This window comes from Vidua macroura, unplaced genomic scaffold, assembly GCF_024509145.1.
Source record: "Vidua macroura isolate BioBank_ID:100142 unplaced genomic scaffold, ASM2450914v1 whyUn_scaffold_190, whole genome shotgun sequence".
Classification (NCBI taxonomy): Eukaryota; Metazoa; Chordata; class Aves; order Passeriformes; family Viduidae; genus Vidua; species Vidua macroura.
In genome coordinates this window covers 5,330-75,472 of record NW_026530574.1, presented here as the reverse complement: position 1 = coordinate 75,472, position 70,143 = coordinate 5,330, and the positions used below count along the sequence as shown (strand labels likewise).

The following is a 70,143-nucleotide window of genomic DNA, read 5'->3' as shown; positions in this document are numbered from 1 at the left end:
TTAAGCGGCAATTAAAAGGGGGGGGAAGGGGCTCATTGAGGCCTCATTAATGAGGGAGGGCGTTAATTACCCCCCGCCCCTCCCCCACCCACCCAGAGACCCCAAAATCCCCAAAAAAAAATCCAAAAAATCCCAAAAATTCCCCAAAAATCCAAAAAAAATCCCAAAAAATCCCAAAAAAATCCCCAAAAAAATTCCAAAAAATTCCCAAAAAATCCCAAAAATTCCCCAAAATTCCCCAAAATTCCCAAAATTCCCAAAAATCCCAAAAAATCCCCCAAAAAAATCCCAAAATTCGCCAAAAAAATCCCCAAAAAAATCCAAAAAATCCCAAAAAATCCCAAAAATCCCAAAAATATCCCAAAAATTCCAAAAAATCCCAAAAAATCCCAAAAATCCCAAATTCCCAAAAAATCCAAAAAAATCCCAAAAATTCCCAAAAAAATTCCCAAAAAAAAAATCCCAAAAAATCCCAAAATTCCCCCAAAATTCCCCGAAATTCCCCAAAAAAATTCGCCAAAAATTCCAAAATAAAAAAAAAAAACCCAAAATTCCCTAAATTCCCCAAAAATTCCCCTAAAAAATCCCCAAAATTCCCCAAGAATCCCAAAAATTCCCCAAAAAATCCCAAAAATTCCCCAAATTCCAAAAAAATCTCCAAAAATCCAAAAAAAAATCCCCAAAAATCCCCAAAAAATCCCAAAAAAATCCCAAAAATTCCCCCAAAATTCCAAAAAAAATTCCCCAAAATTCCCAAAAAAACCCCCAAAAAATCTCAAAAAATCCCCAAAAATTCATCCAAAATCCCAAAATCCAAAAAAAATCCCAAATTCCCCAAAAATTCCCCCAAAAATTCCCCATAAATCCTAAAAAATCCCCAAAAAACCCAAAAAATCCCCCCAAAATTCCCCAAAATTCCCCAAAAATTCCCCAAAAAATCCAAAAATTTCCAAAAAAAATCCCAAAAATTCCCCCAAAAAAGCCCCTAAAATTCCAAAAAAACCCAAACTCCAAAATCTCCCCAAAATCCAAAAAATCCCCAAAAAATCCCCCCAAAATTCCCCCAAAAATTTCCCAAAATTCCCGAAAAAAATCCCCAAAAAATCCCCCCAAAATTAAAAAAAAAATCCTTTAAAAATCCCAAAAATTCCCCAAAAAAATCTCAAAAATTCCAAAGAAAATTCCCCAAAAATCCCAAAAATTCCCCAAAAAAATCTCAAAAAATGCCCAAAATTCCCCCCAAAAAGTCCCAAAAAATCCCAAAATCTCCCCAAAATCCAAAAAAATCCCCAAAATTCCCCCAAATCTGATCCCAAATCCCAAAGCTCAGCCCCAAATCCCCCAAAATTTCATCCTAAAATTCCCCAAAAACCCCAAAATTGCCCAAAATCCCCCAAATTCCCCAAAATCCCCCAAAAATCTGATCCCAAAATTCCCCAAAATCCCCAAAATTGCCCAAAATTCCCCAATATCCGGCCCCAAATCCCCCCTGGAATTCCCAAATTCCCGCCCAGAGCCCAAAAACCCCCAAATTCCCCCCAAATTCTCTCCAGGACACCCCAAAAAATCCCCAAAATTCCAATAAAAACCCCAAAAATTAAAAAAAAAAAACAAAATTCCAACCAAAATTCCTCAAAATTCCATTAAAAAACCCCAAAATTCAAAAAAAACCCCCAAAAATTCCAACAAAAAAAACCCAAAATTCAAAAAAAAACCCCAAAATTCCATCAAAAAAAACCCCAAAATTCCAAAAAAAAAACCCCAAAATTCCAAAAAAACCCCAATATTCCACCAAAAATCAAAAATGGCCCCAAAAACCCCAAAATTTGCAACAAAAAACCCAAAATTCCAACAAAAAAACCCCAAAAATTCCAACAAAAACCCCAAAAATCCCAAATCCCCTCCCCGGATGCCCCAAAACGGCCCCAAAATTCCCCCAAAATTCCCAAAAAAAGGCCCCAAAAATTCCCCAAATTTCCCCCAAATTTCCCCCAATCGGCCCCAAATCCCCCAAAATTGCCCAAATTTCTCCCAAAATTCCCCCAAAATCGGCCCCAAATTCCTTCAAATCCCCAAAAAATGGCCCCAAAATGCCCCAAAATTCCCCCAAAATCCCCCAAAATTCCCCCAAAATTGACCCCAAATTCCTTCAAATGCCCCAAAATGCCCCAAATTTCCCCCAAATTTCCCCCAAACGGTCCCAAATCCCCCAAAATTCCCCCAAATCCCCCAAAAATGGCCCCAAAATTCCCCAAAATTCCCCCAAAATTGCCCCAAATCCCCCAAAATGGCCCCAAAATTCCCAAAATTTCCCCCAAATTTCCCCCAATTCCCCCAAATGGCCCCAAATTCCTGAAGCTTTTTCCAAATCCCCCAAAATTCCCCCAAAATCGCCCCAAAATTCCCAAAATTTCCCCCAAAATCCCCCAAAATCGCCCCAAAATGCCCCAAAATTCCCCCAAAATTGCCCCAAATCCCCCAAAATGGCCCCAAATTCCCAAAATTTCCCCCAAATTTCCCTCAAATTTCCCCCAATCAGCCCCAAATCCCCCAAAATTCCCCCAAAATCGCCCCAAAATTCCCCAAAATTCCCCAAAATTCCCCAAATTTCTCCCAAATCCCCAAATTTCCCCCAAAATTCCCCAAATTTCTCCCAAATCCCCCAAAATTCCCCCAAAAACGGCCCCAAAATCGCCCAAATTTCCCCCAAATTTCCCCCAAAATGGCCCCAAATCCCCCAAAATTCCCACAAATCCCCCAAAAACGGCCCCAAAATTCCCAGAATTTCCCCCAAAATTGCCTCAAATTTCCCCCAAATGGCCCCAAATTCCTTCAAATGCCCCAAAATTCCCCAAATTTCCCCAAATTTCCCCCAAACGGCCCCAAAATCCCACCCGGGACCCCCCGAGCCTCCCCGGGATCCTCCCCGAGAGCCCCAAAACCGCTCAGGGAAGGTTCGAGAACGCCCCAAAAACCCCAAAAACCCCAAAATTCCCCAAAATTCCCCAAATTTCCCCCAAAAGTTCCCCCAGGCCCGGCCCGGACCCACCGCCGCCGCCGCGCGCGTCACTTCCGGCCACGCCCACCCGGAAGCGGCACACCCGGAAGTGAAGGGGAAGGAGGAGCCAAAATGGCGGCGGGGGAGGCGCGAAAAAAGTCCCCGGGGAAATGGCGGGAGGGGAGAAAAGGGCGCGAAAAAAAGTGCCGGAATTGAGCGGGAAGGCGCTGAAATGACCCAAAAATTCCGAAATTTGTGGGGAAAAGGGACCCGAAATGCCAAAGCTGAGGGGAAAGGGACCCGCGAGTCACCGAAATCCCGAAACCTGTGGGGAAAAGGAGCGGAAATTCCCCGAAATTCTGAAATTTGTGGGGAAAAAAGAGGCAAAATTCCCCGAAATTCCGAAATTTGTGGGGAAAAAAAGAGGCAAAATTCCACAAAAACCTGAATTTGTGGGGAAAAAAAGAGGCAAAATTCCCGAAATTCTGAAATTTGTGGGGAAGGGACCCAAAATGTCCCAAAATTCTGAAATTTGTGGGGAAAAAAGAGGCAAAATTCCCCGAAATTCTGAAATTTGTGGGGAAAAGGAGCCGAAATTACCGGAAACGCCAAAGTTGAGGGGGAAGGCACCCGAAATTACCCGAAATTTGTGGAGAAAATTGGCCAAAAAACACCTGAAATACCAAAATCGAGGGGGAAAGGACCAAAAATTGCCCGAAATCCCGAAATTTGTGGGGAAAAGGACCCAAAAATCCCCAAAATCCCGAAATTTGAGGGGGAAAGGGACCCAAAAATCCCCAAAATCCTGAAATTTGTGGGGAAAGGGACCCAAAAATCCCCAAAAATCCCGAAATTTGTGGGGAAAGGGACCCAAAAAACCCCAAAAATCCTGAAATTTGTGGGGAAAGGGACCCAAAATTCCCAAAATCCTGAAATTTGTGAGGAGAAATAGACCCAAAATCCCAAAATTTGTGGGGAAAGGGACCCAAAATTCCCCAAAATCCCGAAATTTGTGGGGAAAGGGACCCAAAAAACCCCAAAATCCTGAAATTTTTGGTGGAAATTGAACACAAAAATCCCCAAAATCCCAAAATTTGCGGGGGAGAATTAGACCCGAAATCCCAAAATTTGTGGGGAAAGGGACCCAAAAATCCCGAAAATCCCAAAATTTGTGGGGAAAGGGACCCAAAAATCCCCAAAATCCCAAAATTTGTGGGGAGAATAGACCCGAAATCCCAAAATTTGTGGGGAAAGGGACCCAAAACTCCCCGAAATCCTGAAATTTTTGGGGAAACGGACACAAAAATCCCCAAAATCCTGAATTTTTGGGGGGAAAATGAACCCAAAAATATCCAAAATCCTGAAATTGTGTGGGGAAAATGAACCCAAAAATCCCCAAAATCCCGAAATTTGTGGGGAAAGGGACCCAAAAATTCCCAAAATCCCAAAATTTGAGGGGGAAAGGGACCCAAAAATCCCCAAAACCCCGAAATTTTTGGGGAAAATGAACCCAAAAATACCCAAAATCCTGAAATTTGTGAAGAGAATAGACCTGAAATCCCAAAATTTGTGGGGGAAAGGGACCCAAAAATCCCCAAAATCCTGAAATTTGTGGGGGAAAGGGACCCAAAAATCCCCAAAATCCCGAAATTTGTGGGGAAAGGGACCCAAAACTCCCCGAAATCCCGGAACTTGTGAGGGAAATTCACCCAAAATCCCAGAAACTGTGGGGGAAAAGTGACCCAGAATTACCCAAAGTGGTGAAACTGAGGAAAAACGGACATTGGGGACATCGGGGACATCGGGGACGCCTCGGGGGACACCTCAGGGACATCGGGGACACCTTGGGGACATCGGGGACGTTGGGGGGGACGTGACGGACGTTGGGAGTTCCTTGAGTTGGGTTGGCCATGGAGAGATGGGAGCAGGGGAGCCACATCTAAGGGGGGTTCAGAGGGTGACGTGGGGACATTTGGGGTCTTTGGGACATTGGGGACACCTTGGGGATGTTGGGGACACCTCGGGGACATTGGGGGGACGTGACGGATGTTGGGTGTTCCTTGGGTTGGGTCAACCATGGCCATGGTGGGACCAGGCCGAGCATATCGGACGGTGGGGACGCTCTGGGGACATCAGGGACTGTTGGGGGACACTTTGGGGACGTTGGGGACATTGGAGACACCTCGGGGACATCGGTGGGGACGTGACGGACGTCGGGAGTTCCTTGAGTTGGGTTGGCCATGGAGAGATGGGAGCAGGGGAGCCACATCTAAGGGGGGTTCAGAGGGTGACGTGGGGACACTGGGGACATCGGGGACACCTCAGGGACATTGAGGACACCTCAGGGACATCGGGGACACCTCGGGGACACCCTGGAGATGCTGAGGGGTCTCGGGGACGTGGGGGCTGTTGGGTGTTCCTTGGGTTGGGTCGACCATGGCCATGGTGGGTCCAGGCCGAGCGTGTCTGAGGTGGGGACATTTGGGGACATTGGGGACATCAGGGACACTTTGGGGACATCAGGGACACTTTGGGGATGTTGGGGACATTGGGGACACTTTGGGGATGTTGGGGACATCAGGGGCACCCTGGGGACACCTTGGAGATATTGGGGACACCTTGGGGACATCAGGGACACTTTGGGGACATCAGGGACACTTTGGGGACATTGGGGACATACAGGACACTTTGGGGATGTTGGGGGACATACAGGACACTTTGGGGACATCAGGGACACCTTGGGGACATTGGGGACATCAGGGACACCCTGGGGACACTTTGGGGACACTGGGTTTGCTCTGGGGACACTGGGGACGCTCTGGGGACTTTGGGGACACTGGGTTTGCTCTGGGGACACTGGGGACGCTCTGGGGACTTTGGGGACACTGGGTTTGCTCTGGGGACACGCTGGTGTCCCCGATGTCCCCGGTGACCGTGTCACTGTCCCCCAGGTGGACAAGGGCGTGGTGCCCCTGGCTGGCACCAACGGCGAGACCACGACCCAGGGTGAGTGACAGCGCTGTCCCCAAGGCCACCGCCCTGTCCCCAGCCCTGTCACCACCGTGTCCCCAGCCCTGTCACAGCCCTGTCCCCAGCCCTGTCCCCAATGCCACCGCTGTGTCCCTGGCCCTGTCACCACCGTGTCCCCAGCCCTGTCACAGCCCTGTCCCCAGCCCTGTCCCCAATGCCACCGCTGTGTCCCTGGCCCTGTCACCACCGTGTCCCCAGCCCTGTCACAGCCCTGTCCCCAGCCCTGTCCCCAGTGCCACCGCCCTGTCCCCAGCCCTGTCACTGCCATGTCCCTGATGCCACTGCTGTGTCCCCATCCCTGTCACAGCCATGTCCCCAAGGCCACCGCCCTGTCCCCATCCCTGTCACCGCCCTGTCCCCATCCCTGTCACAGCCATGTCCCCAAGGCCACCGCCCTGTCCCCATCCCTGTCACCGCCCTGTCCCCAGCCCTGTCACAGCCATGTCCCCAAGGCCACCGCCCTGTCCCCAGCCCTGTCACAGCCGTGTCCCTGATGCCACCACCGTGTCCCCAGCCCTGTCACAGCTGTGTCCCCAGTGCCACCGCCCTGTCCCCAGCCCTGTCACAGCCGTGTCCCTGATGCCACCCGCCCTGTCCCCATCCCTGTCACAGCCCTGTCCCCAGTGCCACCACCGTGTCCCCATCCCTGTCACAGCCGTGTCCCCATCCCTGTCACAGCCATGTCCCCAGTGCCACCACCGTGTCCCCAGCCCTGTCACAGCCGTGTCCCCAGTGCCACCGCCGTGTCCCCATCCCTGTCACAGCCGTGTCCCTGATGCCCCCCGCCCTGTCCCCAGCCCTGTCACAGCTGTGTCCCCAGTGCCACCGCCCTGTCCCCATCCCTGTCACAGCCGTGTCCCTGATGCCACCGCCCTGTCCCCATCCCTGTCACAGCCGTGTCCCTGATGCCACCGCCGTGTCCCCAGCCCTGTCACAGCCGTGTCCCCAGTGCCACCGCCCTGTCCCCAGCCCTGTCACAGCCGTGTCCCTGATGCCACCGCCGTGTCCCCAGCCCTGTCACAGCCGTGTCCCCAGTGCCACCGCCGTGTCCCCATCCCTGTCACAGCCGTGTCCCTGATGCCCCCGCCCTGTCCCCAGCCCTGTCACAGCCGTGTCCCTGATGCCACCGCCGTGTCCCCAGCCCTGTCACAGCCGTGTCCCCAGTGCCACCGCTGTGTCCCCCATCCCTGTCACTGCCATGTCCCTGATGCCACCGCCGTGTCCCCAGCCCTGTCACAGCCATGTCCCCAGTGCCACCGCCGTGTCCCCATCCCCGTGTCACCCTCCCAGCGCAGCGCGTGCCACCACAGGGCCCCGTGTCCCTGATGTCCCCTGATGTCCCCACGGTGCTCACCATGGCCCGTGTCCCTGTCCCACTGATGTCCCCAATGTCCCCAGGACTCGGTGGCCTCACGGAGCCCCTGCAATGCCCAATGTCCCCAATGTCCCCAATGTCCCCAATGTCCCCAGTGCCCCAATGTCCCCAACATCCCCAATGTCCCCAATGTCCCCAACATCCCCGATGTCCCCAATGTCCCCAGTGCCCCAATGTCCCCAATGTCCCCAATGTCCCTGATGTCCCCAGTGCCCCAATGTCCCCAATGTCCCCAATGTCCCCGATGTCCCCGATGTCCCCAATGTCCCCGATGTCCCCAGGGCTGGACAGGCTCATGAAGCCCCCTCGGTGCCCTGTGTCCCCAATGTCTCCCCGATGTCCCCAATGTCCCCAGTTATCCCCAACCTCCACTGTCCTCAGTGTCCCCAAGGCTCTGGATGTCCCCAATGTCCCCAATGTCCGTGACACCCCTGATGTCCTCGATGTCCCCGACGTCCCCAATGTCCCTGATGTCGCCGATGTCCCCAATGTCCCCGATGTCCCTGATGTCCCCAATGTCCATGACACCCCCAACGTCCCCAGTGTCCCCAATGTCCCTGATGTCCCCAGTGTCCAGGACACCCCCAATGTCCCCCATGTCCCCAATGTCCCCAATGTCCATGACACCCCCCAATGTCCCCGATGTCCCCGATGTCCATGACACCCCCAGTGTCCCCGGTGTCCCCGATGTCCCCGATGTCCCCAATGTCCATGACACCCCAGATGTCCTTGATGTCCCCGATGTCCCCGATGTCCATGACACCCCAGATGTCCTCGATGTCCCCAATGTCCCCGATGTCCATGACACCCCTGATGTCCCCAACCTCCCCAATGTCCCCGGTGTCCCCAATGTCCCCAATGTCCATGACACCCCCTGATGTCCCCAATGTCCCCGATGTCCCCAATGTCCATGACACCCCCAGTGTCCCCAGTGTCCCCAATGTCCATGACACCCCCAATGTCCCCGATGTCCCCGATGTCCCCAATGTCCATGACACCCCCAATGTCCATGACACCCCTGATGTCCCCGATGTCCCCAATGTCCATGACACCCCCAATGTCCCCGATGTCCCCGATGTCCCCAATGTCCATGACACCCCCAATGTCCCCGATGTCCCCGATGTCCCTGCGCTGTCCCCAGGGCTGGACGTGCTGATGGAGCGCTGAGCCCAGCACAGGAAGAAATTTTGGGGTAACCCCCCCCAAATCAGACCAAACCATCCCAAAATTACCCCAAACCGCCAAATTGGGGGTCAGACCCCCCCCAACCACCCCAGACCCCCAAATTTGGGGTCAAACCACCCCAAACCCCCCCAAATTTGGGGTCAAACCATCCCAAAACCCCCCCCCAAACCCCCAAATTTGGGTCAAACACCCAAAACCACCCCAAAACCCCCCCAAATTTGGGGTCATACTCCCCAAACCACTCCAGACCCCCAAATTTGTGGTCAAATACCCCCAAACCACCCCAGACCCCCCCAAATCTGGGGTCAAACCCCCCCAAACCTGCCCAAATTTGGGGTCACACCTCCCCAGACAACCCCAGACTCCCCAAATTTGGGGCCAAACCCCCCCAAACCCCCCAGATTTGGGGTCAAACCCCCCCCAGACCCCCCAGATTTGGGGCCAAACCCCCCCAGATTTGGGGTCAACCCCCCCCAGACACCCCAAATTTGGGGTCAAAACGACCCCAAAACCCCCCAGATTTGGGGTCAACACCCCTCCAGACCCCCCAGATTTGGGGCCAAACCCCCCAGATTTGGGGTCAACCCCCCCCCAGACCCCCCAGATTTGGGGTCACAAGCCCCCCAGATTTGGGGTCAAAACCCCCCCCAGACCCCCCAAATTTGGGGCCAACCCCCTCCAGACCCCCCCAGATTTGGGGCCAAATCCCCCAGATTTTGTGTCAAACCCCCCCAGACACCCCAAATTTGGGGTCAAACCACCCAAGACCCCCCAGATTTGGGGCCAAACCCCCCAGATTTGGGGTCAACACCCCTCCAGACCCCCCAGATTTGGGGCCAAACCCCCCAGATTTGGGGTCAACCCCCCCCCAGACCCCCCCAGATTTGGGGTCACAGCCCCCCAGATTTGGGGTCAACCCCCCCCAGACACCCCAAATTTGGGGTCAAACCACCCCAAACCCCCCAGATTTGGGGTCAACACCCCTCCAGACCCCCCAGATTTGGGGCCAAACCCCCCCAGATTTGGGGTCAAACCCCCCCAGACCCCCCAGATTTGGGGCCAAACCCCCCAGATTTGGGGTCAAACCCCCCAGATTTGGGGTCAAACCCCCCCAGACACCCCAAATTTGGGGTCAAACCACCCCAAACCCCCCCAGATTTTGGGGTCAACACCCCTCCAGACCCCCCAGATTTGGGGCCAAACCCCCCAGATTTGGGGTCAACCCCCCCCAGACCCCCCAGATTTGGGGTCACAGCCCCCCAGATTTGGGGTCAAACCCCCCCCAGACCCCCCAAATTTGGGGCCAACCCCCTCCAGACCCCCCAGATTTGGGGCCAAACCCCCCAGATTTGGGGTCACACCCCCCAGATTTGCCCCAGCAGCCACTCCGGGTTCATCCGCGACCTTTATTGCTCGGGGAGGGGCAGGGGCAGCGGCCACAGGGTGGCCACAGGGTGGTCACAGAGTGGCCACAGGATGGTCAGTGGCCACAGGGTGGTCACAGGGTGGCCACAGGGTGGTCAGTGGCCACAGGATGGTCACAGGGTGGCCACAGGATGGTCAGTGGCCACAGGGTGGTCACAGAGTGGCCACAGGATGGTCAGTGGCCACAGGATGGTCACAGGGTGGCCACAGGGTGGTCAGTGGCCACAGGATGGTCACAGGGTGGCCACAGGATGGTCAGTGGCCACAGGGTGGTCACATGGTGGCCACAGGGTGGTCAGTGGCCACAGGATGGTCACAGGGTGGCCACAGGGTGGTCAGTGGCCCAAGGGCAGCCACTGATGGTCACAGGGTGGCCACAGGGTGGTCAGCAGGTGGTCAGCGGTCCGTGTGTGGTCAGCGGCCCATGGGTGGTCAGCAGGAGGTCAGGGGTCAGCGGTCCAAGGGTGATCAGTGGTCCGAGGGTGGTCAGCGGGTGGTCAGCAGATGGTCAGCAGCGGGGTGGTCAGCGGGTGGTCAGCAGATGGTCAGCAGATGGTCAGCGGGTGGTCAGCAGACGGTCAGCGGGTGGCCAGCGGGTGGTCAGTGGGTGGCCAGCGGGTGGTCAGCGGACGGTCAGCAGGTGGTCAGCAGATGGTCAGCAGGTGGTCAGCAGGAGAACAGCAGATGATCAGCAGATGGTCAGCGGGTGGTCAGCAGATGGTCAGCAGGAGAACAGCAGATGGTCAGCAGATGGTCAGCGGGGTGGTCAGCGGGTGGTCAGTGGGTGGTCAGCAGGTGGTCAGTGGGTGGTCAGCAGATGGTCAGCAGGTGGTCAGCGGGTGGTCAGCAGGTGGTCAGCGGGTGGTCAGCAGGTGGTCAGCAGGAGATCAGCAGGTGGTCAGCAGATGGTCAGCAGATGGTCAGCGGATGGTCAGCAGCGGTCAGCAGCGGTCAGCGGTCAGTAGGCGTGGTTGGACACGAACAGGGACTCGCTGGCCGCCGCCCCCGCGGTGCCACTCGGGGTGTACTTGCCCTGGCACGCCAGGGAGTTGGCCTGGGGACAGAGGGGACACAGGGACATCAGGGACAGAGGGGACAGAGGGGACACAGGGACATCAGGGACAGAGGGGACAGAGGGGACAGAGGGGACACAGGGACAGCAGGGACAGAGGGGACAGAGGGGACACAGGGACAGCAGGGGACAGAGGGGACAGAGGGGACAGAGGGGACACAGGGACATCAGGGACAGAGGGGACAGAGGGGACACAGGGACAGCAGGGACAGAGGGGACAGAGGGGACAGAGGGACAGCAGGGACAGCAGGGACAGAGGGGACACAGGGACAGCAGGGACAGAGGGGACAGAGGGGACAGAGGGACAGCAGGGACAGCAGGGACAGAGGGGACAGAGGGGACAGAGGGACAGCAGGGACAGCAGGGACAGAGGGGACACAGGGACAGCGGGGACAGAGGGGACAGAGGGGACACAGGGACATCAGGGGACATCAGGGGACAGCAGGGACAGAGGGGACAGAGGGGACAGAGGGGACAGAGGGGACAGAGGGACAGCAGGGACAGCAGGGACAGCAGGGACAGAGGGGACAGAGGGGACAGAGGGACAGCAGGGACACAGGGGACACAGGGGACACAGGGACATCAGGGACAGAGGGGAGGATTGGTGACATTGGGGACATTTGGGGTGTTGGGGACACTGGGGACACCAGGAGTGTCCAGGACATGGGGGACAGCAGAGGACACTGGGGACACTTGGGGTACGTGTCCTGGCTGGCCAGAGTTGGCCTGGGGACACTGGGGACACTGGCGGTGTTGGGGACACTGGGGACATTTGGGACACTGGGGATGTTGGGGACGCTGGTGGCGCTGGTGTCCCCAAGGTCCCCAGTGACCTCCTGGGCCACCCTGTCCCTGTGTCCCCCCACGTGTCACCCCCCAAACCTCCTCCTGCCAACCCCACCGCTCCCCCTGTACCCCAATGTCCCCAAGGTGACCCAAGGTGTCCCCAAGGTGTCCCCAAGGTGTCCCCAGTGCCACCTACCAGGGCTCTCTTGACATTCTCCTCCCGGGCCACCTTGCTGTTGTCCCTGTCCCTGCCCCCAGTGGTGACAACCCCAAACCCTTCTCCTGCCCACCCCGATGTCCCCAAGCCCCCTCAATGTCCCCAAGTCCCTGAGGTGTCCCTGAGGTGTCCCCAAGGTGTCCCCAATGTCCCCAGTGCCACCTACCAGGGCTCTCTTGACGTTCTCCTCCCGGGCCACCTTGCTGTTGTCCCTGCCCCCAGTGTCCCCAGTGTCCCCATGGGTCACTCCCCAACCCTTCTCCTGCCCACCCCGATGTCCCCAAGCCCCCTCAATGTCCCCAATGTCCCCAATGTCCCCAGTGCCACCTACCAGGGCTCTCTTGACGTTCTCCTCCCGGGCCACCTTGCTGTTGTCCCTGTCCTTGTGTCCCCAGTGGTGACAACCCCAAACCCTTCTCCTGCCCACCCCGATGTCCCCAATGTCCCCAGGGTGTCCCCAATGTCCCCAAGGTGTCCCCAAGGTGTCCCCAATGTCCCCAGTGCCACCTACCAGGGCTCTCTTGACGTTCTCCTCCCGGGCCACCTTGCTGTTGTCCCTGTCCTTGTAGTGTCCCCAGTGTCCCCAGTGGTGACAACCCCAAACCCTTCTCCTGCCCACCCCGATGTCCCCAATGTCCCCAAGGTGTCCCCAGTGCCACCTACCAGGGCTCTCTTGACCTTCTCCTCCCGGGCCACCTTGCTGTTGTCCCTGTCCTTGTGTCCCCAGTGGTGACAACCCCAAACCCTTCTCCTGCTCACCCTGATGTCCCCAAGCCCCCTCAATGTCCCCAAGTCCCTGAGGTGTCCCTGAGGTGTCCCCAAGGTGTCCCCAATGTCCCCAGTGCCACCTACCAGGGCTCTCTTGACGTTCTCCTCCCGGGCCACCTTGCTGTTGTCCCTGTCCTTGTAGTGTCCCCAGTGTCCCCATGGGTCACTCCCCAACCCTTCTCCTGCCCACCCCGATGTCCCCAATGTCCCCAGGGTGTCCCCGGTGGCACGTACCAGGGCTCTCTTGACGTTCTCCTCCTGGGCCACCTTGCTGTTGTCCCTGTCCCTGTCCCCAGTGGTGACAACCCCAAACCCTTCTCCTGCCCACCCTGATGTCCCCAAGCCCCCTCAATGTCCCCAAGGTGTCCCCAGTGCCACCTACCAGGGCTCTCTTGACGTTCTCCTCCCGGGCCACCTTGCTGTTGTCCCTGTCCCCAGTGTCCCCATGGGTCACTCCCCAACCCTTCTCCTGCCCACCCCCGATGTCCCCAAGCCCCCTCAATGTCCCCAAGGTGTCCCCAGTGCCACCTACCAGGGCTCTCTTGACATTCTCCTCCTGGGCCACCTTGCTGTCGTCCCTGTCCTTGTGTCCCCAGTGGTGACAACTCCAAACCCTTCTCCTGCCCACCCCGATGTCCCCAATGTCCCCAAGGTGTCCCCAGTGCCACCTACCAGGGCTCTCTTGACGTTCTCCTCCCGGGCCACCTTGCTGTTGTCCCTGTCCTTGTAGTGTCCCCAGTGTCCCCATGGGTCACTCCCCAACCCTTCTCCTGCCCACCCCGATGTCCCCAATGTCCCCAGGGTGTCCCCAATGTCCCCAGGGTGTCCCCGGTGGCACGTACCAGGGCTCTCTTGACGTACTCCTCCTGGGCCACCTTGGTGTTGTCCTTCTTGCCCGCCCAGGCCTTGAGGGCCGAGGCCTGCAGGGCGCGGCCGTAGGAGAAGGTCAGCGCCCAGGGCCGCGGCAGCGGGCAGCGGTTGATGGCGTTCAGGTTCAGAGAGGCCTCCTCCTCGCTCTGACCCCCCGACAGGAACGTGATCCCTGGTGGGGACACCAAAGTGACACGGGGACATCAGCCTGGGGACACTGGGACAGCTCAGATACAGCACAGGGACACTGGGGACATGGGGACACAGGGACAGCGGTTGGTGGCACCGAGGGACAGTGACACCTCCTCCTCGCTCTGACCCCCCGACAGGAACGTGATCCCTGGTGGGGACACCAAAGTGACATGGGGACATCAGCCTGGGGACACTGGGACAGCTCAGATACAGCACAGGGACGTTGGGGACATTGGGGACACGGGGACAGCGGTTGATGGCACCGAGGGACAGCGATGGCTCCTCCTCGCTCTGACCCCTGACAGGAACGTGATCCCTGGTGGGGACATCGAGGGGACATTGAGGTGGCACCGTTAGGACAGCCTGGGGACACTGGGATAGCTCAGATACAGCACAGGGACACTGGGGACATGGGGACATGGGGACAGCGGCTGATGGCACTGAGGGACAGCGATGGCTCCTCCTCGCTCTGACCCCCCGACAGGAACGTGATCCCTGGTGGGGACATCGAGGGGACATGGGGACATCACTGTGACATCAGCCTGGGGACACTGGGACACCCAGGGACATGGGTATGGCACAGGGGGACATTGGGGACACAGGGACAGTGGTTGATGGCACTGAGGGACAGCGATGGCTCCTCCTCGCTCTGACCCCCCGACAGGAACGTGATCCCTGGTGGGGACATGGGGACATCACTGTCACATCAGCCTGGGGACACTGGGACACCCAGGGACATGGGTATGGCACAGGGGGACATGGGGACACAGGGACAGCGGATGGTGGCACCGAGGGACAGCGACACCTCCTCCTCGCTCTGACCCCCCGACAGGAACGTGATCCCTGGTGGGGACATCGAGGGGACATTGAGGGGACACCGTTAGGACAGCCTGGGGACACTGGGATAGCTCAGATACAGCAGAGGGACACTGGGGACATGGGGACATTGGGGACAGCAGTTGGTGGCACCGAGGGACAGTGACACCTCCTCCTCGCTCTGACCCCCCGACAGGAACGTGATCCCTGGTGGGGACATCGAGGGGACATTGTGACATCAGCCTGGGGACACTGGGACAGCTCAGATACAGCACAGGGACACTGGGGACATGGGGACAGCGGTTGATGACACTGAGGGACAGTGACACCACCTTGTCACTGTGACCCCTGCTGGGGACACCGCAAGGACACGGTGACATCAGCCTGGGGACAGTGACACAGCCCAGACACCACTCGGGGACACGGGGACAGATGGCACTGAGGGACAGCGACGGCTCCTCCTCGTCTGACCCCTGGGGACACCGAGTGACACCGTGCCACCCTGCAGGGACAGCGGGTGGCACGGAGGACACAGGGACAGTGACAGTGACACACAGGTGACACTGACCTGGCACGGCGGGTGGCACGGTGCGGCGCAGGGCGGTGACGGTGGCCATGGCACACAGTGACACACAGTGACACACAGTGACACAGAGGTGACAGTGACACTGACCTGGCACGGCGGGTGGCACGGTGCGGCGCAGGGCGGTGACGGTGGCCGTGGCACACAGTGACACACAGTGACACACAGTGACACACAGTGACACAGAGGTGACAGTGACACTGACCTGGCACGGCGGGTGGCACGGTGCGGCGCAGGGCGGTGACGGTGGCCGTGGCACACAGTGACACACAGTGACACACAGTGACACACAGTGACACAGAGGTGACAGTGACACTGACCTGGCACGGCGGGTGGCACGGTGCGGCGCAGGGCGGTGACGGTGGCCATGGCACACAGTGGCACACAGTGACACACAGTGACAGTGACACAGAGGTGACAGTGACACTGACCTGGCACGGCGGGTGGCACGGTGCGGCGCAGGGCGGTGACGGTGGCCGTGGCACACAGTGACACACAGTGACACACAGTGACAGTGACACAGAGGTGACAGTGACACTGACCTGGCACGGCGGGTGGCACGGTGCGGCGCAGGGCGGTGACGGTGGCCGTGGCACACAGTGACACACAGTGACAGTGACACAGAGGTGACAGTGACACTGACCTGGCACGGCGGGTGGCACGGTGCGGCGCAGGGCGGTGACGGTGGCCGTGGCACACAGTGACACACAGTGACACACAGTGACACACAGTGACACAGAGGTGACAGTGACACTGACCTGGCACGGCGGGTGGCACGGTGCGGCGCAGGGCGGTGACGGTGGCCGTGGCACACAGTGACACACAGTGACACACAGTGACACACAGTGACACAGAGGTGACAGTGACACTGACCTGGCACGGCGGGTGGCACGGTGCGGCGCAGGGCGGTGACGGTGGCCGTGGCACACAGTGACACACAGTGACACACAGTGACAGTGACACAGAGGTGACAGTGACACTGACCTGGCACGGCGGGTGGCACGGTGCGGCGCAGGGCGGTGACGGTGGCCGTGGCACACAGTGACACACAGTGACAGTGACACACAGTGACAGTGACACTGACCTGGCACGGCGGGTGGCACGGTGCGGCGCAGGGCGGTGACGGTGGCCGTGGCACACAGTGACACACAGTGACACACAGTGACACAGAGGTGACAGTGACACTGACCTGGCACGGCGGGTGGCACGGTGCGGCGCAGGGCGGTGACGGTGGCCGTGGCACACAGTGACACACAGTGACACACAGTGACACACAGTGACACAGAGGTGACAGTGACACTGACCTGGCACGGCGGGTGGCACGGTGCGGCGCAGGGCGGTGACGGTGGCCGTGGCACACAGTGACACACAGTGACACACAGTGACACACAGTGACACAGAGGTGACAGTGACACTGACCTGGCACGGCGGGTGGCACGGTGCGGCGCAGGGCGGTGACGGTGGCCGTGGCACACAGTGACACACAGTGACACACAGTGACACACAGTGACACAGAGGTGACAGTGACACTGACCTGGCACGGCGGGTGGCACGGTGCGGCGCAGGGCGGTGACGGTGGCCGTGGCACACAGTGACACACAGTGACACACAGTGACACAGAGGTGACAGTGACACTGACCCTGGCACGGCGGGTGGCACGGTGCGGCGCAGGGCGGGTGACGGTGGCCGTGGCACACAGTGACACACAGTGACACACAGTGACACACAGTGACACAGAGGTGACAGTGACACTGACCTGGCACGGCGGGTGGCACGGTGCGGCGCAGGGCGGGTGACGGTGGCCGTGGCACACAGTGACACACAGTGACACACAGTGACACACAGTGACACAGAGGTGACAGTGACACTGACCTGGCACGGCGGGTGGCACGGTGCGGCGCAGGGCGGTGACGGTGGCCGTGGCACACAGTGACACACAGTGACACACAGTGACACACAGTGACACAGAGGTGACAGTGACACTGACCTGGCACGGCGGGTGGCACGGTGCGGCGCAGGGCGGTGACGGTGGCCGTGGCACACAGTGACACACAGTGACACACAGTGACACACAGTGACACAGAGGTGACAGTGACACTGACCTGGCACGGCGGGTGGCACGGTGCGGCGCAGGGCGGTGACGGTGGCCATGGCGATCTCCTCGGGGCTGTACTTGGTGGCACAGGCGTGTCCCCCTGTCACCATGTTGGGCTTCAGCAGCGTCCCCTCGAGGTACACGTGGTGGTCACTGAGGGCTTTGTACACGGCTGCCAGGACCTGGGGACATCATTGGGGACATCACTGGGGACATTGGGGACATCACTGGGGACACGTGGTGGTCACTGAGGGCTTTGTACACGGCTGCCAGGACCTGGGGACATTGGGGACATCATTGGGGACACTGGGGACACATGGTGGTCACTGAGGGCTTTGTACACGGCTGCCAGGACCTGGGGACATTGGGGACATCATTGGGGACACTGGGGACACATGGTGGTCACTGAGGGCTTTGTACACGGCTGCCAGGACCTGGGGACATGGGGACATCATTGGGGACATTGGGGACATCACTGGGGACATGGGGACATTGGGGACATCACTGGGGACATGGGGACATCACTGGGGACACTGGGGACATCATTGGGGACCTGGGGACATTGGGGACATCATTGGGGACATGGGGACATGGGGACATGGGGACATCATTGGGGACACTGAGGACATTGGAGACATCATTGGGGACACTGGGGACACGTGGTGGTCACTGAGGGCTTTGTACACGGCTGCCAGGACCTGGGGACATGGGGACATCACTGGGGACATTGGGGACATTGGGGACACTGAGGACACGTGGTGGTCACTGAGGGCTTTGTACACGGCTGCCAGGACCTGGGGACATGGGGACATCATTGGGGACACTGGGGACATCACTGGGGACACGTGGTGGTCACTGAGGGCTTTGTACACGGCTGCCAGGACCTGGGGACATCACTGGGGACATTGGGACATTGGGGACATCACTGGGGACATTGGGGACATCATTGGGGACACTGGGGACATTGGGGACATCACTGGGGACATTGGGGACATCATTGGGGACACTGGGGACATTGGGGACATCAGTGGGGACATTGGGGACACGTGGTGGTCACTGAGGGCTTTGTACACGGCTGCCAGGACCTGGGGACATCATTGGGGACATGGGGACAGCGCCGGGGACGTTGGGGACACCCGGGGACAGGCCAGGTGCCACCAAACCCCATCCAGGTGCCACCTTGTGGTGTCACCCTGCCCCGCCACACCCTGTGGGACACCAGGAGGTGACACCAGGGACAAGGTGGGGACACCAGGAGGTGACACCAGGACAGGGTGGGGACACCAGGAGGTGACACCAGGGACAAGGTGGGGACACCAGGAGGTGACACCAGGACAGGGTGGGGACACCAGGAGGTGACACCAGGGACAAGGTGGGGACACCAGGAGGTGACACCAGGACAGGGTGGGGACACCAGGAGGTGACTCAAAGCCACTCAGGTGCCACCACCCCTGTCCAGCTGCCACCTCCTGGTGTCACCCCGAGGGCTGGGGACCCTTGGGGACCCTTGGGGACACTTGGGGACCCGCGGGGGTGGCACTGACCTTCTCGGTGACGTACTGGCACGTCTTGAGGTCGTGGTCACCGTCCGGGAGGATCTCGGGCTCCACGATGGGGACAATGCCGTTCTGGGGACACCGTGGGGACAGCGGGGACACGTCAGCCACGGCGGGGACACGGCGGGGGACAGGGGACAGCCCCAGGGACAGGGGGACAGGGGACAGCAGGAGGGCAGCCAAGGGCACTGAGGTGCCACCAAACCCTCTCCAGATGCCACCAAACCCTCTCCAGATGCCACCAAACCCCTCCAGGTGCCACCAAACCCTCTCCAGATGCCACCAAATCCTCTCCAGATGCCACCAAACCCTCTCTAGATGCCACCAAACCCTCTCCAGGTGCCACCAAACCCCCTCCAGGTGACATCAAACCCTCTCCAGGTGCCACCAAATCCCCTCCAGGTGCCACCAAACCCCTCCAGGTGCCACCAAACCCTCTCCAGGTGCCACCAAACCCCTCCAGGTGCCACCAAACCCCTCCAGGTGCCACCAAATCCTCTCCAGGTGCCACCAAACCCTCTCCAGGTGCCACCAAACCCCCTGCAGAAGCCACCGTGAGGTGTCACTTGCCCCCACCAATCCCTCTGGGACACCTGGAGGTGACTCAGGTCCACAGAGGTGCCACCAAACCCAGTCTAGATGCCACCAAACCCCCTCCAGGTGCCACCAAACCCTTCCAGGTGCCACCAAACCTGGTTTAGATGGAAGTAAACTTTGTCTAGATGACACCAAACCCTGTTTAGATGCCACCAAACCCTCTCTAGATGCCACCAAACTCTCTCCAAGTGCCACCAAACCCTTCCAGGTGACACCAAACCCTCTCCGGGTGCCACCAAACCCTTCCGGGTGCCACCAAACCCCTCCAGGTGCCACCAAACCCTTCCAGGTGCCACCAAACCCCCTCTAGGTGCCACTTCTTGGTGCCACCTCCCCTGCAGCTCCCTCCCCGCACCCTGGGGCCAGGCTGGGGCCAGCTGGGGACAGCGGGTGACAGCTGGGGACAGTGGGTGACAGCTGGGGACAGTGGGTGACAGCGGGTGACAGCTGGGGACAGCTGGGGACAGCGGGTGACAGCGGGTGACAGCTGGGGACAGCGGGGGACAGCAGGGGACAGCTGGGGACAGCGGGTGACAGCGGGTGACAGCGGGGGACAGCAGGGGACAGCTGGGGACAGCGGGTGACAGCGGGGGACAGCAGGGGACAGCTGGGGACAGCGGGTGACAGCGGGGGACAGCAGGGGACAGCAGGTGACAGCGGGTGACAGCTGGTGACAGCTGGGGCCAGCGGGTGACAGCGGGTGACAGCGGGTGACAGCGGGTGACAGCTGGGGACAGCGGGTGACAGCGGGTGACAGCTGGTGACAGCTGGGGACAGCGGGTGACAGCAGGTGACAGCGGGTGACAGCTGGGGACAGCTGGGGCCAGCGGGTGACAGCGGGTGACAGCGGGTGACAGCGGGTAACAGCTGGGGACAGCGGGTGACAGCGGGTGACAGCGGGTGACAGCTGGGGCCAGCGGGTGACAGCGGGTGACAGTGACAGCGGGTGACAGCTGGGGCCAGCGGGTGACAGCAGGTGACAGCTGGGGACAGTGGGTGGCAGTGGGTGACAGCAGGGGACAGCGGGTGACAGCTGGGGACAGCGGGTGACAGTGACAGCTGGTGACAGCGGGTGACAGTGACAGCGGGTGACAGCAGGGGACAGCGGGTGACAGCGGGTGACAGCGGGTGACAGCTGGGGACAGCGGGTGACAGCTGAGGACAGCGGGTGACAGCGGGTGACAGCGGGTGACAGCGGGTGACAGTGGGTGACAGCTGGGGACAGCTGATGACAGCGGGTGACAGCGGGTGACAGTGACAGCTGGGGACAGCGGGTGACAGTGACAGCTGGGGACAGCTGGTGACAGTGGGTGACAGCGGGTGACAGCTGGGGACAGTGGGTGACAGCGGGTGACAGCGGGTGACAGCTGGGGACAGCGGGTGACAGTGACAGCTGGGGACAGCTGGTGACAGTGGGTGACAGCTGGGGACAGCTGGTGACAGCGGGTGACAGCAGGTGACAGCTGGGGACAGCTGGGGACAGTGGGTGACAGCTGGGGACAGTGGGTGACAGCTGGTGACAGCTGGGGACAGCGGGTGACAGCAGGTGACAGCAGGTGACAGCTGGGGCCAGCGGGTGACAGCGGGTGACAGCAGGTGACAGCTGGGGACAGCGGGTGACAGCGGGTGACAGCAGGTGACAGCTGGGGACAGCAGGTGACAGCGGGTGACAGTGACAGCTGGGGACAGCAGGTGACAGCGGGTGACAGTGACAGCTGGGGACAGCGGGTGACAGCGGGTGACAGCGGGTGACAGCTGGGGACAGCGGGTGACCTGCTGGCAGATGCTGGCGTAGCGCGCCAGGACGTTGGCGTTCTCCATGACGGCCAGGCGCGTCGGCGTGTGCGCCGAGATCTTCAGCACGCAGCGCCACTTGGCAAAGTCAGCGCCGTCCTTCTTGTACTGCGCACAGCGCTCCATCAGCCCGTCCAGCCCTGGGGACACCGGGGACATTTGGGGACATTGGGGACACTGGGGACATCAGGGACATCGGGGACACTGGGGACGTTGGGGACATTGGGGACACGGCGCCACTTGGCAAAGTCAGCGCCGTCCTTCTTGTACTGCGCACAGCGCTCCATCAGCCCGTCCAGCCCTGGGGACACCGGGGACATTTGGGGACATCGGGGACACTGGGGACATCGGGGACGTTGGGGACATCGGGGACACTGGGGACGTTGGGGACATTGGGGACACGGCGCCACTTGGCAAAGTCAGCGCCGTCCTTCTTGTACTGCGCACAGCGCTCTATGAGGCCGTCCAGCCCTGGGGACACCGGGGACATTTGGGGACATCGGGGACATCAGGGACATCGGGGACACTGGGGACATCGGGGACATTGGGGATGTCGGGGACATTGGGAGCTCTGGCGACACTGGGGACATTTGGGACAATGGGAACATCAGGGATATTGGGGACATTGGGGACGCTGGGGACATCAGGGACACTGGGGACATCGGGACAATGGGGACATCGGGGACATTGGGGACATTGAGGACATTTGGGGCAATGGGGACATTGGGGATGTTGTGGTCATGGAGGATCTGGAGAGCGTTGGGGACATTGGGGACACGGAGGACATTGGAGGTGTTGGGGATAACTGGGGACATCGGGGATGTTGGGGACATTGGGGCACTGGGGACATTGGGGACATTGGGGCACTGGGGACATTGGGGACATTGGGGACATCGGGGACATTGGGCATTGCAGGGGCTCCGTGAGGCCACCGAGTCCTGGGGACATTGGGGACATCAGTGGGACAGGGACACGGGCCATGGTGAGCACCTTGGGGACATCAGGGGACATCAGGGACACGGGGCCCTGTGGTGGCACGCGCTGCGCTGGGAGGGTGACACGGGGATGGGGACACGGTGGTGGCATCAGGGACACGGCTGTGACAGGGCTGGGGACAGGGCGGTGGCACTGGGGACACGGCTGTGACAGGGATGGGGACACAGCGGTGGCACTGGGGACACGGCTGTGACAGGGATGGGGACAGGGCGGTGGCACTGGGGACAGGGCTGTGACAGGGATGGGGACAGGGCGGTGGCACTGGGGACACGGCTGTGACAGGGATGGGGACACAGCGGTGGCATCAGGGACATGGCTGTGACAGGGATGGGGACACAGCGGTGGCATCAGGGACAGGGCTGTGACAGGGATGGGGACACGGCGGTGGCATCAGGGACACGGCTGTGACAGGGATGGGGACAGGGCGGTGGCACTGGGGACACAGCTGTGACAGGGCTGGGGACACGGTGGTGACAGGGCCAGGGACACAGCGGTGGCATTGGGGACAGGGCTGGGGACAGGGCGGTGGCCTTGGGGACATGGCTGTGACAGGGCTGGGGACAGGGCGGTGGCCTTGGGGACAGCGCTGTCACTCACCCTGGGTCGTGGTCTCGCCGTTGGTGCCAGCCAGGGGCACCACGCCCTTGTCCACCTGGGGGACAGTGACACGGTCACCGGGGACATCGGGGACACCAGCGTGTCCCCAGAGCAAACCCAGTGTCCCCAGAGCAAGCCCAGTGTCCCCAAGTTGTCCCTAAGGTGTCCTCAAGATCCCAAAGTGTCCCTGATGTCCCAAAGTGTCCCTGATGTCCCCAACATCCCCAAAGTGTCCCTGATGTCCCCAAAGTGTCCCCGATGTCCCCAAAGTGTCCCTGATGTCCCAAAGTGTCCCTGATGTCCCCAACATCCCCAAAGTGTCCCTGATGTCCCCAATGTCCCCAAATGTCCCCACCTCAGATATGCGTGGCCTGGACCCACCATGGCCATGGTCGACCCAACCCAAGGAACACCCAACAGCCCCCACGTCCCCGAGACCCCTCAGCATCTCCAGGGTGTCCCCGAGGTGTCCCCAATGTCCCAAAGACCCCAAATGTCCCCAGTGTCCCCACGTCACCCTCTGAACCCCCCTTAGATGTGGCTCCCCTGCTCCCATCTCTCTATGGCCAACCCAACTCAAGGAACTCCCAACATCCGCCACGTCCCCCCAACGTCCCTGAGGCGTCCCTGATGTCCCCGAGGTGTCCCCGATGTCCCCAACGTCCCCAAAGTGTCCCCCAACAGTCCCTGATGTCCCCAGAGCGTCCCCACCTCAGATATGCTCGGCTTGGACCCACCATGGCCATGGTTGACCCAACTCAAGGAACACCCAACGTCCGTCACGTCCCACCAATGTATCCAAGGTGTTCCCAATGTCCCCGAGGTGTCCCCGATGTCCCCAAGGTGTCCCCAATGTCCCCACCCCACCCTCTGAACCCCCCTTAGATGTGGCTCCTCTGCTCTCCCAACTCCTCTTGAGTTGGGTCAACCCAACTCAACGAACACCCGACGTCCGTCACGTCCCACCAACATCCCCAAGGTGTCCCCGATGTCCCCAAGGTGTCCCCGATGTCCCCAAGGTGTCCCCGATGTCCCCAATGTCCCCACGTCACCCTCTGAACCCCCCTTAGATGTGGCTCCCCTGCTCCCATCTCTCTATGGCCAACCCAACTCAAGGAACTCCCAACATCCGCCACGTCCCCCCAACGTCCCCGAGGCGTCCCCGATGTCCCCGAGGCGTCCCCGAGTCGCACCTTGATGCCCACCAGGGCGCCCTTGTCGCGGATGACCTGCGGGAAGGGGCGCCCGTCGTCGGCCTTCTGGTACATGGTCTCGTGGAAGAGGATGACGCCGCCGATGCACGGCTCCACGCGCTTGTCGGCCGTGAACAGCAGCTGCCGGTACCAGCGCCGGTTCTCCTCCGTGTTCTCGGCGCCCACGGAGCTCAGCCGCTTGGCGATGCTGCCTGCGGGGGGATGGGCCAGTTAGAACCAGCAGGGACCAGTATAAACCAGTATGGACCAGTTAGAACCAGTATGGAGCAGTATAAACCAGTATGGACCAGTATGGACCAGTATAAACCAGTATGGACCAGCATAAACCAGTATGGCTCAGCCGCTTGGCGATGCTGCCTGCAGGGGGATGGACCAGTATAAACCAGCATGAACCAGTATAAACCACTTAGAAACAGTATGGACCAGTATAAACCAGTTAGAACCAGCATGGACCAGTTAGAAACAGCATGGACCAGTATAAACCAGTATGGACCAGTATGAACCAGTATGGCTCAGCCGCTTGGCGATGCTGCCTGCAGGGGGATGGGCCAGTCAGGACCAGTATGGACCAGTATAAACCAGTTAGAAACAGTATGGGCCAGTTAGAACCAGTTAGAACCAGTATAAACCAGTATGGACCAGTATAAACCAGTATGGACCGGTTAGAACCAGTTAGAACCAGTATAGACCAGTATGAACCAGTGTGGCTCAGCCGCTTGGCGATGCTGCCTGCAGGGGGATGGGCCAGTCAGGACCAGTATGGACCAGTTAGAACCAGTTAGAAACAGTATGGGCCAGTTAGAACCAGTTAGAACCAGTATAAACCAGTATGGACCAGTATAAACCAGTATGGACCAGTTAGAACCAGTTAGAACCAGCATGGACCAGTATACACCAGTTAGAAACAGCATGGACCAGTTAGAACCAGTATGGACCAGTTAGGATCACTATGGGCCAATATAAACCAGTATGAACCAGTATAGACCAGTATGAACCAGTATGGCTCAGCCGCTTGGCGATGCTGCCTGGGGGGGGGATGGGCCAGTTAGAACCAGTATGCACCAGTTAGAACCAGTATGGACCATTATAAACCAGTTAGAACCAGTATGGACCAGTATAAACCAATTAGAACCAGTATGGGCCTGTTAGAACCAGTATGGACCAGTATAAACCAGTTAGAACCAGTATGGACCAGTTAGAACCAGTATGGACCAGTATAAACCAATTAGAACCAGTATAAACCAGTATGGCTCAGCCGCTTGGCGATGCTGCCTGCGGGGGGATGGGCCTGTTAGAACCAGCATGGACCAGTATAAACCAGTACGGACCAGTTAGAACCAGTATGGACCAGTATAAACCAGTTAGAACCAGTATGGACCAGTTAGAACCAGTATGGACCAGTATAAACCAGTATAAACCAGTACAAACCAGTTAGAACCAGCATGGACCAGTTAGAACCAGTACGGACCAGTTAGAACCAGTATGGGCCAGTATAAACCAGTATAGACCAGTATAAACCAGTTAGAACCAGTATAAACCACTTAGAACCAGTATGGGCCAGTATAAACTAGTATACAACAGTATAAACAAGTTAGAACCAGTATAAACCAGTATGGCTCAGCCGCTTGGCAATGCCGCCTGTGGGGGGAAACCAGTTAGGACCAGTATAAACCAGTTAGAACCAGTATGGGCCAGTATCAACTAGTATGGACCAGTATAGACCAGTATAAACCAGTATGGGCCAGTTAAAACCAGTATGGTGGACCAGTATGGCTTAGCTGCTTGGCAATGCTGCCTGGGGGTGGATGGACCAGTTAGAACCAGTAAAAACCAGTATGGACTGGTTAGAACCAGTAAAAACCAGTCAGAACCAGTACAGACCAGTAGAAACCAGTATGGATCAGTATAAAACAGTTAGAACCAGTATAGACCAGTATAGACCAGTATAGACCAGTATGGCTCAGCCGCTTGGCGATGCTGCCTGCAGGGGGACGGACTGGTTAGAACCAGTATAAACCGGTTAGAACCAGTATGGACCAGTATAAACCAGTAACCCCAGCCAGGCTCCTGCCATTGCCTCGGTGCTCCCCAGTATAAACCAGTGCCTCCCAGTAACTCCCAGTCCCTCCTGGTGCTTCCTCATCTCTTCCCAGTCTGTCCCAGTCCCTCCCAGTATGTCCCAGTCTGTCCCAGCCCATCCCAGTCTGTCCCAGTCCCTCCCAGTTCACTCCCAGTCTGTCCCAGTCCCTCCCAGTCTGTCCCAGTCTGTCCCAGCCCATCCCAGTCTGTCCCAGTCCCTCCCAGTTCACTCCCAGTCTGTCCCAGTCCCTCCCAGTCTGTCCCAGTCCCTCCCAGTCTGTCCCAGTCTGTCCCAGCCCATCTCAGTCTGTCCCAGTCCCTCCCAGTTCACTCCCAGTCTGTCCCAGTCCCTCCCAGTCTATCCCAGTCCATCCCAGTTCACTCCCAGTCTGTCCCAGTCCCTCCCAGTCTGTCCCAGTCCATCCCAGTCCCTCCCAGTCTGTCCCAGTCCATACCCAGTCTGTCCCAGTCCATTCCCAGTCTGTCCCAGTCCCTCCCAGTCTATCCCAGTCCATCCCAGTTCACTCCCAGTCTGTCCCAGTCCATCCCAATTCACTCCCAGCCTGTCCCAGTCCATTCCCAGTATGTCCCAGTCCATCCCAGTTCACTCCCAGTCTGTCCCAGTCTGTCCCAGTCCATCCCAGTCCCTCCCAGTCTGTCCCAGTCCATCCCAGTTCACTCCCAGTTCACTCCCAGTCCCTCCCAGTCTGTCCCAGTCCGTCCCAGTTCACTCCCAGTCCATCCCAGTCCCTCCCAGTTCACTCCCAGTACAAACCAGTGGACTCATCAGCAGCCAGGATGCCCTTGCCGGGGGCCACGATGCGCTGGGCGATGGCCCCAGTCTGTCCCAGTCCATCCCAGTTCACTCCCAGTCTGTCCCAGTCCCTCCCAGTTCACTCCCAGTCTGTCCCAGTTCACTCCCAGTCCATCCCAGTTCACTCCCAGTCTGTCCCAGTCCATCCCAGTACAAACCAGTGGACTCATCGGCGGCCAGGATGCCCTTGCCGGGGGCCACGATGCGCTGGGCGATGGCTCCAGTCTGTCCCAGTCCCTCCCAGTCTGTCCCAGTCCCTCCCAGTCTGTCCCAGTCCCTCCCAGTATGTCCCAGTCTGTCCCAGTTCACTCCCAGTCCATCCTAGTCTATCCCAGTTCACTCCCAGTCCATCCCAGTCCATCCCAGTCCATCCCAGTACAAACCAGTGGACTCATCGGCGGCCAGGATGCCCTTGCCGGGGGCCACGATGCGCTGGGCGATGGCTCCAGTCTGTCCCAGTCCCTCCCAGTTCACTCCCAGTCCATCCCAGTCTATCCCAGTTCACTCCCAGTCCATCCCAGTCCATCCCAGTACAAACCAGTGGACTCATCGGCGGCCAGGATGCCCTTGCCGGGGGCCACGATGCGCTGGGCGATGGACGCCAGCTCCTTCTTCTGCTCGGGGGTCAGCGCGGGCACGGGAGGGGACATCCTGGAGGTGGCACTGAGGGGACGCCGTGACGTCAGCCGTGACGTCAGCGGGGTGGCCGTGACGTCACCGCTCACACCTGCGCCGGGGGAGGGGCAGGGACACGGCCACGCCCCGGGGGGGTCCCCAGAAAGGGGAGGGAGGGGGACTGGGAGAGACTGGAGGGGATGGGGAATGAACTGGGAGGGACTGGGAATGAACTGGGAGGGGACTGGGAGGGACTGGAGGGGATGGGGAATGAACTGGGAGGGGACTGGGAATGAACTGGAAGGGGACTGGGAGGGACTGGGAGGGACTGGGAATGAACTGGAAGGGGACTGGGAGGGACTGGAGGGGATGGGGAATGAACTGGGAGGGGACTGGGAGGGACTGGGAATGAACTGGGAGGGGACTGGGAGGGGACTGGGGGCACTGGGAGAAGACTGGGAGTGGTCTGGGGGCACTGGAAGTGAACTGGGGGCACTGGGAGTGGACTGGGAGCGACTGGGGGCACTGGAAAGAGATAAGGAGGGCACTGATAAGGAGGGGGGGCACTGGGAGGGCACTGGGAAGGACTGGGGGCACTGGGAAGAGATAAGGAGGGCACTGATAAGGACTGGGGGCACTGGGAGGGCACTGGAAGTGAACTGGGAGGGACTGGGGGCACTGGAAGTGAACTGGGGGCACTGGGAGTGACTGGGAGTGACTGGTGAAGGTCACAGAGCACTGGGAAGGGACTGGGGAGCACTGGGAGTGAACTGGGAGTGACCAGGAAGGGACTGGGGAGCACTGGGAGTGAACTGGGAGCGACCAGGAAGGGACTGGGGGCACTGGGAGTGAACTGGGAGCGACCAGGAAGGGACTGGGGGCACTGGGAGTGAACTGGGAGCGACCAGGAAGGGACTGGGGGCACTGGGAGGAGATAAGGAGGGCACTGATAAGGACTGGGGGCACTGGGAGGAGACTGGGAGTGAACTGGGAGGGACTGGGAGGAGACTGGGAGTGGTCTGGAGGCACTGGGAGGGGACTGGGAACACTGGGAGTGAACTGGGAGGGACTGGGAAGGGACTGGGAGTGACTGGGAGTAGATTGAGAGTGACTGGGAGGGGACTGGTGGAGGTCAGAGAGCACTGGGAGGGACTGGGGAGCACTGGGAGTGAACTGGGAAGGACTGGGGAGCACTGGGAGTGAACTGGAAAGGACTGGGGAGCACTGGGAGTGAACTGGGAAGGACTGGGGGCACTGGGAGTGAACTGGGAAGGACTGGGGGCACTGGGAAGAGATAAGGAGGGCACTGATAAGACGGGGGGCACTGGGGGGGCACTGGGAGTGAACTGGGAGGGACTGGGAGGAGACTGGGAGGGCTCTGGGAGGAGACTGGGAGTGGTCTGGAGGCACTGGGAGGGGACTGGGAACACTGGGAGTGGACTGGGAGTGCTCTGGGGACACTGGGGGCACTGGGAGTGGACTGGGGGCACTGGGAGTGGACTGGGGGCACTGGGACTGAACTGGGAGGGGACTGGGAGTGCTCTGGGGACACTGGGGGCACTGGGAGTGGACTGGGGGCACTGGGGGCACTGGGACTGAACTGGGAGGGGACTGGGAACACTGGGAGCAAACTGGGAGTGCTCTGGGGACACTGGGGGTGGATGGGGAGGAGACTGGGGAGAACTGGGAGTGAACTGGGGGCACTGGGAATGGACTGGGGGCACTGGGAATGGACTGGGGACACTGGGGGCACTGGGGGCACTGGGAGGGCACTGGGAGGGGACTGGGGACACTGGGGGCACTGGGAATGGACTGGGGGCACTGGGAAGGGACTGGGAGTGGACTGGGGACACTGGGAATGGACTGGGGACACTGGGGGCACTGGGGGCACTGGGACTGAACTGGGAATGGACTGGGGACACTGGGAATGGACTGGGGACACTGGGGGCACTGGGGGCACTGGGACTGAACTGGGAATGGACTGGGGACACTGGGGGCACTGGGAATGGACTGGGAGTGGACTGGGGACACTGGGGGCACTGGGAATGGACTGGGGACACTGGGGGCACTGGGAAGGGACTGGGAGTGGACTGGGGACACTGGGGACACTGGGAATGGACTGGGGACACTGGGAGCACTGGGGGGGGGAGAACCCCAACATTTTGGGGGAAGAACCCGGGATTTGGGGAGGGGGATCCCAGGATTTGAGGGGCAAGAACCCCAAGATTTGGGGAAAAACCACCAGGATTTGGGGAGGGGGATCCCAGGATTTGAGGGGGGAAAAATCTCAAGAATTTTTGGGAAGGACTCCAAGATTTTGAGGGGAAAACCCCAAAATTTGAGAGGGAAAAGCCCAAAATTTTGAGGGCAAACCCCAAGATTTTGAGGGGAAAACCCCAAAATTTGAGAGGGAAAAGCCCAAAATTTTGAGGGCAAACCCCAAGTTCTGAAAGGGAAAAACCCCAAGATTTTGAGGAGAAATCCCAAAATTTCCAGGGAAAAATCCCAAGATTTTGAGGGGGAAAACCCCAAGTTTTTGAGAGGAAGACACCAGGATTTTGAGGGGAAATCCCAAGATTTTAAGGGAAAACCTCAAAATTTTAAGGGCAAAGCCCCAAGATTTTAAGGGCAAAGCCCTAAGATTTTGAGGCAAAACCCCCAAGATTTTAAGGGTAAACCACCAAGATTTTGAGGGGAAATCCCAAGATTTTGAGCAAAACCCCAAAATTTTAAGGGAAAACCACCAGATTTTAAAGGAAAATCCCAAGATTTTAAGGGAAAACCCCAAGATTTTAAGGGAAAACCCCCAGAGTTTAAGGGAAAACCCCAAGATTTTGAGGAGAAAACTCCAAGATTTTAAGGGAAAACCCCAAGACTTTGAGGGAAAACCACCAGATTTTAAGGAAAACCCCCAAGATTTTGAGGAGAAAACCCCAAGACTTTGAGGGAAAACCCCAAGATTTTAAGGGAAAACTCCAAAACTTTAAGGGAAAACCCCAAGATTTCGAGGAAAACCCCCAAGATTTTGAGGAGAAAACCCCAAGATTTTAAGGGAAAACCCCAAACTTTTAAGGGAAAACCCCAAGATTTCGAGGAAAACCCCCAAGATTTTGAGGAGAAATCCCAAGACTTTAAGAGAAAACCAACAGAGTTTAAGGGAAAACCCCAAAACTTTAAGGGTAAAACCTCAAGATTTTGAGGAGAAAACCCCAAAATGTTAAGGGTAAAACCCCAAGATTTTGAGGAGAAAACCCCAAAACTTTAAGGGTAAAACCTCAAGATTTTGAGGAGAAAACCCCAAAACTTTAAGGGTAAAACCTCAAGATTTTGAGGAGAAAACCCCAAAATTTTAAGGGTAAAACCTCAAGATTTTGAGGAGAAAACCCCAAAATTTTAAGGGTAAAACCCCAAGATTTTGAGGAGAAAACCCCAAAATTTTAAGGGAAAACCCCAAAATTTTAAGGGTAAAACCCCAAGATTTTGAGGAGAAAACCCCAAAATTTTAAGGGTAAAACCCCAAGATTTTGAGGAGAAAACCCCAAAATTTTAAGGGAAAACCCCAAAATTTTAAGGGTAAAACCCCAAGATTTTGAGGAGAAAACCCCAAAATGTTAAGGGAAAACCCCAAAATTTTAAGGGTAAAACCCCAAGATTTTGAGGAGAAAATCCCAAACTTTTAAGGGAAAACCCCAAAATTTTAAGGGTAAAACCCCAAGATTTTGAGGAGAAAACCCCAAACTTTTAAGGGAAAACCCCAAAAGTTTAAGGGGAAACCCCAGGACAGGAAAATCCCAGATTGGAAGAGGAAACGCGGGGCGTTCTCGGGGGGCACCGACCGAGTGTCCGGCGGTGTCGGGAGTGTCCGGAGTGTCCGGAGTGTCCGGGAGTGTCCGGAGTGTCCGGAGTGTCCGGCGGTGTCTGGGAGTGTCCGGGAGTGTCTGGGAGTGTCCGGAGTGTCCGGAGTGTCCGGAGTGTCCGCGGTGTCCGGTGGTGTCCGGAGTGTCCGCAGGGTCCGGGAGCTGCGGGAGCCGAGCCGGGAATGGCCGGGGGGGCCCCGAGAGCCGGGAAAAGCCGCGGGCCGGCCCCGCCCCCGCCAAGGGCGTTTCAAGGGGAGCAGGAGGAGGAGGAGGAGGAGGAGGAGGAGGAGGAGAACCGGGAAAGCACCGGGCACCCCTCCCCCACCGCCCTTTGCACCCCAAACCGGAACAAGGAACCCTAAAATCTGCACTGCAACCCGAAAATCTGCACTGGAACCCTAAAATCTGCACTGGAACCCTAAAATCTGCACTGGAACCCTAAAATCTGCACTGTGCACCCCAAATCTGAATGTGGGACCCTAAAATCTGCACTGTGCACCCCAAATCTGAATGTGGGACCCTAAAATCTGCACTGTGCACCCCAAATCTGAACAGGAACCCTAAAATCTGCACTGTGCACCCCAAATCTGAACAAGGAGCCCTAAAATCTGCACTGGAACCCTAAAATCTGCACTGTGCACCCCAAATCTGAACAGGAACCCTAAAATCTGCACTGTGCACCCCAAATCTGAACAAGGAGCCCTAAAATCTGCACTGGAACCCTAAAATCTGCACTGTGCACCCCAAATCTGAACAGGAACCCTAAAATCTGCACTGGAACCCGAAAATCTGCACTGTGCACCCCAAATCTGAATGTGGGACCCTAAAATCTGCACTGTGCACCCCAAATTCCACTTTTTTACCCCAAATTCTGCCTTTTTTTTGCCCCAAATTCAACTTTTTTACTCCCAAGTCTGATTTTTGCACCCCAAATTTTGATTTCTTCACACCAAAATTTGATTTTTGCACCCCAAATCTGCTTTTTGCACCCTAAAATTCCACTTTTTCACCCCAAAATTCCATTTTTTACCCCCAAATCCGCCTTTTTTACCCCAAATTCTGCCTTTTTTACCCCAAATTCCACTTTTTTTACTCCCAAATCTGCTTTTTGCACCCCAAAATTCGACTTTTTCACCCCAAAATGTGACTTTTGCACCTCGAAATCTGAATGTGGGACCCTAAAATCTGCACTGTGCACCCCAAATTCAACTTTTTTACCCCAAATTCTGCCTTTTTTTTGCCCCAAATTCCACTTTTTTACTCCCAAGTCTGATTTTTGCACCCCAAAATTTGACTTTTTCACACCAAGATTTGACTTGTGCACCCCAAATCTGATTTTTGCACCCTAAAATTCGACTTTTTCACCCCAAAATTCCTTTTTTACCCCCAAATCCGCCTTTTTTACCCCCAAATTCCACTTTTTCTACTTCCAAATTCCACTTTTTGTACTCCCAAATCTGCTTTTTGCACCCCGAAATTCGACTTTTTCACACCAAAATTTGACTTTTGCACCTCGAAATCTGCATTGGAACCCTAAAATCTGCACTGTGCACCCCAAATTCAACTTTTTTACCCCAAATTCTGCCTTTTTTTGCCCCAAATTCCACTTTTTTACTCCCAAGTCTGATTTTTGCACCCCAAAATTTGACTTTTTCACACCAAGATTTGACTTGTGCACCCCAAGTCTGATTTTTGCACCCTAAAATTCGACTTTTTCACCCCAAAATTCCATTTTTACCCCAAAATCCGCCTTTTTTACCCCAAATTGTGCCTTTTGCACCCCCAAATTCCACTTTTTTACTCCCAAATCCGATTTTTGCACCCCAAAATTCGACTTTTTCACACCAAAATTTGACTTTTGCTCCCACAATCAGTCTTTTCCATCTTTAATTTCGACTTTTTCATCCCAAAATTCAGTTTTTTACCCCAAATCCACCCTTTTTCACCCCAAAATCTGCCTTTCGCACCCCCAAATTCAACTTTTTCTCTCACAAATCCAACATTTGCGCCCCAAATTCGACTTTTTCACCCCAAAATTCCACTTTTTTCACCCCAAATCCGCCTTTTGCACCCCAAAATGTGACTTTTTCACTCACAAATCGGACTTTTTTTACCCAAAATCCGCCTTTTGCAGCCCCATTTTTTACTTCAGCACCCCAAATTCGTGTTTTTCACCCCAAAATCTGCCCTTTTCACCCCCAAAACTGCGATTTTCACCTCGAATTTGACACTTTCTGCCCCAAATCTGACATTTTTTGCCTCAAATTCACCCCGTTCTGCCCCAAAATCTCCCTCCAGACCTCAACCTCAGCTTTTTTAGTCCTAAATTTGCATTTTTTTGCCCCAAATCAGCCCCTTTTTGCCTCATTTTTTGCCCAGTTCTGCCCCAAAATCAGCTTTTTTTACTCCCAAATTTGCCCCTCAGGCACCAAAAATCTGCCTTTTTTTCACCTCAGTATTGACTTTTTCACCCCCAAATTCTCCCATTTTCACCTCAGAATTTCTCCCCCTCACCCCAAAATCTGCATTTCCCCCACCCAAAACTGCTCCAGCCCCTCAAAAATCTTCTTTTTCACCCCCAAAATCCGCAGCCAGACACCAAAATCCGATTTTTTTACCTCACAATTTTCTCCCCAGATCCCAATATTTCCCTTTTCACCCACAAATCTGCATTTTTTTAACCTCAGGATCTCCTCCCAACCACTAAATCTGCACTTTTCACACCAAAATTTGCACTTTTCACCTCAGAATTTCCTACCACGCCCCCCAAATTTGCCTTTTTTTACCTCAAAATCCACCCCAGACCCCAAAATCTGCACTTATCACCTCAAAATCTGCTCCCTCTGCCTCAGGATTTCCTTCCAACACCCCAAATTTGCATTTTTTTTACCTCAAAATTTGCATTTTTACCTGAAAATCTGCACTTTTTACCTCAAAATCTGCACTTTTCACCTCAAAATCTGCACTTTTCACCTCAAAATCTGCACTTTTTTACCTCAAAATCTACACTTTTTACCTCAAAACCTGCACTTTTTACTTCAGGATTTCCTCCCAAACTCCAAAATTCACAATTTAACCTCAAAATCTGCACTTTTCTCCTCAAAACCTCCTCTTTTTTACCTCAGGATTTCCTCCCAACCCCCCAGTTTGCCCTTTTCACCCCAAAATCTGCATTTTTACCCCAAAAATCTGCATTTTCACCTCAAAATCTGCATTTTCAGCTCAAAAATCTGCTTTTTTACCTCACAATCTCCACTTTTTACCTCACGATTTCCTCACCCACCACAAAGTCTGCCCCGGATCACAAAATCTGCACTTTTCACCTCAAAATCTGCACTTTTCACCACAAAATCTGCACTTTTCACCTCAAAATCTGCACTTTTCACCTCAAAATCTGCACTTTTCACCTCAAAATCTGCACTTTTCACCTCAAAATCTGCACTTTTTACTTCAGATTTTCCTGCCAAATTCCAAATTTCCCAATTTTAACCTCAAAATCTGCACTTTTCTCCTCAAAACCTCCTCTTTTTACCTCATGGTTTCCTCACCCACCACATATTGTGCCCCGGATCCCAAAATCTGCACTTTCCACCTCAAAATCTGCACTTTTTACCTCAAAACCTGCATTTTTCACCTCAAAAAATGCATTTTTTACTTCAAAATTTCCTGCCAAACTCCAGAATTCCCAACTTTAACTTAAAAATCGCTTTTCTTACCTCACAATCTCCACTTTTTACCTCACGTTTTCCTCACTCACCACAAAATCTGCCCCGGATCCCAAAATCTGCACTTTTCACCTCAAAATCTGCACTTTTCACCACAAAATCTGCACTTTTTACTTCAGATTTTCCTGCCAAATTCCAAAATTCCCAATTTTAACCTCAAAATCTGCACTTTTCTCCTCAAAACCTCTTCTTTTTACCTCACGGTTTCCTCACCCACCACAAAATCTGCCCCGGATCCCAAAACCTGCACTTTTCACCTCAAAATCTGCACTTTTCACCTCAAAAAATGCATTTTTGACTTCAAAATTTCTTCCCAAATTCCAAAATTGCCAATTTTAACCTCAAACTCGCTTTTTTAACCTCAAAATTTCCACTTTTTACCTCACGATTTCCTCACCCACCACAAAATCTGCCTCAGACCCCAAAATCTGCACTTTTCACCTCAAAATCTGCACTTTTTACCTCAAAATCTGCACTTTTGACTCCAGAATTTCCTCCCAAACACCAAAATTTCCCAATTTTAACTCCAAAATCGCTTTTCTTACCTCACAATCTCCACTTTTTACCTCACGATTTCCTCACCCACCACAAAATCTACCCCGGATCCCAAAATCTGCACTTTTCACCTCAAAATCTGCACTTTTCACCTCAAAATCTCCACTTTTGACTCCAGAATTTCCTCCCAAACACCAAAATTCCCAATTTTAACTTCAAAATCGCTTTTCTTACCTCACAATCTCCACTTGTTACCTCACGATTTCCTCACCCACCACAAATTCTGCCCCGGATCCCAAATCCTGCACTTTTCACCTCAAAACCTGCACTTTTCACCTCAAAAAATGCATTTTTTACTTCAAAATTTCCTGCCAAACTCCAGAATTCCCAATTTTAACTCCAAAATCGCTTTTCTTACCTCACAATCTCCACTTTTTACCTCACGATTTCCTCACCCACCACAAAATCTGCCCCGGATCCCAAAACCTGCACTTTTCACCTCAAAACTTGCACTTTTCACCTCAAAACTTCCTGCCGAACTCCAAAATTGCCGATTTTAACCTCAAATTCACTTTTCTTACCTCACAATCTCCACTTTTTACTTCACGATTTCCTCACCCACTACAAAACGTGCCCTGGTTCCCAAAATCTGCACTTTTAACCTCAAAACCTGCACTTTTCACCTCAAAAAATGCATTTTTGACTTCAAAATTTCTTCCCAAATTCCAAAATTGCCAATTTTAACCTCAAACTCGCTTTTTTAACCTCAAATTTTCCACTTTTTACCTCACGATTTCCTCACCCACCACAAAATCTACCCCGGATCACAAAATCTGCACTTTTCACCTCAAAATCTGCACTTTTCACCTCAAAATCTGCACTTTTTACTTCAGATTTTCCTGCCAAATTCCAAATTTCCCAATTTTAACCTCAAAATCTGCACTTTTCTCCTCAAAACCTCTTCTTTTTACCTCATGGTTTCCTCACCCACCACAAAATCTGCCCTGGATTCCAAAATCTGCACTTTTCACCTCAAAAATCTGCACTTTCCACCTCAAAATCTGCACTTTTAACCTCAAAACCTGCACTTTTCACCTCAAAAAATGCATTTTTTACTTCAAAATTTCCTGCCAAACTCCAGAATTCCCAATTTTAACTCCAAAATCGCTTTTCTTACCTCACAATCTCCACTTTTTACCCTCACGTTTTCCTCACCCACCACAAAATCTGCCCCGGATCCAAATCCTGCACTTTTCACCTCAAAACCTGCATTTTTTACTTCAGATTTTCCTCCCAAATTCCAAAATTCCAATTTTAACCTCAAAATCTGCACTTTTCTCCTCAAAACCTCCTCTTTTTACCTCATGGTTTCCTCACCCACCACATATTGTGCCCCGGATCCCAAAATCTGCACTTTTTCACCTCAAAACCTGCACTTTTCACCTCAAAACCTGCACTTTTAACCTCAGGATTTCCTCCCAAACACCAAAATTCACAATTTTTAACCTCAAAATCGCTTTTCTTACTTCAAAATCTCCACTTTTTACCTCACGATTTCCTCACCCACCACAAAATCTGCCTCAGACCTCCAAATTTGCACTTTTCACCCCAAAATCTGCACTTTTCACCTCAAAACCTGCACTTTTTTTTTTCCTTCAGGATTGCCCTCTGCCCCCAAACCCCTCATTTTCACCCAAAATCCACTTTTTTACCTCAAACCCCCGCACTTTTTTAACCTCCAAACCTGCGCCTTTCCCCTCACGACTTCCTCCAACCGCCCAAAACGTTCCCCCGGACGCCCAAAATTTCGCCTTTTTCCCCCTCTAATTCCGCCCTTTCAGCCCAAATCCCGCCTTTTCCACGCCAGACTGAGCCCGTTTCCCTCACAGTTCCCCGCCCGGCCCCAAATTCGCCCTTTTTCACCCAAAATTCCGCCCCCCCCCCAACCTGGGCTCCGCTGAGGCGCTCTCGAGGCGTGGGCGGTGCTTGCGATGATTACGTCACCGCATGCCCGCCCCCGAGTGGGCGGAGCCTTAAAAGGGCAACGCCGCGAGCTGAGTCACGGTGGGGCCCACCGGGGGGTTTGGGGTCCCGGGGGGGATTTTGGGGTTCCCGGGGGGATTTTGGGGGGTCCCGAAGGGATTTTGGGGTTTCTGACGGATTATCCTGCGAGTTTTGCGGTGCCTCAGGAGGTTTGGAGTTCAGGGGGGGTCGTTTTTGGGGTACGAGGGGGAGATTTTGGGGGTTCAGGGTCAGTTTTTGGGGCATCCCTTGTGGGGTTCAGGGGTAATTTTTGGGGTTCAGGGGGCTCCATTTTGGGGTTCTTGGGGTCAGTTTTGGGGTTCCCGGGGGGATTTTGGGGTCCAGGGGCAGTTTGGGGCTTCAGGGTGGGAATTTTGGGCTTCCCGGGGGGCATTTTTGGGGTTCGGGGACATTTTTGGGGTTCTGAGTCAATTTTGGGGGGCCAGGATCAGTTTTGGGGTGCGGGGGGTCAGTTTGGGGGCTCAGGGTCAGTTTTGGGGTGCCCGAGATCAATTTGGGGTCTCGGCTCAGGTTTAGGGGGGTGGATTTTGGCCTCCGGGGCAGTTTTGGGGTTCAGGAGGATTTTTGGGGGGTGTCCCAGCCCCATTCCGGGAGGAATTTTTGGGTTTCGGGGTCATTTTTGGCTTTGGGAGGGATTTGGGGACAATCCCGGGGGGTTTTTGGGGTCCGGGGAGGGATTTGGGGACAATCCCGGGAGATTTTTGGGGTCCGGGGGATTTTTGGGGACAATCTCCCCCCCTCCCCAGGCGGATTTTGGGGAATTTTTGGGGTCTCTCTCCTCCCCCAGGCAGATTTTGGGGGATTTTGTGTTATTTTTGGGTCTCTCTCCCTCCTCAGGCGGATTTTGGGTTATTTTGGGTTATTTTTGGGGTCTCTCCCTCCCAGGCATATTTTAGGGGATTTTTGGGCTCTCCCCCCCCACCAAGCAGATTTTTGGGTTATTTTTGGGGTCTCTCCCTCCCAGGCGGATTTTTGGGTTATTTTTGGGGTCTCTCCCTCCCCAAGCAGATTTTGGGGAATTTTTGGGGTCCCTCCCTCCCAGGCGGATTTTTGGGTTATTTTTGGGGTCTCCCTCCCTCCCAGGCGGATTTTTGGGTTATTTTGGGGTCTCCCTCCCTCCCCAAGCAGATTTTGGGTTATTTTGGGGTCTCTCCCTCCCAGGCGGATTTTTGGGTTATTTTGGGGTCTCCCTCCCTCCCCAAGCAGATTTTGGGGGATTTTCGGCACCTTTCGGCTCTCTCTCCCCCGCAGAGCGCTTGGGGCTATTTTTGGGGCTCTTTTCGGGGTTTTTTGGGGCTCACTCACCGTGGGGTGTTCCGGGGGCGGCGCGGGGGGCTCCGGGGGCTCCCCCTTATATCGGGGTGGGGGGGGGGGACCCCCCCCGTGACCTTCTCGGGTCCCCTTTGGCCCTTTCGGGAGCCCAAAATAGCCCCGCCCCTCCCCCACCCCTGCGCGCCCGCGCTGGGGGAGGGGTGAGGCCGCCCCTCCCCCCCCCCAGCCGATTTTGGGGACCCCCCCCCTTTATTTAACCCCCGATTTTGGGGGTTTCCCCCCCGTTTTGGGGACTCCTTTTGGCCCCTCCCCCCATTTTTGGGGACCCCCCCCTCCCAATTCCCCAATTTTTGGGACCCTCCCCCCGCTTTTTTTTTTTTTTTTTTTTTTTTGGGGGGGTCCCCGCCCCTAATTTTGGGGTTCCCTTTTTACCCCTCCCCCATTTTGGGGTACAATCCCCCACCCCCTGTTTGCCCCTCCCCCCCCCATTTCGGGACCCCTCCCCCAAATTTTTCGGACCCCAAATTTGGCCCCTCCCCCTTTTTAGGACCCTAAATTTTGGGCCCCTGCCCCTTTTTAGGACCCTAATTTTGGCCCTCCCCCTTTTTGGGACCCCAAATTTGGCCCCTCTCCCTTTTTAGGACCACAAATTTGGCCCCTCCCCCTTTTCTGGGACCCCAAATTTGGCCCCTCCCCCTTTTTGGGACCCTAAATTTTGGGGCTCCTCCTCCCCCCCCCCCCCCCAAATTTTGGGGTCCCCCTTTGACCCTCCCCCTCTTTCGGGATCTAATGAGGGGGCGTGGCCCGTGGCCTCCGTGGCGCGAGGGGCGGAGCCACCTCCCCCTTCCTTACGTCAACGTTAAAATCTCATTAATATTCATCAGAGCACTCGAGTTAACCGTTAAAATCTCGTTAATATTCATGAGCGCAGCCAAGGTGATCGTTATTATGCTAAATAGCAGCGCGTAGCCCCGCCCAGCTCATAAATATGCAACGAAACGCCGCCGTCGCCGTGGCAACCCCTCCCCGCGCGCTCCCATTGGCCGCCCGTCCCTCAAAACCCCGCCCTTCTCCTCTCCACCAATCAGCGCCGCTCCCCGTGCCGCCTCAGCCAATCAGCGCCCCTGCAACGCCTCACTCTGCCCCGCGACGCTTCCTGATTGGCTGCCGGGCTCCGCCAATCAGCGCGCGCGGCGTTCCCGCCGTTGCTGTGGGGACGGCGCGGCCGCCGGAGGGGGCGGAGCGGCCCTGATGGGGATCCATGCAAATTTATGTAAATGAGCGGCGGGAGCACCGCCCTGAATATTCATGAGGCGCTGAGGGAGGCCGCAGACCCGCCCGGGTGTCGGTGAGGGGGAGATTTATGCAAATTTACCGGGGGGGGGAGGGATGGAGGGAGGGATGGGGTGGGGGCCATGGGGGCGGGGTGAAGGGTTTGGATCCTCCCCTTGCCGCAAGACCACGCCCATTTGATGACCTAACCTTTCGACCACGCCCCTTATCCCACGACAAGCCCCGCCCCTCACGGAGAGACACGCCTGCATATTTTATACAAGCCACGCCCCTCACCTAGAGACCACGCCCCTCCAGCCATTCCCCATCCCCTGATTGGCTCCTTCCCCGAAGCCCCGCCCCCTCCATGCATTCCCATTTTTCTTCCCGGTGTCCCTTTGTCCCCCTCCCCCACTGGCCCCTCCCTCTCTTTAGCCCCTCCCCCTCAACCCCTCCCCTTCAAGTCCTGCCCCCTTCCCAAAGCCACGCCCTTACAGAAAACCCCGCCCCCTCTCAAGCCCCGCCCCTTCATTCCCAGCGTCCCCTTGTCCCTTCTGTCCCCACCCCCACTGACCCATCCCCCTTAAGCCCCGCCCTCTTCCAAGCCCCGCCCCTTTCCCGTGTCCTCTGTGTCCCCTTTGTCCCCTCCCCCTCAGGCCCCGCCCCCTCTGCTCCCATCCCCCACTGACCCTCCCCCCATAGCCACGCCCCTAAATCCCAATAAGCCCCGCCCTCCACAAGCCCCGCCCCTGCCGTTCCCCTTGTCCCGTGTCCCCATCCCCCTTGGCCACGCCCTAACCTATAGCCCCGCCCTCCCAAGCCACGCCCCCCTCATTCCCTGTGTCCCCCATCCCCCTTGGCCACGCCCCTAACCCCATAGCCCCGCCCCCGCCGCTCATGGTGTCCCTCCCGTTGTCCCCATCCCCTTGGCCACGCCCCTAATCCATAGCCCCGCCCTCCCCAAGCCCCGCCCCCTCATTCCCGGTGTCCCCTGTGTCCCCATCCCCCTTGGCCACGCCCCTAACCCCATAGCCCCGCCCCCCAAAGCCCCGCCCCGCCGCTCCCGGTGTCCCTCCCGGTGTCCCGTTGTCCCCATCCCCTTGGCCACGCCCCTAATCCATAGCCCCGCCCTCCCCAAGCCCCGCCCCGCCGCTCCCGGTGTCCCTCCCGGTGTCCCCTGGCCCCGCCCCCTCCGGCCATGCCCGCTCCCCGCGCTGTCCCCGCCGTCCGTGCCGCTGTCCCCGCCGCCCCCGGGCTGTCCCCGCGCTGTCCCCTCGCCGTCCCCTCGCCGTCCCCTCGCCGTCCCCTCGCCGCCCATCCCCCCTGACGCCGCCGCCCCGCCCCCCCGGCAGGCCCCGCCCGGCCGGCCATGCCCGGGGCCGCGGTGTCGCCGGTGTCGCCGGTGTCGCGCGCGGCGCTGCCGCTGTTCCCGGCGCTGCCGGCGGGGCTGCTGTGCCTGCCGGGGCTGCTCTTCTTCCCGGGGCTCTTCCTGCTGGCCCGCCGCGCGCTGGCCTCCATCGCCGGCTGTCCCCAGAGCCGCGCCACCGTGCTGGCCGCCAGGTGACACCGCGGGGACAGGGACAGGGGATGGGGATGGGGACAGGGACAGGGGACAGGGGATGGGGACAGGGACAGGGACAGGGAATGGGGATGGGGACAGGGGACAGGGATGGGGACGGGGACACCGTGCTGGCCGCCAGGTGACACCGCGGGGACAGGGGACAGGGGATGGGGATGGGGACAGGGACAGGGGACAGGGGAATGGGGATGGGGACAGGGACAGGGGATGGGGACAGGGACAGGGACAGGGGATGGGGATGGGGACAGGGACAGGGACAGGGGACAGGGGAATGGGGATGGGGACAGGGACAGGGACAGGGGACAGGGGACAGGGACAGGGGATGGGGACAGGGACAGTGGACAGGGGATGGGGATGGGGACAGGGACAGGGACAGGGGACAGGGGATGGGGATGGGGACAGGGACAGGGGACAGGGAAGGGGACAAGGGACAAGGGACAGGGGATGGGGACAGGGGACAGGGACGGGGACAGGGGATGGGGACAGGGACAGGGGTCAGGGACACCGTGCTGGCTGCCAGGTGACACCGCGGGGACAGGGGACAAGGGATGGGGATGGGGACAGGGGACAAGGGACAGGGGATGGGGACAGGGGATGGGGACATGGGACAGGGACAGGGGGACAGGTGGGGGACCCTCGCCATGGCCACCGTGCTGGCTGCCAGGTGGCCTTGGGGACAGCCAGGGGACAGGGAGGGGACAAGGAGGGGACGAGGAGGGGACAAGGATGGGGACAAGGAGGGGACAAGGAAGGGGACGGATGGGGCATGGAGAGGACATGGAGGGGACAGGGAGGGGACAAGGAGGGGGGCAGGGAGAGGACAGAGATGGGGACATGGAAGGGACAGGGAGGGGACAGGGATGGGGACGAGGAGGGGACAAGGATGGGGACAAGGAGGGGAAAGGGAGAGGACAAGGAGGGGACATGGAGGGGACAGGGATGGGGGCAGGGAGAGGACAGAGATGGGGACACTGAGGGGACAGGGATGGGGACACTGAGGGGACAGGGATGGGTGGCACTGGGCCAGGGAGGGGCCAGGGGTGGGGACAGGGCCAGGGACAGGGCTGGGGACACTGCGGGGACAGGGATTGGGACAGGACCAAGGACAGGGCTGGGGACACTGCAGGGACAGGGATGGGGACAGGACCAAGGACAGGGATGGGGACACTGCAGGGACAGGGATGGGGACAGGACCAAGGACAGGGATGGGGACACTGCAGGGACACGGATGGGGACAGGACCAAGGACAGGGATGGGGACACTGCAGGGACAGGGCTGGGTGAGGCTGGGCCAGGGCCAGGAAGGGGACAAGGATGGGACAGGGAGGGGACAGGGATGGGGGACACTGCAGGGACAGGGATGGGGACAGGACCAAGGACAGGGCCAGGGACACTGCAGGGACACGGATGGGTGGCACCGGGACAGGGAGGGGACAGGGATGGGGACAGGGCTGGGGACACTGCAGGGACAGGGCTGGTGACACTGAGAGGACAGGGCTGGGGACAGGACCAACGACAGGGCTGGGGACACTGCAGGGACAGGGATGGGTGGCATCGGGCCAGGGATGGGGACAGGGCCAGGGACACTGCAGGGACAGGGCTGGGGACACTGCAGGGACAAGGACAGGGATGGGTGACACCGGGCCAGGGCCAGGAAGGGGACAAGGATGGGACAGGGAGGGGGACAGGGAGGGGACAGGGAGGGGACAGGGATGGGGACACTGCAGGGACAGGGCTGGGTGGCACCAGGCCAGGGAAGGGACAGGGATGGGGACAGGGCCAGGGACACTGCAGGGACAGGGATGGGGACACTGAGGGGACAAGGACCTGGATGGGTGACACCGGGCCAGGGCCAGGAAGGGGACAAGAATGGGACAGGGAGGGGACAGGGAGGGGACAGGGAGGGGACAGGGATGGGGACACTGCAGGGACAGGGCTGGGTGGCACCGGGCCAGGGAAGGGACAGGGAGGGGACAGGGATGGGGACAGGGATGGGGACAGGGATGGGGACACTGCAGGGACAGGGCTGGGTGGCACCGGGCCAGGGAGGGGACAGGGGGGGGACAGGGAGGGGACAGGGATGGGGACAAGGCCACTTCCAGGCCGCTGGTGGCCTGGGCAGGAGGGATCAGGGACAGTGACAGTGACAAGGCCAGGCCGGGGGGGTTGGGGACAATCCGGGAGGATTGGGGACAATCCAGGGGGATTGGGGACAATCGGGGGGGGGGGGATCAGGGACAGGACAGGGACAATCCGGGGGGGGGGGAGGGGTTGGGGACAATCCGGGGGGGATTTGGGGACAATCCAGGGGGGGTTGGGGACACTCCAGGGGGGTTGGTGACAATCCGGGAGGGGTTGGTGACAATCCGGGGGGGGTTGGTGACACTCGGGGGGGGTCGGTGACACTCCAGGGGGGGTTGGTGACAATCCGGGGGGGGTTGGTGACACTCGGGGGGGGTTGGTGACACTCCAGGGGGGGTTGGTGACACTCTGGGGGGGGTTGGTGACAATCCGGGGGGGGGGTTGGTGACACTCCGGGGGGGGGTTGGTGACAATCCAGGGGGGGTTGGTGACACTCCGGGGGGGGTTGGTGACAATCCGGGGGGGTTGGTGACAATCCAGGGGGTTGGTGACAATCCGGGGGGGGGTTGGTGACACTCCGGGGGGGGTTGGTGACAATCCGGGGGGGGCAGGGCAGGATTAGCCGGTGACGCGGGGGACAGCGCGGGGACACGGGGACACGGCTTAGGGACGTCAGCGCGGGCCCAGCCCCCCCCGTGTCACCCGTGTCACCTCTGTGTCACCCGCGTGTCACCCGTGTCCCCATACCCCGCCGTGTCACCCGTGTCACCTCCGTGTCACCCACCTGTCACCTGTGTCCCCATCCCCCGCCGTGTCACCCGTGTCACCTCCGTGTCACCCGCGTGTCACCCGTGTCCCCATACCCCGCTGTGTCACCTGTGTCATCTCCGTGTCACCCGCCTGTCACCCGTGTCCCCATCCCCCGCCGTGTCACCCGTGTCACCTGTGTGTCACCCGCGTGTCACCCGTGTCCCCATCCCCCGCTGTGTCACCCGTGTCACCTCTGTGTCACCCGCGTGTCACCCGTGTCCCCATCCCCCGCTGTGTCACCCGTGTCACCTCCGTGTCACCCGCCTGTCACCCGTGTCCCCATCCCCCGCCGTGTCACCCGTGTCACCTCCGTGTCACCCACCTGTCACCCGTGTCCCCATCCCCCGCCGTATCACCCGTGTCACCTGTGTGTCACCCGCGTGTCACCCGTGTCCCCATCCCCCGCCGTGTCACCTGTGTCATCTCCGTGTCACCTGTATCACCTCAGTGTCACCCGCGTGTCACCCGTGTCACCTCGGTGTCACCCGCGTGTCACCACTGTCCCCACACCCCCCTGTGTCCCTGTGTCCCCCCCGTGTCACTGCTGTCCCCACATCTGTCCTGTCCCCATGTGTCTCCCCTGTGTCACCCCTGATGTCCCCTGATGTCCCCATGTCCCCTGTGTCCCCTGATGTCCCCTGATGTCCCTGTGTCACCCCTGTGTCCCCAGGCTGGTGTCCCCGGGGCTGCTGTCCCTGTGTCCCCGTGTCCCCTGTGTCACCCCTGTGTCCCCTGTGTCCCCTGATGTCCCCTGTGTCCCCTGTGTCACCCCTGATGTCCCCATGTCGCTGTCCCCAGGCTGCTGTCCCCGGTGCTGCTGTCCCCATGTCCCCATGTCCCCTGTGTCACCCCTGTGTCACACCTGTGTCACCCCTGATGTCCCTGTGTCCCTGTCCCCAGGCTGGTGTCCTCAGTGCTGCTGTCCCTGTGTCCCCGTGTCCCCTGTGTCACCCCTGATGTCCCTGTGTCACCCCTGTGTCCCCAGGCTGGTGTCCTCAGTGCTGCTGTCCCCGTGTCCCCTGTGTCACCCCTGTGTCCCCTGTGTCCCCTGATGTCCCCCGTGTCCCCTGTGTCACCCCTGATGTCCCCATGTCGCTGTCCCCAGGCTGCTGTCCCCGGTGCTGCTGTCCCCATGTCCCCTGTGTCCCCTGATGTCCCTGTGTCACCCCTGTTTCACCCCTGATGTCCCCATGTCCCTGTCCCCTGTGTCACCCCCATGTCCCTGTCCCCAGGCTGCTGTCCTCGGTGCTGCTGTCCCTGTGTCCCCGTGTCCCCTGTGTCACCCCTGTGTCCCTGTGTCCCCTGATGTCCCCTGTGTCACCCCTGTGTCACCCAATGTGTCCCCTGTGTCCCCAGGCTGGTGTCCTCGGTGCTGCTGTCTCTGTGTCACCCCTGTGTCCCCTGTGTCCCCTGTGTCACCCCTGTGTCCCCTGTGTCCCCTGTGTCACCCCTGTGTCACCCCTGTGTCACCCCCGTGTCACCCCTGTGTCACCCCTGTGTCACCCCTGTGTCACCCCCGTGTCACCCCCGTGTCACCCCTGTGTCCCCTGATGTCCCCATGTCCCCTGATGTCCCCATGTCACTCCTGTGTCCCCAGGCTGCTGTCCTCGGTGCTGATGTCCCCGTGTCCCCTGTGTCACCCCCGTGTCACCCCCGTGTCACCCCCGTGTCACCCCTGTGTCACCCCTGTGTCCCCTGTGTCACCCCTGTGTCCCCTGTGTCCCCTGATGTCCCCTGTGTCACCCCTGTGTCCCCAGGCTGGTGTCCTCGGTGCTGCTGTCCCCGTGTCCCCTGTGTCACCCCTGTGTCACCCCCGTGTCACCCCTGTGTCACCCCTGTGTCCCCTGATGTCCCCTGTGTCACCCCTGTGTCACCCCCGTGTCACCCCCGTGTCACCCCTGTGTCCCCTGATGTCCCCATGTCCCCTGTGTCACCCCTGTGTCACCCCTGTGTCACCCCTGTGTCACCCCTGTGTCCCCTGATGTCCCCATGTCCCCTGTGTCCCCAGGCTGGTGTCCTCGGTGCTGCTGTCCCTGTGTCACCCCTGATGTCCCCGTGTCACCCCTGTGTCACCCCCATGTCACCCCTGATGTCCCCGTGTCACCCCCGTGTCACCCCCGTGTCACCCCCGTGTCACCCCTGTGTCCCCTGATGTCCCCGTGTCACCCCTGTGTCCCCGTGTCACCCCCGTGTCCCTGTGTCCCCAGGCTGGTGTCCTCGGTGCAGGCCGTGATGGCCTCCACGGCCGGGTACATCATCTCCAGCTCCTGCCAGCACGTCATCGATGACCAGTGAGTGACACCGGGGACACCGGGGACACCTGGGACACCTGGGGACACCGGGGACACCTGGGGACACCTGGGGACACCTGGGACACCTGGGCACACCTGGGGACAGCTGGGGACACCGGGAACACCTGGGGACACCTGGGGACACCTGGGGACAGCTGGGGACAGCTGGGGACACCTGGGACACCTGGGACACCTGGGGACACCTGGGGACACCTGGGGACAGCTGGGACACCTGGGGACAGCTGGGGACACCTGGGGACACCTGGGGACACACCTGGGGACAGCTGGGGACACCTGGGGACAGCTGGGACACCTGGGGACAGCTGGGGACACCTGGGGACACCTGGGGACACACCTGGGGACAGCTGGGGACACCTGGGACACCTGGGGACACCTGGGGACACACCTGGGGACAGCTGGGGACACCTGGGGACACCTGGGGACACACCTGGGGACAGCTGGGGACACCGGGGACACCTGGGGACAGCTGGGACACCTGGGGACACCTGGGACACCTGGGACACACCTGGGGACAGCTGGGACACCGGGGACACCTGGGGACAGCTGGGGACACCTGGGATACACCTGGGACACCTGGGACACACCTGGGGACAGCTGGGACACCGGGGACACCTGGGGACACACCTGGGACACCTGGGGACACCTGGGGACACCTGGGGACACCGGGGACACCTGGGACACCTGGGGACACCTGGGGACACCTGGGGACACCGGGGACACCTGGGGACACCTGGGACAGCTGGGACACCTGGGGACACCTGGGGACACCGGGGACACCTGGGGACACCTGGGACAGCTGGGGACACCTGGGGACAGCTGGGGACACCTGGGGACACCTGGGACACCTGGGGACAGCTGGGGACACCTGGGGACACCTGGGACACCTGGGGACACCTGGGACAGCTGGGGACACCTGGGGACAGCTGGGGACACCTGGGGACACCTGGGGACACACCTGGGGACAGCTGGGGACACCTGGGACACCTGGGACACCTGGGACACCTGGGGACACACCTGGGGACAGCTGGGGACACCTGGGGACACCTGGGGACACCTGGGGACACACCTGGGGACAGCTGGGGACACCTGGGGACACCTGGGGACACACCTGGGGACAGCTGGGGACACCTGGGACACACCTGGGGACAGCTGGGACACCGGGGACACCTGGGGACAGCTGGGGACACCTGGGATACACCTGGGACACCTGGGACACACCTGGGGACAGCTGGGACACCGGGGACACCTGGGGACACACCTGGGACACCTGGGGACACCTGGGGACACCGGGGACACCTGGGACACCTGGGGACACCTGGGGACACCTGGGGACACCGGGGACACCTGGGGACACCTGGGGACACCTGGGACAGCTGGGACACCTGGGGACACCTGGGGACACCGGGGACACCTGGGGACACCTGGGGACACCTGGGACAGCTGGGACACCTGGGGACACCTGGGGACACCGGGGACACCTGGGGACACCTGGGGACAGCTGGGGACACCTGGGGACACCTGGGACACCTGGGACACCTGGGGACAGCTGGGGACACCGGGGACAGCTGGGGACACACCTGGGGACACCTGGGACACCTGGGGACACCTGGGGACACCTGGGACACCTGGGGACACCTGGGGACACCGGGGACAGCTGGGGACACCGGGGACACCTGGGACACCTGGGGACACCTGGGACACCTGGGACACCTGGGACACCTGGGACACACCTGGGACACCTGGGGACACCGGGGACAGCTGGGGACAGCTGGGACACCTGGGGACACCTGGGGACACACCTGGGGCACCTGGGGACACCTGGGGACACCTGGGATACACCTGGGGACAGCTGGGACACCTGGGACACCTGGGGACACCTGGGACACACCTGGGGACACCTGGGACACCTGGGACACCTGGGGACACTGGGGACAGCTGGGGACAGCTGGGCACACTTTGAGCACACCTGGGCACACCTGGGCACACTTGGGGCACACCTGGGCACACCTGGGACACCTGGACACACCTGGGCACACCTGGGGACAGCTGTGCCCACCTGAGGCACACCTGGGGCACACCTGGGCACACCTGGGGCACACCTGGGGCACACCTGGGCACACTCTGGGCACACCTGGGCACACTTTGAGCACACCTGGGGCACACCTGGGCACACTTTGAGCACACCTGGGCACACTCTGGGCACACCTGAGCCCACCTGTGCCCCCGTGCCCGCAGGCACTGGCTGGCCGCCGCCTACCCGCCCTTCGCCGTGCCCTACTTCGTGTACGACGTGTACGCCATGTACCTGTGCCACCTGCAGCGCGCCCAGGTGAAGGGGCACGGGCAGGGCGGCCCCGCCCCGCGCGCCGCCGCCGCCTTCCTGCGCCAGGAGCTGCTCATGGTGCTGCACCACGCGGCCATGGTGCTCGTCTGCTTCCCCGTGGCCACCGTGAGTCACCTGGGCACACCTGGGCACACCTGGGGGGCACCTGGGATAGAGCTGGGTACAGCTGGGATAGAGCTGGGTACAGCTGGGCACACCTGGGCACACCTGGGCACACCTGGGCACAGGGGTTCATGGTGCTGCACCACGCGGCCATGGTGCTCGTCTGCTTCCCCGTGGCCACCGTGAGTCACCTGGGGCACCTGGGCACACCTGGGGCACCTCTGGGTACACCTGGGCACACCTGGGCACACCTGGGTACAGCTGGGCACAGCTGGGTATAGCTGGGATAGAGCTGAGGCACACCTGGGGCACCTGGGTACAGCTGGGTACAGCTGGGGCACCTGGGCACACCTGGGCACACCTGGGCACACCTGGGTACAGCTGGGTATAGCTGGGATAGAGCTGGGGCACACACCTGGGGCACCTGGGTACAGCTGGGTACAGCTGGGGCACCTGGGCACACCTGGGTACAGCTGGGTACAGCTGGGGCACCTGGGCACACCTGGGTACAGCTGGGTATAGCTGGGATAGAGCTGGGGCACACACCCGGGCACACCTGGGCACACCTGGGCACACCTGGGCACAGGGGTTCATGGTGCTCGTCTGCTTCCCCGTGGCCACCGTGAGTCACCTGGGGCACCTGGGGGGCACCTGGGGCACCTGGGCACACCTGGGCACACCTGGGATAGAGCTGGGTACACCTGGGGCACACCTGGGCACACCTTGGGGACACCTGGGGGGGTTGGGGACACTCTGGGGACACCTTTGGAGACTCTTGGGGCACCTTGGGGGACACCTGGGGACATCTGGAGGGGTTGGGGACACCCTGGGGACCCCTGGGTGACATTTGGGGGGTTTGGGGACACTCTGGGGACACTCTGGGAACGCTTGGGGACACTTTGGGGGGTTGGGGACACTTTGGGGACACTTTGGGGACCCTGGGTGACATTTGGGGGGGTTGGGGACACTTTGGGGGTTTGGGGACACTTTGGGGGGGTTGAGGACACTTGGGGACACTCTGGGGACCCTGGGTGACCTTTGGGGGGTTGGGGACACTTTGGGGACACCTTGGGGACACTTTGGGACCCTGGGTGACCTTTGTGGGGGTTGGGGACACTCTGGGGGGGTTGGGGACACTTGGGGACACTTGGGGACACTTGGGGACACTTGGGGACACCCGGCTGTGCCTCGGTGTCCCCAGCTGTGGCGGCAGGGCAAGGGCGATTTCTTCCTGGGCTGTCTCCTGATGGCCGAGCTGAGCACGCCCTTCGTGTGCCTGGGCAAGGTCCTCATCCTGGTGAGTGTCCCCGAGTGTCCCCAAGTGTCCCCAAGTGTCCCCAAACCCCAAAAACCAAAAACCCCGAAAAAATCCCACGAAAAATGGACAGAAAATGGAGAAATCCCATAAAAATCCCATAAAAATCCCATAAAATCCACTGCTAAACCTGGGCCAGGTCCTCATCCTGGTGAGTGTCCCCGAGTGTCCCCAAGGGTGTCCCCAAATGTCCCCGAGTGTCCCCAAACCCCAAAAACCAAAAACCCCGAAAAAATCCCACGAAAAATGGGCAAAAAATGGGAAAATCCCATAAAAATCCCATAAAAATCCCATAAAAATCCCATAAAAATCCCATAAAATCCACTGCTAAACCTGGGCCAGGTCCTCATCCTGGGGAGTGTCCCCAAGGGTGTCCCCAAGGGTGTCCCCAAGTGTCCCCAAATGTCCCCAAACCCCAAAAACCAAAAACCCCGAAAAATCCCACGGAAAATGGAGAAATCCCATTAAAATCCCATAAAAATCCCATAAAATCCACTCCTAAACCTGGGCCAGGTCATCGTCCTGGGGAGTGTCCCCGAGTGTCCCCAAGGGTGTCCCCAAATGTCCCCAAATGTACCCAAATCCCAAAAAACCAAAAACCCCGAAAAAATCCCACGGAAAATGGGCAAAAAATGGGGAAATCCCATAAAAATCCCATAAAAATCCCATAAAAATCCCATAAAAATCCCATAGAAATCCATAAAATCCACTGCTAAACCTGGGCAAGGTCCTCGTCCTAGTGAGTGTCCCCGAGTGTCCCCAAGGGTGTCCCCAAGTGTCCCCAAGTGTCCCCAAATCCCAAAAACCAAAAACCCCCAAAAAATCCCACGGAAAATGGGCAGAAAATGGAGAAATCCCATAAAAATCCCATAAAAATCCCATAAAAATCCCATAAAATCCACTGCTAAACCTGGGCCAGGTCCTCATCCTGGTGAGTGTCCCCGAGTGTCCCCAAATGTCCCCGAGTGTCCCCAAACACCAAAAACCAAAAACCCCCAAAAAATCCCACAAGAAATGGACAGAAAATGGAGAAATCCCATAAAAATCCCCTAAAAATCCCATAAAATCCCATAAAATCCACTGCTAAACCTGGGCCAGGTCCTCATCCTGGTGAGTGTCCCCAGGTGTCCCCAAGGGGTCCCCAAGTGTCCCCGAGTGTCCCCAAATCCCAAAAAAATCCCATTAAAATGGCCAAAAAATGGAAAAATCCCATAAAAATCCCATAAAAATCCCATAACAATCCCATAAAATCCCATAAAATTCACCCCAAACCTGGGCCAGGTCCTCATCCTGGTGAGTGTCCCCAGGTGTCCCCAAATGTCCCCAAATCCCAAAAAAATCCCATTAAAAGTGGCCAAAAAAAGGAAAAATCCCGTAAAAATCCCCTAAAAATCCCCTAAAAATCCCCTAAAAATCCCATAAAATCCCATAAAAATCCCATAAAATCCCATAAAATCCACCCCAAAATCCTCAATAAGACACCAAAAACTCCTAAAAATCCCCAAAAACTCCAAAAAATCCCCAAAAACTCCAAAAAATCCCCCAAAACAAAAAAATCACTTAAAAATCCCTTAAAAGTCCCCAAAATTCCCCCCAAAATCCTCAAAATCCCCCAAAAAATCCACCCAGAAAACCCAAAAAATGTCCCGAAAAAAATCCACAAAAAATCCTAAAAAATCCCCCAAAATTCCCCCAAAATCCTAAAAAGATCCCAAAAAAATCCCAGAAAACCCCAAAATTAAAAATATCCCCAAAAATCACCCCAAAATTCCCCCCAAAAAAATCCCCAAAAATCCCCAAAAATTCCCAAAACGTTTCACAAAAAATCCCCAAAAATCCCTAAAATCCAAAAAATCCCCCCAAAAAAACCCCAAAAATCCCCAAAATTCCCCCAAAATCTCTAAAAATCCCCCCAAATTCCCCCAAAATTCTGAAAAATTCCGAAAATTCCCAAAAAAATCCCAAAAAATTCCCCCCAAAATCCCCAAAAATTCCCGAAAAAAATCCAAAAAATCCCCAAAAATCCCGAAAATCCCCAAAAATGTCCAGGTGCCCCAAAACCCAAAAATAAAAAAAAATAAATCCCCAAAATCCTCCCAAAATTCCCGAAAATCCTCAAAATCCCAAAAAAATCCACAAAAAATCCACAAAAATCCCCAAAATCCCCAAAAAATCCCCCAAAACTCCCCCAAAATTCCCCAAAATCCCAAAAAATCCCCAAAAAATCCCCAAAAAATCCCAAAAATTTCCCAAAAAATCCCAAAAAAATCCCCAAAATCCAAAGAAATTCCCAAAAATGCCCAGAAAATTCCCCAAAATTCCCCCCAAATCCCAAAAAATCTCAACCCCCCCAAAAATCCCAAAAAATCACCAAAAATCCCCTAAAAAACACCCAAAAAAATCCCAAAAGAATCATCAAAAAATCCCCCAAATCCCCTCCACCCCCCAAAAAAAAAAATCCCAAAAGTCCCCAAAAAAAGCCCAAAATTCCCAAAAATTCCAAAAAACCCCAAATCCCCAAAAAGTCCCAAAAAATCCCCAAAATCCCCCCCCAAAAAAAAACCTTAAAAACCCCAAAATTCCCACAAAAACCCCAAAAAAACCTGAAAAAAATTTTTAAAATCTGCCAAAAAATCCCCCAAAAATCCCCCCGAAATTGCCCAAAAAATCCGCAGAAAATCCCAAAAGATTTGGGAAAAAATCCTCAAAAATCCATAAAAATCTCCCAAAATCCCCAAATCCCATCCCCCAAAAAATCCTAAAAAATCTCAAAAAAAAATCCCCAAAATCCAAAACAATCCCAAAAATCCCAAAAAAATCCCCTAAAATCCCAAAATCCCCCAAAGCCCCCTGCAAAAATCTCCAAAAATCCCCGAAATCCCTAAAAATCCCCAAAAATTCCCAAAAATCTCTAAAAAAAATCCCAAAAAATCCAACCCCCCCCCCAAAAATCCCCAGAAAAAAATCCCAAAAAAGCTGAAAAATTCAAAAAATCCTCCAAAAACTCCCCAAAATATCCCAAAAATCCCCCAAATCCCCAAGAAATCCCAAAAATGCTGAAAATTTTTCAAAAATCCCCAAAATCCTAAAAAAATCCCCCCAAATTTCCCCCAAAATCCCCCCAAAAATCCCTGAAATCCCCAAATAATCCCAAAAAAATCCTCAGAATTCCCAAAAATCCCAGAAAAAGAATCCATAAAAATCCCCCCAAATCCCACCCCCAGATAATCCCCAAAATCCCCAAAAATCCCCAAAAAATCCCAAAAATCCCAAAAAATCCCCAAAAAATCCCAAAAAATCCCCAAAAATCTCACAAAAATCCCAAAAAATCCCCAAAAATCCCAAAAAAAATCCCAAAAAATCCCCAAAAATCCTCAAAAAACCCCAAAAATCCCAAAAATCCTCAAAAAAATCCCAAAAATCCCCAAAAATCCCCAAAAATCCCCACAAAAATCCCAAAAAATCCCAAAAAATCCCCCAAAATCCCCCAAAAAATCCCAAAAAATCCCAAAATCCCAAAAAATCCCCCCAAAATCCCCAAAAATCTCCCAAAAGTCCCAAAATATCCCAAAAATTCCCCAAAAACCTCCCCCAGAACTCCCCGAAATCTAAAACAAATCCCAGAAAATAAAAAAGTCTATAAAAATTCCCCAAAATTCCCAAATCCCTCAAAAATCCCCCAAAAAAATCCCTAAAAAATCCCAAAAAAACCTCCAAAAAATCGCCAAAAAAATCCCAAAAAATCCCCAAAATCCAAAAAAATCCCCAAAAAATCCCAAAAAATCCCCCAAAATCCCCCAAAAAATCCCAAAAAATCCCCCCAAAATCCCAAAAAATCCCCCAAAAATCCTCAAAAAAATCCCCAAAAATCCCAAAAAATCCCCAAAAATCCCAAAAATCCTCAAAAAAATCCCAAAAAATCCCCAAAAATCCCCAAAAATCCCACCAGCCCCATTCCCGAGGGTCCCCAAATCCCAGCTGGCCCCAAACCCCCCTGAGATGCGACCACCTCGGGTTCCTCCCCTTCTCCTCACCCCCCAAGCCCCTCTGAGGTCCCCATGGATTTGTCACCTTCCAGAGACTCCATAACCACATCGGGATTTCCCTGCCCACTCCTCCATTGGTTTCTCCAAACCCCCCCGAGATGCGACCACCACGGGTTCCTCCCTTTTTCCTCGCCCCCCAAGCCCCTCTGAGGCGTCCCCGTGTCCCCCAAGCCCTGGAGACTCCATAACCACATCGGGATTTCCCTTCCCACCCCTCCATTGGTTTCTCCAAACCCCCTTGAGATGCGACCACCACGGGTTCCTCCCCTTCTCCTCGCCCCCCAAGCCCCTTTGAGGTCTCCATGGATTTGTCACCCTCCAGAGACTCCATAACCACATCTGGCCCCTTCCAGAAAGTTCCCAATTGTCCTCCTCAACCCCCTCTGAGATGCGACCACCACGGGTTCCTCCTGTTCTCCTCAGCCCCCAAGACCCTCTGAGGTGTCCCCGTGTCCCCCAACCCCTGGAGACTCCATAACCACATCGGGATTTCCCTGCCCACTCCTCCATTGGTTTCTCCAAACCCCCCCGAGATGCGACCACCACGGGTTCCTCCCTTTTTCCTCACCCCCCAAGCCCCTCTGAGGTGTCCCCGTGTCCCCCAACCCCTGGACACTCCATAACCACATCGGGATTTCCCTTCCCACCTCTCAATTGGTTTCTCCAAACCCCCCTTGAGATGTGACCACCACAGATTCCTCCCCTTCTCCTCATCCCACAAGAACTTTTGAGGTCCCCATGGATTTGTCACCTTCCAGAGACTCCATAACCACATCGGGATTTCCCTTCCCACCCCTCCATTGGTTTCTCCAAACCCCCCTGAGATGCGACCACCACGGGTTCCTCCCCTTGTCCTCACCCCCCAAGCCCCTTTGAGGTCTCCATGGATTTGTCACCCTCCAGAGACTCCATAACCACATCTGGCCCCTTCCAGAAAGTTCCCAATTGTCCTCCTCAACCCCCCCTGAGATGTGACCACCACGGGTTCCTCCCCTTCTCCTCGCCCCCCAAGCCCCTCTGAGGTGTCCCCGTGTCCCCCAACCCCTGGAGACTCCATAACCACATCGGGATTTCCCTGCCCACTCCTCCATTGGTTTCTCCAAACCCCCTTGAGATGCGACCACCACGGGTTCCTCCCCTTGTCCTCACCCCCCAAGCCCCTTTGAGGTCTCCATGGATTTGTCACCTTCCAGAGACTCCATAACCACATCTGGCCCCTTCCAGAAAGTTCCCAATTGTCCTCCTCAACCCCCCCTGAGATGCGACCACCTCGGGTTCCTCCCTTTCTCCTCGCCCCCCAAGCCCCTCTGAGGTGTCCCCGTGTCCCCCAACCCCTGGAGACTCCATAACCACATCGGGATTTCCCTTCCCACCTCTCAATTGGTTTCTCCAAACCCCCTTGAGATGCGACCACCACGGGTTCCTCCCTTTTTCCTCACCCCCCAAGCCCCTCTGAGGTGTCCCCGTGTCCCCCAACCCCTGGAGACTCCATAACCACATCGGGATTTCCCTTCCCACCCCTCAGTTGTCCTCCTCAACCCCCCTGAGATGCGACCACCACAGATTCCTCCCCTTCTCCTCATCCCACAAGAACTTTTGAGGTCCCCATGGATTTGTCACCTTCCAGAGACTCCATAACCACATCGGGATTTCCCTGCCCACCCCTCAGTTGTCCTCCTCAACCCCCCCTGAGATGCGACCACCTCGGGTTCCTCCCTTTCTCCTCGCCCCCCAAGCCCCTCTGAGGCGTCCCCGTGTCCCCCGCGCCGCGGAGCCGCCGTCGCCGTTGGGTGACGGCGGCGCCGTCCCCGCAGCTGCGGCGGCAGCACACGGCGCTGCACAAGCTCAACGGGCTGGCGCTGCTGGTGACCTTCCTGGGCTGCCGCGTGCTGCTCTTCCCCTACCTGTACTGGGCCTACGGGCGGCAGCGCGGGCTGGCGCTGCTGCGCGTGCCGGCCGCGCTGCCCCCGGCCTACAACGCCGCCGCCGCCGCGCTGGCGGCGCCGCAGCTCTACTGGTTCGGCCTCATCTGCCGCGGCGCCTGGCGGCTCTTCCGGCCCGCGGGGACCCCGCCCCGGCCGCCCTGAGGGGACGAGCCCGGGGCGGCCCGGGGAGGACCTGGGGACGACCCTGGGGACAGGACGGGGAGAACCCGGGGCGGCCCAGGGAGAACCCAGGACAACCCCGGGGCGGCCCAGGGAGAACCCAGGACAACCCCGGGGCGGCCCAGGGAGAACCCAGGACAACCCCAGGATGACCCAGGACAACCCGGGGAGAACCCAGGACAACCCCAGGACAACCCGGGGAGAACCCAGGGAGATCCCAGGGACAACCCAGGACAACCCAGGGAGAACCCAGGACAACCCCAGGATGACCCAGGACAACCCAGGACAACCCGGGGAGAACCCAGGACAACCCCAGGATGACCCAGGACAACCCGGGGAGAACCCAGGATAACCCCAGGATGACCCAGGACAACCCGGGGAGAACCCAGGACAACCCCAGGATGACCCAGGACAACCCGGGGAGAACCCAGGACAACCCCAGGATGACCCAGGACAACCCGGGGAGAAGCCAGGGAGATCCCAGGACAACCCGGGGACGACCCAGGACAACCCAGGACAGCCCAGGACAACCCAGGACAATCCAGGGAGAACCCAGGGAAATCCCAGGGAGATCCCAGGGACAACCCAGGACAACCCAGGATAACCCAAGGAGAGCCCAGAACAACCCAGGATGACCCAGGACAGCCCCGGGATGACCCAGGACAACCCGGGACAACCCGGGGAGAACCCAGAACAACCCGGGGATGACCCAGGACAATCCAGGACAACCCAGGGCAACCCAGGGAGGACCTGGGGACGACCCGGGGACAACCCGGGGACAACCTGGGGAGAACCCAGGACAACCTGGGGAGGAGTGGGAGACAACCTGGGACAACCTGGGGAGAACCTGGGACAACCCAGGACAACGTGGGGAGGACCCGGAGACAACCTGGGGACAACCTGGGACAACCTGGGACAACCTGGGGAGAACCTGGGACAACCCAGGACAACGTGGGGACACCTGGGGGGACCTGGGGAGAACCTGGGACAACCTGGGGACAACCTGGGGAGAACCCAGGACAACCTGGGGACAACCTGGGGAGAACCTGGGACAACCTGGGGGGACCTGGGGAGAACCTGGGACAACCTGGGGGGACACCTGGGGGGACCTGGGGACAACCTGGGGAGAACCTGGGACAATCTGGGGGGACCTGGGGACAACCTGGGGAGAACCTGGGACAACCTGGGGACAACCTGGGGAGAACCTGGGACGACCTGGGGACAACCTGGGACAACCTGGGACAACCTGGGACAACCTGGGGACAACCTGGGGAGAACCCAGGACAACCCAGGACAACCTGGGGAGGACCCGGAGACAACCTGGGGACAATCTGGGGAGAACCTGGGACAACCTGGGGACAATCTGGGGAGAACCTGGGACAACCTGGGGACAATCTGGGGACACCTGGGACGACCTGGGGAGAACCTGGGACAACCTGGGGAGAACCTGGGACAACCTGGGGACACCTGGGGAGAACCTGGGACAACCTGGGGAGAACCTGGTGGGATCTGGGACAACCTGGGGACAACCTGGGACAACCTGGGGACAACCTGGGACAAGCTGGGACAACCTGGGGAGGACCTGGGACAACCTGGGACAAGCTTGGGACAACCTGGGGACAATCTGGGGAGAACCCGGGAACAACCTGGGGACACCTGGGGGACCTGGGGAGGACCTGGTGGGACCCGGAGCTCTGGGGGAGGGGGTGGGGTGGGCCGGGGTGGCCTGGAGGGTCTCGGGGGTGTCCTGAGGGGTCCCGGGGTGGCTGCGGGACACCCTGAAGGGGACAGCCTGCGGTGGCTTTGGGACATCCTGAAGGGGACAACCTGTGGGACATCCAGGGGACACCCCGGTGGCTTTGGGACATCCCTGGGACATCCCGGGGTGGCTCTGGGACATCCGTGGAACACCCTGGGGTGGCTTTGGGTTGTCCTGGATGGTCTTGGGACACCCTGGGGTGGCTTTGGGACATCCCTGGGACACCCATGGGACACCCTGCGGTGGCTCTGGGACATCCAAGGGACACCCATGGGACACTTTGGGACATCCCTGGGACACTTTGGGACACCGTGGGACATCTGGGTGGCTCTGGGACATCCCTGGGACACCTTGGGACACCCCGGTGGCTTTGGGACATCCCTGGGACACCCCGGGGTGGCTCTGGGACATCCGTGGGACACTTTGGGACACCCGGGGTGGCTTTGGGACATCCGCGGGGTGGCGTTGGGTGATCTTGGGACACTCATGGGACACTTTGGGACATCCCTGGGACACCCCGGGGTGGCTTTGGGACATCTGTGAGACACTTTGGGACATCCCTGGGACACTTTGGGACACCCATGGGACATCTGGGTGGCTTTGGGACATCCCTGGGACACCCCGGGGTGGCTTTGGGACATCCGTGGGACACTTTGGGACATCCCTGGGACACTTTGGGACACCCATGGGACATCTGGGTGGCTTTGGGACATCCCTGGGACACCCCTGGTGGCTCTAGGACACCCATGGGACACTTTGGGACACCCTGGGGTGGCTTTGGGTGATCTTGGGACACCCTGGGCCACCCCGGGGTGGCTTTGGGACATCCCTGGGACATCCCTGGGACACTTTGGGACAGCCCGGGGTGGCTTTGGGACATTTCTGGGACACCCCGGGTGGCTCTGGGACACCCTGGGACACTTTGGGACACGCTGGGGTGGCTTTGGGACATCCATGGGACACCGTGGGGTGGCTTTGGGACACCTGTGAGACACCGTGGGACATCTGCGGTGGCTTTGGGACATCCCTGGGACACCTTGGGACACCCCGGTGGCTCTGGGACACCCATGGGACACTTTGGGACACCCCCGGGACACCCCGGGTGGCTCTGGGACATCCCTGGGACACTTTGGGACACCCTGGGGTGGCTTTGGGACATTTCTGGGACACCCCGGGTGGTTTTGGGACACCCTGGGACATTTTGGGACACCTGCGGTGGCTTTGGGACACCCATGGGACGCCCCGGGGTGGCTTTGGGACATCCCTGGGACATCCCTGGGACACTTTGGGACACCCATGGGACACCCGGGGTGGCTTTGGGACATCCGCGGGGTGGCGTTGGGTGATCTTGGGACACCCATGGGACACTTTGGGACATCCCTGGGACACCCCGGGGTGGCTTTGGGACACCTGTGAGACACCGTGGGACACCTCTGGTGGCTTTGGGACATCCCTGGGACACCCATGGGACACCTGGGCTGGGTCTGGGACATTTCTGGGACACCCCGGGTGGCTCTGTGACATCCGTGGGACACTTTGGGACACCCATGGGACACCCCTGGGACACTTTGGGACACCCGGGGTGGCTCTGGGACACCCCTGGGACACTTTGGGACACCCTGGGGTGGCTTTGGGACATTTCTGGGACACCCCGGGTGGCTTTGGGACACCCATGGGACACTTTGGGACACCCATGGGACACCCCGGGGTGGCTTTGGGACACCTGTGAGACCTTCCCTGGGACACCTGCGGTGGCTCTGGGACATCCCTGGGACATCCCTGGGACACCCTGAGGTGGCTTTGGGTGATCTTGGGACACCCTTGGGACACCTGGCGTGGCTTTGGGACATCCCTGGGACACTTTGGGACACCTGGGGTGGCTTTGGGACATTTCTGGGACACCCCTGGTGACTCTGGGACACCCAGGGGACACCCTGGGGTGGCTTTGGGTGATCTTGGGACACCTTGGGACACCCCAGGGTTGCTTTGGGACATCCCTGGGACATCCCTGGGACACTTTGGGACACCTGGGGTGGCTTTGGGACACCTGTGGGACATCCCTGGGACACCTGGGGTGGCTTTGGGACATCCTGGGACACCCCTGGGACACTTTGGGACACCTGGGGTGGCTTTGGGACACCTGTGGGACATCCCTGGGACATCTGCGGTGGCTTTGGGACATCCCTGGGACACCCTGGGACACTTTGGGACACCCCTGGTGGCTCTCGGGTCCCCGTGGGGTTTTTGGGTCCCTTTGGGGTTTTGGGTCCCTTTGGGGTTTTTGGGTCCCTTTGGGGTTTTTTGGGTCCCTTTGGGGTTTTTGGGTCCCTTTGGGGTTTTTGGTCCCTTTGGGGTTTTTGGTCCCTTTGGGGTTTTTGGGTCCCTTTGAGGATTTTGGGTCCCTTTGGGTTTTTGGGTCCCTTTGGGGTTTTTTGGGTCCCTTTGGGGTTTTTGGTCCCTTTGGGGTTTTTTGGGTCCCTTTGGGGTTTTTGGTCCCTTTGGGGTTTTTGGTCCCCCCGCCCCTCCCCCATTAAAGGCTGCGGCACCTCCGGCTCTGAGAGACTCCTGCTTGGGGGAGGGGCGGGGCCGGAGTGACCGCGAGTGACCACTGACCACTGACCACTGACCACTGAGTGACCACTGACCACTGAGTGACCAATGAGTGACCACTGAGTGACCACTGACCACTGACCACTGACCACTGAGTGACCACTGACCACTGAGTGACCATGAGTGACCACTGAGTGACCACTGAGTGACCAATGAGTGACCACTGACCACTGACCACTGACCACTGAGTGACCACTGACCACTGAGTGACCAATGAGTGACCACTGACCACTGACCACTGAGTGACCACTGAGTGACCACTGACCACTGAGTGACCACTGAGTGACCACTGAGTGACCACTGAGTGACCACTGAGTGACCGTGAGTGACCACTGACCACTGAGTGACCACTGAGTGACCACTGAGTGACCGTGAGTGACCACTGAGTGACCACTGAGTGACCACTGACCACTGACCACTGAGTGACCACTGAGTGAACATGAGTGACCACTGAGTGACCAGTGAGTGACCAGTGAGTGACCCTGAGTGACCCTGAGTGACCCTGAGTGACCACTGAGTGACCACTGAGTGACCGTGAGTGACCAATGAGTGACCACTGACCGCTGAGTGACCACTGAGTGACCACTGAGTGACCACTGAGTGACCAATAAATCAATAAAAATTCCAAATAAAAAAAATTCCAAATCAATTAAAAAAATTCAAATAAATGCAAAAATTCCAAATCAACGAAAACTTCTCATTAAAAATCCAAATTAATGAAGAATTCCCAATTAAAAATTCCGAATTAATCAAAATTCCGCAAGAAAAGCGACGAAGGAATGAAAAATAACAAATTAAAAAAAGCCGAATAAAAAAATCCCAAATCGATTTTTAAAAATTCCAAAGGAAAAATTCCAAATCAATAAAAAAATATGAATAAAAAAATTCCAAATAAAATCAAAATTCCGATTAAAAAACCCAAATTAATGAAGGATTCCAAAGGAAAAATTCCAAATTAATCAAAATTAAAAAAAAAAAAAATCAGAATAATTTTTTTTAAAAATCCAAAGAAATGAAAAATTGCCAATGAAAAATCCAAATTAAAAAAAAAAAATTGAATCAAAAATTCCGAAGAAATGAAAAATTCGAAATTTAAAAAATTCAGAAGAAATTTTCAAAAGTGCAAAGGAATGAAAAAATCCAAAGAAATTTTGGAAAATTCCAAAGAAAGGGAAAAATTCCCAATGAAAAATTCGGAATAAATAAAAAAATATCAAATAAAAAAATCCAAATTGAAAATTCCAAATCAAAAATTCAGAATAATTTTTAAAAAAATCCAAATTAAATGAAAAATTCCAAAGAAATTTTGGAAAATTTGAAATTTAAAATTCCGAATAATTAAAAATATAAAATAAAAAAAATTTTGAATAAAAAAATACAAATCAATTTAAAATTCTGAATAAATTAAAAAATCCAAATAAAGGAAAAATTCCAAATTAAAAAATCCAAATAAATGGAAAATTCAAATAAATCGAAATCAAATTTAAAAAAATCAAAGGAAATTAAAAATTCCAAAAGAAAAAATTGGAATAAATGAAAAATCCCACATAAATTTTCAAAATTCTGAATAAATCAAGAAAATTCCAAATAAAAAAAAATTCCAAATCAATGAAAAAATCCAAATAAAAATTAAAAAAATTCCAAATCCCAAATTCCAAATGAATAAAAAAATTCCGAGTAAAAAATTCCAAATAAATAAAAATTCTGAATAAATAAAAATTGGGAATAAATCAAAAAATCCAAATTTAAAATTCCGAATCAATGAAAAATTCCAAATCAAAAATTCCAAATGAATGAAAAAATTCCGAATAAATTAAAAATTCTGAAAAAATTTAAAAATTCTGAAAAAATTTAAAAATCCAAATAAAGGAAAAATTCCGAATGAAAAAAAATCCAAATCAATGGAAAATTCAAATCAATCGAAATAAATGAAAAAAAAAAGAAAAATTCCAAATGAAAAATTCTGAATAAATTTAAAAATTCCAAATAAATTTTTAAAAATTCCAAAAAATCAAGGAAATTCCGAAATGAAAAATTCTGGAAAAATGAAAAATTCCAAATAAAAATTAAAAAAAAATTCCCAAACTAAAATTCCAAATGAAGAAAAAATTCTGAATAAAAAATTCCAAAAAAAAGAGAATTCTAAATAAAAAAAAATTCCAAATAAATTTAAAAATCCAAAGAAAAATTTCCAAAAAATCAAAAATTCCAAATAAAAACTTCCAAATGAATCAAAAATTCCGAATAAAAAATTCCGAATAAATTTAAAATTCGGAATAAATTTAAATTGATTTTTAAAATTCTGAATAAATAGATTTTAAAATTCCAAATCAATTCAAAATTCCAAATTAAAATAAATTTAAAAAAAAAAAATCTGGAAAAAAATTTAAATTCCAAAGAAATAAAAAATTCCCAAAGAAATAAAAAATTCCCAAGAAATAAAAAATTCCCAAGAAAATCCCGAGGGACGCGGGGAGGGCGCGGCTCGAGGGGGGGCGGGGTGGGAACCCGGATTTGGGGTCAAAAAGGGGAATTTGGGGTCAAAAAGGGGAATTTGGGGTCAAAAAGGGGAATTTGGGGTCAGAGGGGTGAGGGGAACGCAAAAAAAGGGGGGAGACCCAAAAACATCAGGAGAAGAACCCAAAAACCCCAAAGAAAAACCAAAAATCCCCAAATAACCCCGAAAACCACAAAGAAACCCCAAAAGTGGTGAGAAAACCCCAAGGAAACCCCAAAGATCACCAGGAGACCCCAAAATTGGGGGAAAAAGTGAAACCACAAAAAGATCCAAAAACCCCACAAGGAGAACCCCAAAAATCTTGAGGAGATCCCCAAAAACAACAAGAAGACCCCAAAACCAGGAGAAGACCCCAAAATCCCAAAGAAACCCCAAAAATCACCAGGAGACCCCAAAAACCAGGAGAAAACCCCAAAATCCGTGAGGAGACCCCATAAAACCTTGAGGAGACCCCAAAAAACAGGAGAAGACACCAAAATCCCAAAGAAACCACAAAACCCACAAAGAAACCCCAAAAATGGTGAGAAAGCCCCCAAATCCAAAAGAAACCCCAACAATCAGGAGAAGACCCCAAAATCGTGGGGGAAAAGTGAAACCACAAAAAGATCCAAAAACCCCACAAGGAGACCCCAAAAAAACCCCAGAGACCCCAAACATCTTGAGGAGACCCCAAAAATCACCAGAAGACCCCAAAAACCAGGAGAAAACCCCAAAATCCGTGAGGAGACCCCATAAAACCTTGAGGAGACCCCAAAAAACAAGAAAACCAGAAAAACCAGGAGAAGACCCCAAAACGCACAAAGAAACCCCAAAAATGGTGAGAGAAGCCCCAAATCCCAAAGAAACCCCAAAAGTCACCAGGAGACCCCAAAAATCAGGAGGAGACCCCAAAATCGTGGGGGAAAAAGTAAATCCATGAAAAGATCCAAAAACCCCACAAGGAGACCCCAAAAAAACCCCAAGACCCCAAAAATCTTGAGGAGACCCCAAAAAACAACAAGAAAACCCCAAAAACCAGGAGAAGACCCCAAAATCCCAAAGAAACCCCAAAACCCACAAAGAAACCCCAAAAAATAGTGAGAAAACCCCAAAGTCCCAAAGAAACCCCAAAAATCACCAGGATACCCCAAAAACCAGGAGAAGACCCCAAAACCCCAAGGAAACCCCAAAACCCATGAGGAGACCCCAGAAAATCACACGGGAACCCCAAAAACCCCAAAATCTGCAAGGAGACCCCATAAAACCTTGAGAAGACACCAAAAAACCACCGGAAGATCTCAAGAAACCAAGAGAAGATCCCAAAACTGCGGTGGAGACCCCACAAAACCATGAGAAAACCTCAAAAAACCCCAAAGAGACCCAAAAAAAACATGAGAAGATCTCAAAAAACCCCACGGAGATCCCACAAAACCAAAAAAAAAAAATCCAAGGAGAGCCCACAAAACCCAAAAAAACCCCAAGGAGACCCCACAAATCCATGAGGAGACCTCAAAAAACTCCAAAGAGACCCAAAAAACCATGAGAAGACCTCAAAAACCCCCAAGGAGATCCCACAAAACCATGAGAAGACCTCCAAAAACCCCAAAGAGACCCAAAAAAAAACATGAGGAGACCTCAAAAACCCCAAGGAGATCCCACAAAACCATGAGGGAACCAAAAAAAAACCCCAAGGAAATCCCACAAAACCATGAGGAGACCTCAAAAAACCCCAAAGAGACCCAAACCATGAGAAGACCTCAAAAAAAAAAAAAACCCAGAGACCCCACAAAACCATGAGAAGACCTCAAAAACCCCACGGAGATCCCAGAAACCCCCAAAAAAACCCCAAGGAGACCCAAAAAAGCCATGAGGGAACCAAAAAAAAACCCCAAAGAGACCCAAAAAATCCATGAGGAGACCTCAAAAACCCCCAAGGAGACCCCACAAAAACATGAGGGAACCAAAAAAAAAAACCCACGGAGACCCAAAAAACCCATGAGAAGACCTAAAAAAACCCCACGGAAAAGCCAAAAAACCCCAAGGAGATCCCACAAAACCATGAGGAGACCTCAAAAAACCCCAAAGAGACCCAAAAAAACCATGAGAAGACCTAAAAAAACCCCACAGAAACCCCACAAAACCCAAAAAAACCCCAAGGAGACCCCACAGAACCATGAGGGAACAAAAAAAAAACCCAAAGAGACCCAAAAAACCCATGAGAAGACCTCCAAAAACCCCACGGAGATCCCACAAACCCCAAAAAAAACCCCAAGGACACCGCACAAAACCATGAGGAGACCTCAAAAAACCCCCAAGGAGACTCCACAAAACCCCAAAAAACCCCAAGGAGACCCAAAAAAGCCATGAGGGAACCAAAAAAAACCCCAAGGAAATCCCACAAAACCATGAGAAGACCTCAAAAAACTCCAAAGAGACCCAAAAAAAATGATGAGGAGACCTCAAAAAAACCAAAGAGACCCAAAAAAACCACGAGAAGACCTCCAAAAACCCCACGGAGATCCCACAAAACCCCAAAAAAACCCAAGGAGACCCCACAGAACCATGAGGGAACAAAAAAAAAAACCCAAAGAGACCCAAAAAAACCATGAGAAGACCTCAAAAAACCCCACGGAGATCCCACAAAACCCCAAAAAACCCCAAGGAGACCCCACAGAACCATGAGAAGACCTCAAAAAACCCCAAAGAGGCACAAAAAAACCATGAGGAGACCTCAAAAATGGAAGAGACCCCAAAAAACCACGAGAAGACCTCCAAAACCCCACGGAGACCCCACAAAACCCCAAAAAAAACCCAAGGAGACCCCACAAAACCATGAGGAGACCTCAAAAACCCCAAGGAGACTCAAAAAAACCATGAGAAGACCTCAAAAAAAAACCACCAGAGACCCCACAAAACCATGAGAAGACCTCAAAAAACCCCAAGGAGACCCCACAAAACCATGAGAAGACCTCAAATAACCCCAAAGAGGCCCAAAAAAACCATGAGGAGACCTCAAAAAACCCCCAAGGAGACTCCACAAAACCCCAAAAAACCCCAAGGAGACCCAAAAAAGCCATGAGGGAACCAAAAAAAACCCCAAGGAGACCCCACAAAACCATGAGAAGACCTCAAAAAACTCCAAAGAGACCCAAAAAAACGATGAGGAGACCTCCAAAACCCATGAGGAGACCCCACAAAACCCAAAAAAACCCCAAGGAGACCCCACAGAACCATGAGGGAACAAAAAAAAAACCCAAAGAGACCCAAAAAACCCATGAGAAGACCTCCAAAAACCCCACGGAGACCCCACAAAACCCAAAAAAACCCCAAGGAGACCCCACAAAACCATGAGGGAACCAAAAAAAAAACCCCAAAGAGACGCAAAAAATCCATGGGAAGACCTCAAAAACCCCCAAGGAGATCCCACAAATCCATGAGAAGACCTCCAAAAAACCCCAAAGAGACTCAAACCATGAGAAGACCTCAAAAAAAAAACCCCAGAGACCCCACAAAACCCAAAAAAAAACCCCAAGGAGACCCAAAAAAGCCATGAGGGAACAAAAAAAAACCTCAAGGAGACCCCACAAAACCATGAGAAGACCTCAAAAAAACCCAAAGAGACCCCAAAAAACCATGGGGAGACCTCAAAAAAACCAGAGACCCAAAAAAAACCACGAGAAGACCTCAAAAAAACCCCACGGAGATCCCACAAAACCCAAAAAAAACCCAAGGAGACCCCACAAAACCACGAGGGAACCAAAAAAAACCCCAAGGAGATCCCACAAAACCATGAGGAGACCTCAAAAAACCGCAAAGAGACCCAAAAAAACCATGAGAAGACCTCAAAAAAACCCACGGAGACCCCACAAAACCAAAAAAAAAACCCCAAGGAGACCCCACAAAACCCAAAAAAAACCCCAAGGAGACCCCACAAAACCATGAGGGAACCAAAAAAAAAACCCCAAAGAGACCCAAAAAAACCATGAGGAGACCTCAAAAAACCCCAAGGAGACCCAAAAAAACCATGAGGAGACCTCAAAAACCCCACGGAGGACCCCACAAAACCCAAAAAAAAACCCCAAGGAGACCCCACAAATCCATGAGGGAACAAAAAAAAAAACCCAAGGAGACTCCACAAAACCATGAGAAGACCTCAAAAAACCCCAAAGAGACTCAAAAAACCCATGAGGAGACCTCAAAAAAAACCCAAAGAGACCCAAAAAACCATGAGAAGACCTCCAAAACCCCACGGAGCCCCCACAAAACCCAAAAAAAAACCAAGGAGACCCCACAAATCCTTGAGGAGACCTCAAAAAACCCCAAAGAGACTCAAAAAAACCATGAGAAGACCTCAAAAAAAACCCACCAGAGACCCCACAAAACCATGAGAAGACCTCAAAAAACCTCAAGTAGACTCCACAAAACCATGAGGGAACCAAAAAAAAAACCCACGGAGACCCACAAAACCCATGAGAAGACCTAAAAAAACCCCACAGAAAACCCACAAAACCCCAAAAAACCCCAAGGAGACCCCACAAAACCATGAGGGAACCAAAAAAATCTCCACGGAAAACCCACAAAACCATGAGAAGACCTCAAATAACCCCAAAGAGACCAAAAAAACCATGAGGAGACCTCAAAAACCCCAAGGAGACGCCACAGAACCATGAGGGAACAAAAAAAAAAACCCAAAGAGACCCAAAAAAACCCTGAGAAGACCTCAAAAAACCCCACGGAGATCCCACAAAACCCAAAAAAAACCCCAAGGAGACCCCACAAAACCATGAGGGAACCAAAAAAAAAACCCCAAAGAGACCCAAAAAATCCATGAGGAGACCTCAAAAACCCCAAAGAGACCCCACAAATCCATGAGGAGACCTCAAAAAAACCCAAAGAAACCCCAAAAAACCCATGAGAACACCTCAAAAAACCCCACGGAGATCCCACAAAACAAAAAAAAAAAATCCAAGGAGACCCCACAAAACCCAAAAAAACCCCAAGGAGACCCCACAAAACCATGAGAAGACCTCAAAAAACCCCCAAGGAGACTCCACAAAACCCCAAAAAACCCCAAGGAGACCCAAAAAAGCCATGAGGGAACCAAAAAAAAACCCCAAGGAAATCCCACAAAACCATGAGAAGACCTCAAAAAACTCCAAAGAGACCCAAAAAAACGATGAGGAGACCTCCAAAAACCCCACGGAGACCCCACAAAACCCCAAAAAACCCCAAGGAGACCCCACAGAACCATGAGAAGACCTCAAAAAACCCCAAAGAGGCCCAAAAAAACCATGAGAAGACCTCCAAAAACCCCACGGAGATCCCACAAACCCTAAAAAAAAACCCCAAGGACACCGCACAAAACCATGAGGGAACCAAAAAAAACCCCCAAGGAAATCCCACAAAACCATGAGAAGACCTCAAAAAACCTCAAAGAGAGCCAAAAAAAACCATGAGGAGACCTCAAAAACCCCAAGGAGACCCCAAAAAACCATGAGGGAACCAAAAAAATCTCCACGGAAAACCCACAAAACCATGAGAAGACTTAAAAAAACCCCAAGGAAAAGCCACAAAACCCCAAAAAACCCCACGGAGACCCCACAAAACCATGAGGGAACCAAAAAAAAAACCCGAAGAGACCCAAAAACTCCATGAGGAGACCTCAAAAACCCCAAAGAGACCCCACAAATCCATGAGGAGACCTCAAAAAACCTCAAAGAGACTCAAACCACGAGAAGACCTCAAAAAAAAAAAAAAAAAAACCCAGAGACCCCACAAAACCATGAGAAGACTTCAAAAACCCCAAGGAGATCCCTCAAAACCATGAGAAGACCTCAAAAAACCCCAAAGAGACCCAAAAAAACCATGAGAAGACCTCAAAAACCCCCAAGGAGACTCCACAAAACCCCAAAAAACCCCAAGGAGACCCAAAAAAGCCATGAGGGAACCAAAAAAAAACCCCAAGGAGACCCCACAAAACCATGAGAAGACCTCAAAAACCCCAAAGAGACCCAAAAAAAACCATGAGGAGACCTCAAAAACCCCAAGGAGACCCCACAGAACCATGAGGAGACCTCAAAAACCCCGAAGGAGACCCCACAAAACCCCAAAAAAACCCCAAGGAGACCCCACAGAACCATGAGGGAACCGTCTGAGGACCCCACGAAATCCACAAGAAGACGCTGTGAAACCGTCAGGAGATCCCAAAAAGCCACGAGGAGCCCGCACAGCGCCACAGGAAAACC

At 55.7% G+C, this 70,143-nt stretch overlaps 2 protein-coding genes and 4 long non-coding RNA genes across 7 annotated transcripts; 1 reads left to right on the top strand and 5 right to left on the bottom strand.

Moving 5' to 3' along the window:
* Positions 1-10,738: 10,738 nt before the first annotated feature.
* Positions 10,739-31,579, bottom strand: ALDOA (aldolase, fructose-bisphosphate A). Its single transcript, XM_053969384.1, has 9 exons — positions 31,511-31,579; positions 27,598-27,722; positions 24,146-24,357; positions 22,953-23,007; positions 21,339-21,499; positions 18,957-19,040; positions 17,420-17,594; positions 13,699-13,898; positions 10,739-11,067 (listed from the first exon to the last, which is right to left on the bottom strand). The coding sequence occupies exons 2-9, from the start codon at positions 27,707-27,709 to the stop codon at positions 10,972-10,974; spliced, it is 1,095 nt and encodes a 364-aa protein (XP_053825359.1). The 5' UTR covers positions 27,710-27,722; positions 31,511-31,579; the 3' UTR covers positions 10,739-10,971.
* A 20-nt stretch (positions 31,580-31,599) lies between these two features.
* On the bottom strand, positions 31,600-37,761 carry LOC128802813 (uncharacterized). Its single transcript, XR_008435577.1, has 4 exons — positions 37,699-37,761; positions 34,569-34,587; positions 34,442-34,462; positions 31,600-31,693 (listed from the first exon to the last, which is right to left on the bottom strand). It is a non-coding gene; the product is annotated as an uncharacterized LOC128802813 (long non-coding RNA).
* Positions 37,762-40,207: 2,446 nt separating this feature from the next.
* TLCD3B (TLC domain containing 3B) lies at positions 40,208-57,024 on the top strand. 2 transcript variants are annotated; one of them, XM_053969382.1, is made up of 6 exons: positions 40,208-40,414; positions 41,691-41,898; positions 47,016-47,099; positions 49,356-49,569; positions 50,768-50,863; positions 56,742-57,024. In XM_053969382.1, the coding sequence occupies exons 2-6, from the start codon at positions 41,708-41,710 to the stop codon at positions 57,012-57,014; spliced, it is 858 nt and encodes a 285-aa protein (XP_053825357.1). In that variant the 5' UTR covers positions 40,208-40,414; positions 41,691-41,707; the 3' UTR covers positions 57,015-57,024. The 2 variants fall into 2 exon arrangements, with proteins under 2 accessions (XP_053825357.1, XP_053825358.1); XM_053969383.1 differs by lacking the exons at positions 40,208-40,414; positions 41,691-41,898 and adding an exon at positions 42,028-42,038.
* On the bottom strand, positions 48,321-50,283 carry LOC128802811 (uncharacterized). Its single transcript, XR_008435576.1, has 3 exons — positions 50,247-50,283; positions 48,986-49,018; positions 48,321-48,348 (listed from the first exon to the last, which is right to left on the bottom strand). It is a non-coding gene; the product is annotated as an uncharacterized LOC128802811 (long non-coding RNA).
* Positions 57,025-58,889: 1,865 nt separating the features above from the next.
* Positions 58,890-59,353, bottom strand: LOC128802815 (uncharacterized). Its single transcript, XR_008435579.1, has 3 exons — positions 59,224-59,353; positions 58,985-59,028; positions 58,890-58,953 (listed from the first exon to the last, which is right to left on the bottom strand). It is a non-coding gene; the product is annotated as an uncharacterized LOC128802815 (long non-coding RNA).
* A 477-nt stretch (positions 59,354-59,830) lies between these two features.
* On the bottom strand, positions 59,831-60,447 carry LOC128802814 (uncharacterized). The gene is made up of 3 exons (XR_008435578.1): positions 60,389-60,447; positions 60,095-60,201; positions 59,831-59,866 (listed from the first exon to the last, which is right to left on the bottom strand). It is a non-coding gene; the product is annotated as an uncharacterized LOC128802814 (long non-coding RNA).
* Between the last annotated feature and the right edge of the window lie 9,696 nt (positions 60,448-70,143).

What these genes read in the sequence shown, in the direction of transcription:
- ALDOA (XM_053969384.1), bottom strand. Translation starts at nt 27,709, where the DNA reads ATGTCCCCTCCCGTGCCCGCGCTGACCCCCGAGCAGAAGAAGGAGCTG. An exon ending in GGCCGCCGATGAGTCCACTG is followed by an intron (nt 24,358 to 27,597) that starts GTTTGTACTGGG and finishes ATCCCCCCGCAG; the next exon opens with GCAGCATCGCCAAGCGGCTG. An exon ending in CGGCGAGACCACGACCCAGG is followed by an intron (nt 21,500 to 22,952) that starts GTGAGTGACAGC and finishes CGGTGTCCCCAG; the next exon opens with GGCTGGACGGGCTGATGGAG.
- TLCD3B (XM_053969382.1), top strand. Translation starts at nt 41,708, where the DNA reads ATGCCCGGGGCCGCGGTGTCGCCGGTGTCGCCGGTGTCGCGCGCGGCG. An exon ending in GCCACCGTGCTGGCCGCCAG is followed by an intron (nt 41,899 to 47,015) that starts GTGACACCGCGG and finishes CTGTGTCCCCAG; the next exon opens with GCTGGTGTCCTCGGTGCAGG. An exon ending in TGGGCAAGGTCCTCATCCTG is followed by an intron (nt 50,864 to 56,741) that starts GTGAGTGTCCCC and finishes CCGTCCCCGCAG; the next exon opens with CTGCGGCGGCAGCACACGGC.